The 61,273-nt window shown below is 45.7% G+C and overlaps 1 protein-coding gene across 1 annotated transcript; it reads right to left on the bottom strand.

Annotated features, from left to right (window-relative positions):
• Positions 1-10,858: 10,858 nt before the first annotated feature.
• On the bottom strand, positions 10,859-38,498 carry DMBX1 (diencephalon/mesencephalon homeobox 1). Its single transcript, XM_064665317.1, has 5 exons — positions 38,361-38,498; positions 23,742-23,907; positions 19,498-19,676; positions 17,980-18,334; positions 10,859-17,507 (listed from the first exon to the last, which is right to left on the bottom strand). The coding sequence occupies exons 2-5, from the start codon at positions 23,893-23,895 to the stop codon at positions 17,107-17,109; spliced, it is 1,089 nt and encodes a 362-aa protein (XP_064521387.1). The 5' UTR covers positions 23,896-23,907; positions 38,361-38,498; the 3' UTR covers positions 10,859-17,106.
• Between the last annotated feature and the right edge of the window lie 22,775 nt (positions 38,499-61,273).

The raw sequence follows: 61,273 nt of genomic DNA, 5'->3' as shown, positions 1-61,273 counted from the left end.
CTCTTCAGACCCACCTCCTGTCTGGAGCAGGGCTGTTGCCAGCACCAAGTCAAACTGTGTTTACCCAAGTTTCCCTGCAGCTAGAAAGGGCTGGGAAAGAAGTGCTGATGGAGTTAGTGTGAACACATCTGTGAACTAAGGCAAGCAGGAAAGATGGTGATCGTGGGAGAATTAGTAGGGGGAAGCTTTTGCAGTGCTGGGGGTAACTTAGGTCTCTCAATTTTCTGCACTCTCTTTAATGACCTGATTTTTCTGTGCCTTGTTGTAAGTTAGTTCCTCTTGAATCATAGTGTTTACAGCAGTAATTTGGGTTAGAAGGGGCCTTTGGAGGATCTCTGGTCCATATGTCACCTTGGTCATGTTGGACAGCTTGTGAACTTGGGGTTGGGAGCTCATCCTTCTCCATCAGCTGCACATTAAGCAGAAAGGTCACTGGTTTCTAGAAGACTGTAGTAAGACAAGATCAAAAGACTGGCATTGTCCTCAGAATCCCACCTGTTCCTTAGTGCTGGAGGGGTAGCTTATTGGTGCTGTTTTAATTACACATCAGAGGAGACTCACAGTTTTGTGCCAGACATGAACGTTTTTCATGGGCTCAGATGGAGGCTGCTTCCAGACCAGAGGATAACCTGTGTTGGAAGCTCCTCAGGGAAAGACCATGGGACTGTGTCTCTGAGTGCTGAAGGTTCCTGCTTCTGATGGGAATTACTGGGAACTCCCAAATGATGTTCACTCATTTCATTTCTACGTCAGCCTTCTCATGTGCTGATGGGCAAGTCCCTTGGTGCCTCCCAATTTCTGCCTCCTACCAGGAAAATGTCCTCTCCTTCTCCCACCTCCATCCTCTCCATTTAGGTGATGCACTTCTCTGGGGAAAGGTTGGTTTTTTTTTTTACACACAATGGCTCTGTACGGAGCTTTGCATCACCGGGCTCTCATACTCCCAAGGGAAAGAAAAAAAGCCTCAAGCAGGATAAAAAATAAATCCTAAAAATAGCACTCTGCTGAGCAGGTTTGGGGGGGGGGGGGGGGGGGGTGCTGCTCTGCAGAGAGCCAGCGAGGCAGCCCTGAGGAATGCAACCAGGGCAAGGGCAGAGACAGCCCTCTCCACCGGCCCCCACCTGCCCCTCTTTCCCCCACTGTGTGAACCTACTGTAGATTTCTTGAATTTCCCTTTGATGTTTATCTCCCCCCAGTAATTCTCTTTGGGGGGATTTGCTAAAGCGGCGGTTGGAAGAATACAGCCTGGAATAGGGCGGCCGAAGGGCGAAAGAATGTTAGAAACAGGATTAAGATCATATTCTACAAGCGGTTGTCAGTCGCTGAATAGGGCTAAAGTTTCTTATCGGGCCGGGGTGCCAGAATGCCTTTGGATTCTTCTCCCCTCTTTTCCCTCCCCTCTGCACAGGGCTTTCAGCGTGGTGAGGAAAGCATAATCGTGGCCCTGAATGGGGAGGTGGGCTCTTGAGAGCTTCTCCACATGGCTCAGAAGCCAGGAGAGGGGATCAGGGGATTGCTGAGGGTGTCACGGGCAGGCAGCACAGTTAGCTTGGGAAAAATAATAATAATTACAATAAAAGCGGTGCTGAAACGGCTGGAAGATTTTTAGGTGCAAATCTCTATATTAAGGGAAGAGTATTCCCTTTAGAAAGTCTCAATCTCAGTTTCTTTTCTTTTTTTTTTTTTTTTTCACATAGGATTTCATGGCTTTCACTGGGCATATGAGTTGCTGTTTTTTCTTTTTCTCCCTCTTTTCTTAAGGTGGGATTGGAATCCTGGTGGGAATTTAATTGGAAATATTTGGGGCTTGCTTCTGAATGTTCCAGATGATAAGAAACAGAAGTTCCAGAAAAGCAGAAGACTTTTGAAATAAGGAATTTTGAAATAAACAGAAAGTGTATTTTGAAAACCAAAAGTGTGTTTTCAAAACCAAGAGGCAAAAACAGTTGCGAAAGAGAAAAAATTTTGGAAACTTCTGAAGCTACTTTCATATAAAACAAAAACACAAACACACTGAGCTTGCCTGGGCAGTGGAATCAAGTAGTATTAAATTCCCCTGTGTGCTCATTTCAGAAAGCTAAGGTCATGCAGGCTTTTGATGTTTCCACCTGTAAGATGCTTTTGTCTTTTTACAGATTAGCACCTTATGAGGGAGATTTTGAAGGGGCCAGTGTCCTCACCTTTCCCAGCCTGAAACACGACAGATGGACCCATGTGAGACCTCTTGGATGTGTATGTTTCACCAGAAAAAAAGCGTTTCTGGTAAAATATTCAGATTCCTTTAGGAAAATCTGGGTTTCGTTTGACTATGTGGGTGTGGAATGTTTTTCACTTGTTCTGCACAAAGCAAACAGAAACCTTGCCATCGTTTCTGGTTTGTGTTGGAAAAGGAAGTCCTGCAGGTAATGTCATTTCTGGGCTGCTCAAAATAGCTGGGGAAAGGAACAAATTAGCTTTTCTGGATAATGTCTACCTGTAGCTATTCTACAGTGAGGGGTTGCACTTTTCTATAGCCCTTGCCTGATTTAAAGCACCGAGAAAAGTTTGTCAAGAGATCCATTGATGAATAAGAACTTTGCAGAAGCTGCAGAAATCCAGCAAGAGGAACTGTTTGCCCAGAATTTGCACTGTTTTGGGACTGAGGGTGGTGAAAGCCAGAGGGGTTAAAATCCAGCTCCCAGAGATCTGGGAGTATGAAAGCACCTCTGCTTTTAAATTAGTTTCTCCCCTGTGGGAGCCAACTACCGAAGTCAAGTTGTCCTTTACCTACATGACAAAATCTCATTAATTAGTTTAAAAACTCGAGAGTAACTTTATGCTAATGGCTGGCAATACTACGAAACTTGAGTGAAACAGAGACTGAGTGCCATTACCATGTCCAAAAGCAACGAGGTTCAGGAAAGTTAAATAGCCCACAAAAACTTAATGTAAAATAAATTAGATTTTTAAAATTCCTCCGTTTTTCATAGTCCTTAACAAATAATGCTTTCAAGCGAAATCACAAGGCTACATTCTGTAGTTCTTATTGATTTCAATTGTAACTTTGCCTAAATAAAATGTACCCGCTTTTTTTTTTGACTCTTTAAATCCATCATTCCTTGCTATTACTCCTAGACTTTGTCAGCTCACTCGCTGCTACAATCAGCCCTTGTTGTGTGAGGGCAATCTACTTGCATGCTGTAAGAGCTCCTGCCCCAAGGACCTGACAAGCTGCTGTGTTTTTGCACTTAAAACTTATGCTTCCAATAATCTTTAGTCATTCAAAGTACCAGAACATGAGCAACCACTCCTCATTCATGGCAAATGCAAGGAGATGGGGTTATGGGAGGAGGAGGGACCATCACAAGGGTTCAGACAAAAAAGGTGCTCTGTGGTCAATGTCCATTTTTATCACTTACATATTCTTTCTCCCATTGTGCTCCTGGGTCAGTGTTTTTTATGTAACTCAAAGATTTATACAGATGAAAACACATTAATAGATTAGGCCAGTTAAAAGCAGTGTCATTAGCTTCTTCTCACAGCTGAGGAACTCAGAGCACCGTCAAATAAATGTCAAGAAATTGCAGTAATTCCACTGAGGTGATCCAGGAATGCTCCCTCCTCAGCAAACTGCTCTCCAGGCACATTCCAAGAGCAGCGAGCCTGCTCCTTCCATCCATTTTGCATTTGTCTGTGGTTGTACCAGCTTCTCCTGAACATCCTCTTCTGAGTGCAAGTGGGAGACGCCAGGGTCGGCTTTCTGAGGAGTTTTCCAAACTTTGGAAACTTTTTCCAGCTTTTGGAAGTCAACTGAATATAAACCAGGGCTAGACTTGATAATGTTAGGTTAACGGTTGGACTCAATGATCTTAAAGGGTCTTTTCCAGCCTAAATGATTCTATGATTCTAGATGTGGCTCCTTAATACTCATCATTCCAGTTTCACTGTAATGCCTCCACCCTGTGCAAAGGCAGCTTCATGTCCAGTCCTACCCTGTGACTCGAGCAGGTAAAGCAAAATCAAGTATTTCATGTAACATGTATCATCTGTTTGGCCCTTCTAATCTCCTTTCTTTTTTTTCAATCAAGCTTAAGACATCATAAAACAAGAGATGGCACCCTTGAAAGGGGAGGAACATTTACAGGAATCGCCGGGAAATGGACTGTTACCCCAAACCCATAAAAGAGAAGAAGGTCGGTGGATGATTTGCTTCTACCTCATAAATTTATGATGCAGCTGTGTGCCCTTAGCTCCTGTGTGTTTTGCCACTGCCAGCACGGTGCAAAGTGCCCCTCGTCGCGTCGCTGGGTGTCACCACCAGACTCCTCCAAGCGGAAACCCAAATACTGAGCTTCTTTCCCCACCACGCCAGCCTGTACCACGGCCACCTAAAGCCACGCTGAGGCTGTCGAGCTTGGTGGTGGCAGTCAGCAGCTGCAAACGGCTCGCTGGCACTGGGTGACAGCCGGGGGGACAGCGGGGAGCCCGTGCAGGGGACGGGTGACTCTAAACACATGCTTAAACACGGCGCTATCTGCCCGATAATCGGTAACGTCGAGAGGGCGACATTAAACAAAATAATAAATCGTGTGCTGGGCTTCAAATTGGATCCCCCTTTTTTTTTTTTATTTGATTTTGCTAGGATTTATTCCATTTGACAAACCACGCTGTTTAGAATACAATAGTGGCATAATCACAGCCTGGGGCCCTCATTCTTCAAGATAATGGGATACTTATTCATCTAAGGCAGGTACAAGTCTGTCCTTGGCTTTCATTTTACAAGATTACTTGTATTTCTGTCTCATTTGCAATAGGTGATATCTGTCAGAAAGCAATTTTCACCCAATTTGGGGTTCTTAATATTTTGTCTTTAAACTCCTTTGTTGTTGATTTTTCCTTCCCCCACCGCTTGACACGCATTTGGCAAGCAACCTATGGACAAGCTGCTTTTTTTCCCCTCCCTTTTAAACAAATAAATAAATAAATAAAGAGCATCCCCAGCCCTGTTTACATAGCTCAACGATTTATTAGTTAAGCGTGACAGCACAGGAATTTTTCAATGTACCAGGCATCCTGGCTGGTGCGTGTTCCACTTCATCCCCGAGAAAAAGAGAGCCCTGCTCACTTTCGTTTGGCCTGACAGTCTGAAAGTTCAGACATGGGAGCCCCTCGTGCCCCTAGAGATGTGCCAAAAAGAGGTGTTTTAAAGGCCAATTGGAAGGGCCGAGCTGAGTTCCCGATTCAAGCTTTGAGGTCTTAACCTCAACAGTTTTTCAAGTAAAGATGAGTGAAAAGCAATTTTTTTTTTATTTTGTTTGTTTGTTTGTTTTGGTTTGGTTTTTTTTGGTTTTGTTGTTGTTGGTTTTTTTCCCTCAGAGATTTTTTTCAGGTACTGGTGGGAAATGAAAAGAAAAAAGATTGGTCTACTAGCAATGTTCTGTTTAGTGCCAAGAAGAAATATATGTTTTTTCAGTTAAAAATGAACTGAAATGAGGAAAAATATGTGATCATCTGCTTGGACCTAAAGAGCACTTAGATAAAATTCTATTTGGAATTTCAGCCCTTTCAGACTCCCTGCGTGAAAAACTATTCTTCTTTCCTTGCTTTCCTGTTTTCCCTTGCTTACCCTGCAACCTCCTCTGCTTCTTTTGGGTGCCCCAGGTCAATTTGTTCTTAAATTTTTGATTTGGAAAACACAACAGTTCTATCTCAGCTGACACTTTCCTTTCCCTTCCTTCCCCTTATCCTTGCGGAAAGCTTCAGGAACATGGGCAGATGTGAAGCCCCCTCCCATCCCTGACTGGTGCTGAGACCTGGGGGAGACACGACACATTCCTGCAGGTAACACAGCCCTGCAAACGTCCTGGGAGGTGGAGGGACTTAAAAACGCAGGTGGAAGCAAAACAAACAAACAAAATTGGGGAAATGGGCCTGAACTCAAAAGCCCATCTCTCGTCTCTCTTTGTTTAAGCTGTTTAAAGGAGCTCTGTGCAAAGAGGAATTACTTTGAGGCAACTCAGACACCTTCCTTTTCTCTGTGGGTGTCTCCAAAGGCAAAACTAATTCACTTCTTCTGCTCCATCAGGTCTCCCCTCCATTGTTCCCCACTAATGTAATTTTTTTTTGTCTTACTTGAGAAACATTCCTACCTGAGTAATTGTCTCCAGCACAGAGAGTGAGGAGAGGAAATTAAGATGTTATTGAGGGTTTGAGAGATATCTCATGTTTCAGACTGGATCAGAAGGCCTATTTTTTTCTCCTTTAAGGTGCCTCTTGTGGGGAGGTGAGGGAAATATGTTGGATAGCTTAGCTGGGGTGGGAGGGCTGGGGTGGAGCAGGGCTGATCTTCAGGAGGCTGTGATGCTTCTCTCTTCTCTTGACACAGCAATACATATGTCCTTAATTCCACATGCGGGTCTCTCTGCAGCAGATAATCTCCTGGGGGCAGAGTTTCATCTTTGGTGGTCTCCACTGGGCAACCACAAGAAGTTTTTACTAGATGGTTCCCATTTCTACCTGGAGAAGAGGGGAGGCTGGACTCCATAAGATATCAGATGAGATTTGCTTTTGGTGACACGAAGAAAAACTGAAGCTGGCACAACTTTGGAGTATTTTTTTTCCTTTCAACAAGCCCAAGCTGAAGGGAGCTGAGCTGCTTCCACCAGGCGAGTGATTTATCTTGTTACAAGAAAGTTCATTTTTTAACTAAAGAACAAGACTGTACACATGAAAATCCATCAGCAAAGGTTTTTCCAGGGTAACACAGTGGATTTCAGTTTTTCTCATATGTTTCCCAGGGCAGCTGTGGGGACCTGCATGGAGATTTTAAGCCGGCTTTGGAACTGCTTTGTGTTTCTCTGCTTCTTTTTGCAGTGTCATTGGAGGGATGGTCTCCTGTCCCCAACAGCCACCCCAGCCATGGCCACCAAACCACTGAGATGGACACTTGGCTTAACTCACAGAGCCTTTGTGATGCTCATGACCTCTTAATTGACTCCATAAGAAAGAAATAATGAGGAAATTAGCAGAAATATTGCATGTCAGATTAAACTGTGCTTGCAGCTGCCTTTGCAGTAAGGGATGGTGTAGTTTACTGTACAACAATGAGAGCTAAAAAGTCAGTCTGGAAATAGCAGGTGCCTCAAATGAGCTTCTTGATGGTGGTGTGACCCCTTGGGTCACCTCATGGGCATCTTCCCATATGGAAGAGCTCCATCCCCATCAGATTCCTTCCCCATGCCCAATACCATGTAACTTCTAGCCTCCCAGTGTCCTGTAGCAAGGAGTTCTCCCACTTAAAGATGCTTTCTGTAAATGAGACCTCCCTGGTTCGTTTTGCAGGTGGTGGCCTGACCTTGGGTTTGTTCATTCAGTGCCCTTGTTCTCCCCATTGCAAGAGGAACAACCTCGTGGTTTGGGGGGCTTTGCAAACCTCACATGGGCAGTGCTGGGAGCTGGACAGTCACAGTGTGTGTTGGAGTGGAAAACAGTTCTGCACAGACAGTGTCACCAACACGGAGCACTTTAGGTCAGTTTACATCATTTTAGGCTGGCTGTTATAACCCTACCCAGGTTTCTCAGTCCAGTCCTACAGTGGACCCGTCATTATGAGATGTGTTTTTCCACTGCAAAGCCTATAAAAAAAAACATAAGCAGGAAGTTTGATCTCCAGGGAGATGAAAAGTCCTACCAACACCACCTTTTATTGGAGCTTTAGTTATGTTGAAATAACCTCACACTGCTGCGTATCAGTTTGTCCATGTGTTTTCTTGTGGATACGGTGCAGTCCAACACTGATATTTTGCCTTACTAATGCAGAGAGAATGTGTTTGAAAGAAAGCCAAGCTGAAGGAAATCTGTACCTTGCTGGTGGACTGGATATGCTTTTTGCCTCTGTGTGGGAGCGAACTAACTTCGCTTTAGGCCACTGCATTCCCTGCTCCGCACTTGTCAGGAAAGTGATTTGGAAAACCGTGGGGAGTGGATGCTGCTGGAAGCTCAAAGTCAGTGAGCATGGTCTCTGGCCTCGTGGCTTCCAGAAAAGCACAGCTGAAATGGACTTGGCTTGTCCCAGCACTGCCCTGCTCCCAGGAGGAAAACAATTGGGATGCAGGTTTGTGAAACAGAAGCAGGATTAGGGGTGCAAGGGTGCAATACAGTCACCCTGCTCCTAGTCCTGCAACATGGATGTGAGTCTGGCACTAACTGGTCTTGGCTGAGCTGCCTGGATGAGTCTTTGGTAAATCAGGGCTTGGAGAAAACTGTTTCCCTGACATCTGTTGATTTCAGTGGAAGTCAGACAGTCAAACACCTTGCAGGCTCTGTGTCTAATCTGGTGAGCCTAGTGCAAGTGAGATGCAATCCTACCATTTCTATCCTGCCACCACAGGAATGAAAATATTCTCCTTCATCATCTGCAAAAGACAAAGGACAGACTGCAGTCTGATGGTGGGGGAGGCTGGGATTCATCCCACTGGGAATCACACTCACCTGGGTATGCTGGTCTGACAGTCCCTGGCAGTGGGAGAGAATAGAGGAAGGGTGCTGAAGATTTTCCCAGGGCTGAGCTAAAAGCCAGCTTTTAGCTGGCTACAAAATCATGAAAGGGGCTACAAATCATGAAGACACCAAGTAAAATGTATGCAAAAGCCATGAGTGACATACAGGCAGAAGCTGCAGGTATTTAAGTCACTTAGGCACTATTAACAGATAGGTTTCTCTGACATGTGCCTTGCAGTGGGTTAAAATAAAAGACCAGCGTGGTCCCTGCTGGACTTGCAGCTCCTGAAAACAGAGGCAGCCCCAGTGTATAATAGGATCTTCACCGCTGCTGTGGGGCTTGAATAACATTATGGTGACTTTGCATAGATTTTTTGCCCTTAATGCAAATAGGGAAATGATTTTCTAATCAGGTAAGATAAGGCTGAAACATGATAGATAGAGTTCGGCTTGTTAATGAAATACAAAGAAGTAGCCTGTAGCTTCATAAACTATTCTTAAAAATAATGCAATGTTAAGAAAAAATTGGTTTCTTTGGCTACCAGTCATGTGAGAGAGCCTTGATGCAAATCTTTGTAATGAGTGCATTTCGATGAGCGTTTGAAAAATATATATGTATTTATTTGCATTGATATGTTTATATGGCTTTACATATCAACTTAGTCAGGAAAAATTGAATAAAATGTCTCAGGTCTGGGAAATGAGAAGAGATTATGAAAAGCAGATTTAATATAGCACCGTTTTTTGATGTTTGTGGCACATTTCATCATATTGCCAGAGACACCCAATTACACAGCTTGCAGAGTAATCAGCAAATGGGGAATCCGAAGGAGAATATTAACTGTGGCCTTTTTTTTCCCCTTCCTCCTCCTCCTTCTTTAGCAAATATTATGTTATGCTTTATGGAAATGGATCAAAATGCCACATGTGCAGTTAATACTGAGCTCTGGAGCTCTTTCAAATCTTATTTTTCCCCTCACATTGTATTTTTCTGGAACAAACCTCCTGATAACTTTAGGACATGGTCTTCAAGGCCAAAACACCACCTCAAACTTCCTGCAGGTTTGGGTTCCAGTTTTAGCAGGTGGCTGACTTTACCCCATCAACCTTGTGTAAGGGGAAAATTGACTTATTAATTGAAAGTAAGCACATGCAGGGACATGATCACAGCTCATCCATTTGTTTCCCTCTTTGTGAAGGCAAGAATTTACTGAGCTGTTTGGTGGCCTTGAAGGTCACAGACACTCCTTACCCACATGGTTTTTTATATGCAAAGCAGACCTGTAGCTGCAGTGAAAAAGGAGGTCTAATGATTAATATTCCCCTTACTGCAGAAAGAAAACAGCAGTGGTTGCAGTCTAGGACAATTGGCTGGCTGATATTTTGGGTGCATGTGATCAAACAGTCTTCAAAGACACTGATGGAACTGGGTCAAACACATTAGCACCAAAATTCTTGCAGGCAGGGGTGTTCCCAGTCTCTGCCCACGTTCCCACTGTTCTGGTTCTCTGCCTGGTTTAGGAAAAAGTCACTTTTATTGAGAATGCCTGAAAAGTTATTAATCATTGTTACAAATGCACTTGCATTTCCTTCCAGATGATTTTTTTCCCTTCTATGTTTTTCCCTCTACAATGCTTCTGCACTTGGGAAAAGAAATTAGGGAATCATATTGATGTGGGATTATATTTTGAAATTGAATAATTTGACTTTTTTTTTTTTTTTTCAAGAGCTTCATTATCCTATGACTTCAGGAAAATACTGATAAACTCAGAAATTTTTTTTCCATCAGCTTCATCAGGCATCAGATTGGGCCTGTAGCCAAGATGAAAAGCCCTTGACATTGCTAGAAACTTCTTGCCCAAGCAGCAGTTTCACCTTCCAGGAGAAGTTAAAACTAACTCTGAGGGAGCAGCAAGGTAGAGGAACAAGTTTTGTAGAAGCTTCTCTGCCATCTTCTGCAGCACAGCCCACCAAGGCTAGACCTACAAAAGGGGACAGGTCTTCCATCTAAAGAACAGAAACATCCTCAAAAATCACAGGGAAGTCTCAGTCATTTGAGAATGGTCAAATTTATCCTGCACCACTGTTTAAAGATGCACTCTCTGCTCAGGTCTTTCCCATCATCACCTCATCACGCAGGAATTTTTTTCCTGGCTTGTGCTGGAAGGTGATGAGAGAGTAGAGCCCCTGTGCTTGCCTTGCACAAGGTGCTGCAGCCACTGCTTAAGTGTCTTGTGGCCAAGGGGAACTTTTCAGCTGCCACTCCAGCTGAAGACATCGACCCCAGCAGCAAGAAGCTGTTATGCTGCACCTTTTCATGCAGCCTTTTCCATGAGGTCCCATCCCCAGGTGGTGTTTAATGACTGATTCGCAAAATAAATTTTCCTTGATTTTTTTTTTTTTCTTTTTTATTAGCGGAGTATGAAAACAGGCAATAATTTTACAGAAAGCAGGACTGGCACAATCGGTACATAGCATCATGCTGCAGCTTTTCAGAAATGAATATAAACTCTTTTTTTTTCTTCTTCTTCTTCTTTTACCTACCAGAATAAATAAATATGATACACATTTGAGTTTCTCAGTAGTGAATTCTAAAGCACAAGGTCTTACACTACAGCTCAATTTTACAGCGATCTGTACAGTATATTACTTTGATTTCCTTTGTGTTCTTTAAAAGCCTTTGTTCCTTTGCAAGATGGGTTTGACACACAAACACGGATACACTTTGGAGCTAACTGTATGCCTTGGGTCAGTACCTGGGAAAAAAGAATAAATTGGTTTCCTCCTGGCATGAGAAAATAAACCAAAAACTTATTTTCCATCACACAGACACATCTGAAGTTCTGCTGCATGGGATGGACCCTCTCAATTGCCAGAGCAGCTAGAAAGGGCTTTGGCCATTCGTAGGGCACCATGTGCACCATTTAACTTGCTTTGGATTTAATATGTGTCCTAGAGAGATTTTGCAGAGGACTTCCAGCTTGAAACCCAGACTATTAAAAATATAACTGCATGTTTTTGTTAGTATATGATAAATCATATATTCTTCACAACTCAATTTGGGAGTTAAAAGTTGTCCTTTGCTCCTCTGAAGCTGGTGCAATTATTCCACTCTGGCACCACGGCAGCGATGAGGGTCTTACTTCTTGTAGTGTCTGGGTCTTACTCTACAAATCACACAGACTGCATGACCTGGGACACGCCCTGAACTTTGCACAAGGTGCTGAGGCCGTGCTCAGCATTGGCACCAACGAGAGCCTTCGCTAGTGGGGACACCCACAGGCAGAGGAGGCACCTCAGCTTTCGCATCTCTTCCCCAGGCAGCCCGAGGGAGCCGGGGACAATGAGGATGCTGTCATCTGTGCAGCTGGGAACCAAGCTGAGTGTCTGCAAAGCCTGTGGAAAACAGGGAACGTTAATCATTACTGGGCTGTTTTGTAACGTGGTGGGAAAGTCGCAGCCGCGCACCAGAGCGGGGGATTTTTTTTTGGTTTGTTTGTTCCTGCACCGCTGAAAATTTGTTTGGGTTTTTGCTTTTCTTATCTTTCCACTGTGGATTTGGGCTGAGAGCAGATCTATGCAGAAAAATAGCTGTTTTTCACTCAACTGAAAAAAAAAAAAATGGAGATGTATTACGCTGCTCTAGAACAGATCATAAAAAATCAGCAAGGGGCACATGGAGGAATAAGCAGGGAGGAAAAGAAAAATCAACACAGCCTGTAAAAACCAGCAGGAAAGTTCTGTAATTGACTTTTTTCAAGCTTAATTGAGTTATGTCTCATAGCTACTGTAATTAAACTAATAGAATATGGTGGATTTGAATTTGCATTTCTTTTCTACAGAGGTTTATTTAATCCTTTATGTGTGAACTCTTCAGAAATGACCTGACGTAATTCAAAATTGTCATGTCAATGGAATTACCACACGTGGCACACAGGGACAGAAATAACTACAGTTCCCTCCTCTATGTCCACCCACTTTGGTGTCTCTTCAGCAAAGATGAGCATCTCTTTGGCTGGCTGCAGTGACAACACACACCTAGAGCTGGTTAAAGTTCTTCACATGGTGAAATATCTAAATGAGAAATGAGACATGGGGGGGATCTGCTTGCTGATTGTTATTTTCATATTTGGGAGCATTTTTTTGTGTTTCCTACACAGCAAATGGTGATTTTTCATGGAGGAAATATCAGAAAAAAACCCAAACCTCTCTCTCTTTATTCCCATGTTCACCATCATGGACATTTCCCTTTATTAGCCAAGAAGTAAAAAAGACAAGAAAAGGGAAAAAAGATGTCTCCATTCAGCCTCCCAGCATCATTACTGGATATTTTCTCAATGGTAGCATTTAGCATTTCTCCTGCACTGTTTAAATGCCTTTTAAAATTTATTTTATTTTTTTATTTTATTATTATTATTATTATTATTATTAATACCTATCAGACTTCTCTTGCAGAGTGGAAGAAATTTAACTGAAAACTCTTACCCTGAATATTGTAAATGGTTTTCTCCTGGGCCTTGATCCTACAAGGACCGTATATAAAACCTTTAAAAATTCAGTAAGCAGGGTTTGGAGCTGTAGCTGGTTCACCAAGGAGAGGCAAAGTAAGAAAAGCCATAGGAAGGGGAAAAGACCAGCAGAGGAAATCTCCAGATACATAACCTGTTTGCAAATAGGAATTAGGGAGAATTTTTCCAGTCTCTCCACTGTTTTTAAAGGACTTGGCATATTATTTTTCCAGCTTCTCTGCTATGCTGTGCATTTGTTTGGCATTCTTTTCATGTATTAAAAAATCAACTTGATCATCTGCATTACGGAACACAGAATGCTGCTTCTCTTTTCACATTTACCTCCCCGTGGCTGAAACTGTCACAGGGATGCCCTGCCCTGGCACCTGGTTGGCACAGCATCCAGAGAAGAGAGATATCTCTTTTTCTTCCCTATAATAGTTCTTCTGTCTGGTGATGCTCCAAGAATTTTATGCCTTTGATGGAAGGCATTATATCCAACTGCAACGTTTGTTAAAATGTGTCAGACCTCTGCCTGGACAGTGAGGGGAGGGGAACCTCAATCCATTTTGATTCTGAGACTCCATCACTGACCTCATTTTCCTAAATAGCTGAGGCTGGTGGAAGGACAGGGAACAAGCAGACCTCACACTGCAAACTGGGAGATTCACAGGAGTTCTTCTCACCTGAAAAAACATTCAGGTTTGCAAAGTTCAAAGAGGAATGATGAAGAATCACTCCCTTCAGTCTTTCCACTACATACACAGGATTAAATTGGATGGGGAGTTTCTCCCTAGGGTTTTTTGTTGTTTTTTTTTTGGTCCAAAATAGCCCAAAAGCTCAGAGGCACTAAAACAATATGCAAGACAAAGTCAGTTTTGACAAATAATTATTAAACTTTTGGAAGATGAAGCCTAAATTCTTGCTTTTTTTCCATTTGCAAATTAATTTTGGCTTTAAATGTCAGAATACTCCCCTCACTGACATGCAAGTTTGACTATAAGAAGATAAACCACAAATTTTGCATAAAATACCTCAGGGGCTCATATATATTTGAGGCAATAATTTTTTTTTCTTTTGTTTATTTTTAAATTTTAGATATTTTCATCCTGATTCAGAATGGGAGAAAAACTCTCCAGGTGAGAAATATTCACATGCCCTGGTCCAGGACCAGCTGTACCTCAGTGAGCTGCTGCACCTCACAAGGCAGATGAGGATGGCACTGAAGAGATACCCCTATGGACTGGTGGAGATTCAGGTGTCTCCTCTCCCAATTTGCTTTCTGAGCTGATGTCCATGGTTTTAATGGTGTGACAGATGCTCCATCAGGGAAGATCCCAGTAGCTGATCCAAGCCTCTGTGAGGATATCAGCAGTAACACAGGGGATGAAGAGGGTCAGGCACCAGGGTCGGTCGAGATGTGTGAAGATGGTGAATGTTTAAGTGAATTTTTGCACTGTGGCAGGGGAAAGTTTCCCTCCATGGCTCAGTGGGGAAGGTCTTGTCTCCCTCCAGGGGATCATGGCAAATCTAATGCTGGATCAAGCAAGCTTATCTCCTGTGCTCCCTGTCCTCACCTTGGAGAAGCAGGCCATAAATCCACGTGTTTTGACCTTCCTATGGCAGATTCTGTGGTATCCATCATGAGCCTATGGTAAGGCTGTATCTGCCCTGGTCTGAGCTGACATCACCCTTTCCATCCCCATGGGCAGAGAAGAGATGCCTGTCTTACCTGGGGTGGTACAAGAGCAACTACCACACTCTGTTGTCTGCCTGAAATACCCCCTGACATGAACTGCACTTTCATGAACATCTTTTATTACTTTCATGAGAGCTGAAGTCCACATTTGGTCTTGCACCAATTACCCCGTTTGTTCACTGGCACCACTGAACAAGATCAGAAGGGGTGTTAAATTAAATTTGTATTTGCTCTGCTCTGGTAAAGCAACTCCACAGAGGTGCAGGAGTTAGCAGGGGACAGAAAAAATATAGGTAAATAGAGCCTTTTCAGGAAGGAGGAGAAAAATTAAAGCTTTGTTCGGGTGCCCCTGGTTTGGGTGACAGGCTACAAAAAATGAAAGCTGGGACTTTCAAAGGATGTTTTTGGACAGAGCAAATGTGCTTTGGTGGTTTTAATTTATTCAGGCTCCTTTGAAAGCGGCAGCCAAAAATCTGCTTCCTACAAATACATTTGGTTTTGGCAAAGTGGAGAATTCTGCCGGTCACAGGGGCTGATTTGACACAGTCAGGAAAACTGAAGCATGAGAGAAAAGCCCCAAACTGAAGTGTCTGGCACAACAGAAATATTTAAGGAAGATGCTCCACTTTCCTTGGAAGCTGATGCAGCTGATGAGCTGCCCCTCCGGAGGTCTGCTCTTGCTACAACTTTATGAGGGATAAAACACTGTTTCCCATCAAACTTGGCTTTTCTTACACCTCTATTTGCAGGAGTTAAATGCTTTTTCAAGAGGCATTAGTGTAGCTGAAAACATTCTTTCCCTCCATGTTTTAAAGAGGTAATTTGACCCCTGGCTGCTGCCCCGGTATGAAGCAAGGTGGGAGCAAGAGGAGCCAGAGGCTATGGGTCTACACTTCAGGTTAAATCATCTGCATGGACAGCACAGCTCTGCCCAGTCTGGCAGTGACAGACCCAGTCGACACTCTTGGGATACAAACCTATCACTGACCCCAGAGTCTGTCTGGATTTTTTGGTCCTAGGCAATATTAGAGATTAGATCTAGATATCATCCCTCCCTAATGCTCAGGACAATAGCAGTGGGTCCAAAAGATTTATTTGGTTTGGGGAAAAAAAAAGGTGATTTAAGGTAAAAAAACCAAGGAAAATCACCAAAGGGTGAATGATGGGCCATTTCAATAAGATCCGAACTGTTCAATGTAGTAATTTTGAAGCTGGTGAATTTTGGTTACTTGCAAACCCTGCATTTTTGGCAAGTTCATCTATCCCCCCTCGGGTCCAAAGAGAATATAAAGCCCCTGCTTACACCTGCTCTGCCTCCAGCAGTTCGGCATTTTTCACTTGTTACATTCTCACTTGATAACCAGTTTTGAACTGAGGGCTTGAGGATAGAACTGGGTGATCAGAGATTTTTTTCTAGACACAGCTTGTGTTAATCAAGTTTTTGTCAAAGATCCATGTAATTCATGGCGTATGAACACACCAGGAGTTCATACAAAGTTTTTATTATTCTCTACTGTCAAAGTTAGACCAAAATGCTCTCCAAAAAGAAAACTCCGAAATTTGTAAATAGAGGTTACACTTCACTGCAGATCAATGAGGAAACAATATAGATCAAAAATAATCCTGTGAATTTGGCCTTTATTTTCTCCCAGCCAGCAGCATTTAGCCAATATGTTGTCCTCTTTAAACAAGTGCTATTAAAAAGTAAACGAAAAATGCTTGCCTTATAGGAAGTGCTTAAACAGGAAATTCACCTTCAGATCGTTTCCCAGCTGTTAAAAAATTAGCTTTAGCAGAGAAGGGAGAAGTGGAGTGGTGAAGTGCACAATCATTTCTCTTCCTTAGAAACACCTTTAGGATGCTGACCCAAGAAGAGCAACTAGCTACCAGCTGAGGTTGGGAGGGTGGCTGATTGTAACCTTGATACTAGCTACTAAAATTGAGAAGGAAGGGGGAATAAAAGCAAAAGAGGTCACAGTTCTGTAACACTGACAGTAACACACGGGTGATGGGTGCTGTCAACATTATAAACTATATACAGGACAAAGCAGGGCTCTTTCTTTCCCCAAAGAACGCAACAACAACAAAAAAAGGTGAATATAACACAGCTGGCACCTTATCTTGGGGATGAGGAGAGGGGGCTCCTCCTGAACGTTACAGGCTTAACTCATGGCAGTCCAGAGGACAGCTCATCTGTCTGAACATAAATCCTCTCCCCCTTCCTCCTTAAATAGTTAGGGAAGACCAGGCCGGTAGCAATGTCTGATGCAATCGTGGTGCTAATAATAAAGGCAAAGTCTTCCCTGAAAGGGAGCACCTTACTCCAGGAAGAGACGGGGGTGCGTGGGGATTCAAGGAGTGACATGTCTAGTGCCAACCTCTGGTGCATCTTCTCGTGGGCAATGGTAGCTCCTCTGGCAGTCAGTTGGGCAGGGTGTCGAGCCCGAGGGACGCGGCGTGCTGCTTTGCCCGGAGCCTTAGGTTCTCAATACTCGTCGTTTTACTGTTCAGGCTTGGAAGGGAGCTGGAGGCCTGCAGGATGGGTGAGGACCAGACCTGCTGAGCGTGGGAGAGCGACTGGTAATAGGACTGACAGTGCAGAGAGCTCAGTGGCGCCATGTTGACATTCATGCCCAAGTAGGGCATGGCAGACGGTGTCCCCATTTCAAAGGAGGAGTAATGGACCAGGTTGTTGGTGGCTGCCATGTGCTGGCGGAATTGCTCCTGCAGGCGAAAGAGGCTCAGGGGAGAGGAGGAGTAGGAGTGAGTCTGAGCCAGGCCACTGCTGGATGAAGGCGTCACAGTCGCGCTGATAGGGGACTCTGTAGCAGGAGACAGAGGGGATGGGGGTTATTCCTACAGGCTGGGTGCAGGTGCTGATTTGCACCCCATTACAGCTGGGACAGCAGCATGGGCTTCTCTCTTGCATTGGTGGGCAAGCGAGAGGGGTTGTGACAGCTCATGAGAGCTAAACGTGTGTCTGTTCCATACTTGGCACCTTACAGTATAGAAATGAGGCTGAGCTCTTTGCTCTGGCTTCCCCGATGCTGCTGGGCACTGTTCTCCCCAAGACCTCACCTGAGCAGAAGGTCTTTGCTCTTTCTGCAACAGACATCATCATACCCTCTGTGGGTACGATGGCTTTGTTTCGTGCTGAGGACAGGAAGACAAATGTGGGCAGCCTACCTGTGAGCACCCACACCACAGGGAACGGGGGACTATACCCAACCACCAACACCCCCCTTGGAAACGCCAGGTCCTGACACCAACCCCCATGAAGATGCTGCCCCTCACCTGCTTTTGGGCTCGCTCTCTTGCAGTTCAAAGCCTTGCTGTCCACACCAGGGCTCTTGTCCACTTTAGCCTCATCCAAGGTGCTCTTAAACTCCTCCTCTCTGTCGGTCTGGTCCTCTGGTGCCGACTCGCTGGCCGACTGCTCCGACAGGGTTAGGTTGAGGTCTGTGCCAACCTCGCTGGGGAGGCTCTGGACCTTCTCGGTGTCCGGGGTGGTGGCCTGGGTCTCCAGCACCGGCGGCTCCGTCTTGCCCTCGCTGTGGCTCCCTTCACAGTCCTTCTGCTTCTGCAGCTGCTCTTTCTGCAGGCTCCGCTGCTTCTTCCGGAATTTGGCTCTCCGGTTCTTGAACCAGACCTTCGGTGCCACAAACAGCAAGTGAGAAAAAACAGTGAGAATCCTGCTTAGTGCCAAATTCAGCATCATTCAGCCTGGGAGCTCAGGAACCCCAAGCAATGAGGTACTGCAAGCCCGCTGTGCCCGAAGGTCATTCCACTTTGCTGGACCTACTGTTTTCAGTGCACCTACCAGTAACACATCAAACACATTTAAAAAAAATATCCAGCCTCTGTGTTGATTCTTTAAGACACTCCATTGCTGGTGGGTTTTTTGGTTTTGGTTTTTTTTTTCTTCCTGAATTTGTTAGGCAGTTGCACCCAAACAGAATGTCTTGCAGCTGTAATGTTTGATGACATTACATTGGCTTACACTCTGTTAGTTTCTAAAACCATTTGGTTATAAGTGGTGCCAACACTTAAAGTAAGTCACAGGCATAGGCTGTTATCTGGGAACTGAATTTAGGGAAGGAGGAGAGAATCCTTACATTTTTCAGCCTAAATCAGTAGACAGGATTAGAAGAAATATATTTGCAAATCTTGTTAGTGTTGTTTGGTTAGTTAGATAAGGAAATAAACATTTTTTAGATCAAAATGTATAAAAGAACTATTTTTCCCACTATTTTTTCTCTTTACAGTGAAGAACTTGCTATTTGTCTTTTAAAGCTCAGCAATGCAAGAACCTCCCCACCAGCAGGTTATGAACTAGCACATTGCACTAGTTGAAACTAAAAAAAAAAACAAAACCAAACAAAAACCGAAAACCAAACCCAAACCTTGGCCTGAGATGTTACAAATATTGACACTGGTGGAAAAGAGCAGCTGGAATTACTTGGGTCTCTACTCTCCTGAGAAAGCCAGAAAAGCCTTGCAAATAAATTAGTAGACTTCTATTGCTGTTTCTAAAATTTCCCCCAAAGAAATGTGGAAGAACAAATGAAAACCAGTGTACACTTCAGACAATCCTAAATTTAAAAAATGTGTATGTGGATTAAAAGTTTCTTTAACAGATGTATGAATTTGGATTATTTTAGCCTCCCTGCCCCCACCTTCGACAGCTTTACTGCCCAAAATCTTTGGTTGCACTGGAAGAACCCTGAAAGGTCAAGGGAGCTGTCAACCCTCTGGGAAACCCACTATATTCTTTTAAACATCCCCACTCACAAACCCACGAAATAGCAGTACCTGGACTCTGGCTTCAGGTAGGTTTGTGCACATAGCCAGCCGCTCTCTCATCACCACATCTGGGTAGTGAGTCTTCTGGAAGGTCTTCTCCAGTGCCTCCAGCTGCTGGGCAGTGAAAGCCGTGCGACTTCGCCTTTGTTTGCGGTGCTGGGATCCATAACGTGCCTCCAAAATGATGTCTTGAAATGTACAGCCGTTGGAAGACAAGAAAAGTGGCCAATTTAATTATTGGAATTTGTATGTTGACAGTTGAATAAAGCGCTGGCTAACATCAGACGAAACTACAAAATGGGTTTTTTTCTTGCTTTAGAGCTAAAAAGACACATACACACGTTTTGCTGGATAATTGAGGTGTCTGAGTAGGCAAAACCATGGTAGGGGGGTTGGAACTAGATGGTGTTTGAGGTCCCTTCCGACCCAAACCATTTTATGAGTCTGTGATTCTGGAAGTCTGTTCTGGAGAGGGAACCTCTTTCTATGACAGCTGTGGAAACTGCTGAGACTCTGGTGCTAAATTTGGTTGAAGTAAGTCAATCTGCTCCAACATCAGTGGGGCAGGACACGCAGATGCCCCGACCCAACCATGGCCTAAGCATCTTTCATTAAGAAACACAATTAAAAACAACGTGGGAAGATCCCCCATTGTACTTCTGTAGTGACTCACATGTAGCTCACTGTAGTACTCAAGGCATGATACTGGACAGCTGTTCTGGTCTCCAGTTCAGCAAAGCATTTAAGCTCATGTGCTTATGTTCATTTAGCTTGAAAGCTTTGCTGAGCACAAACACTCTCCAGCATCTGGGGTGGAAACAACAGCCAGAACCACGTCCAGCCCCACTGATTGCAAGCCCAGAGCTCATGTGCTGAGCTCTTCTCAGAAGAGCATCTACTCACAAGGCCTGACTTTGCAAACTGTGCTTGGAAAATTGAGGGCAGAGAAGAAATTCAGACTGGGGAAAATCTGAGGCCAAGAGTAAAGGGCTTATTATTTTACCAGAGGCGTTATTATTGCACAACAGTTAGTGGGAGTAGAAAGATCTTAAATCAATGAAAATAAGTTACTTGAAAATGAAAAAAACCCACCCTTTATTATGCAAGTTGGGACATGCTGTGCTACAGCCTTGGAATGAAACAGTCTGGCGAGAGGTTTGCTCTCAAAAAGGAAATGCAGAAAGAGCAGTGTCTGGTATCATTTTTAATTCAGTTAAGAATGTGACTTCCAGTAGAGGAGAGGAATGAGCATACAAGAAAACAACCTAACAGGGAGAAAAGTTGGCATTATCACACACAGGGCCAGATGAAGGCTCTGGCTGCTGTTTACTTGTGCTTTTGTCACGAGCATCGTGACATGAATCTAAACAATAAAACAAAACCTGCTGTCAGGCCAGCCCCAGCACCACACAGCCAGGTTCCAGATATGCTGGCTAACGAGCGTAGCAAATCAGCTTTGCACCACTCAAACATTCCTCTTCCAAAATTTCCAGCTGTTTCATTCTAGGTCAGCGTTTGCAGTGCCTTTCTGGGGGATTGCCAAAGCCGTGTGGTTTTGGCAACCTGGCAAAGATGTGATCAGGCTAAAGGTCTTCAACAATATAGTGCTGGTTGCATACAAGGGACTTTTGTGCTCGAAGTATCAGAGCAGCTCGGGGAGTTCAAACGCTGGTGGTAGCTGCCCCTTTTGGAGGCAAAGGGACCATTCTTGATGCATCCAGGCACAGCTCACAGTGCAGCCAGGCAAGGAGAGGGGATGTTGCAAGACAAGAAATGAAACTGAAGCTGCCCCAAAACATTTTAAAAAGCTAACATTTGTGTTTCAAGTGCATGAAAACAGGAGAAAGGGCACTGGTTAAACACCCTACCTGCAGGCTGGAATATTCCCGAATTTCTAGAGTAGAGGTTAGACTTACCAGCTCCCCAGAGGCAGCAGCTCATGCATTAAGTTTGGCCACTCCAACGAGAGCCAACCAGCAATTATTTTAATGTTTTAACTATGTTTTCAGGCTTTGTGCGAGAAGGAGAATATAAATTGCAGGTGAGGCTCTGCAGTTACAATCAGAAACCTCTGTTTTCTGACTTAAGGTCATTTGCTTTTGTGCTGCTTTATTCTGACTGTCCCTGGAAGGCAAATGAGATCTATAACCTGCACTGAAAGATATTCAGAAGTAACAGAATGTGAGGCAACTGCAAAGGAAACAGCTTGTAGGTATATAATGCCTACCCTGCCTATGATAAGCAGACAAGGGGACTGTGGGATTTAATTTGGAAAGTCTTGGGTTATTAATTTTAAAGATAAGAGGTCAGGAAACCAATTGAATCTCCCAGTCAAGAATATGAGAATAGATTTTTTTAATTTTTTTTTTTATCTTCCTCTGCTTTATCCTACTTAGGGTCAAAGACATTAAGTCCTCCATGCCCTAGTCTAAAAGATACAAGTGATCACAAAAATCTTTCAAGGGATCCTTGCAGCAGGAAAGGGGCACCTTGAGATCCGTGGTCTGCAAGGCACATTGCAGAGTTCAGGGCCTTCTGCTCCCACCTGACCACCTCCATACTGAAAAGGTGAGGGAATAAAGGGATGGACAACCAGGACAAGGAAAGTGCCCACCTGTCATCATTCTGCAGCCCAGCAGTAGAGCCAGAATTAGAGTCCAGGCCTCCTTCATTCCTCTTTGGTTGTTTATTGATGAGGACAGTGACTCCCTTCCCTCCCCTATGCTGCCACAGAGATCCCACAGCCATGGAGTGGTCTGAGGAATCAGTGGTCTGAGGAGGTCACTACTGACAGCTGGATAAGGGAACATTGCTGGCATGAAGATTTGACAGTCAGCTGTGGTTCACTGATCCGAAGAGTCCGAGACCTTTATCATCATGTCTTTGTGGACTACACACCTGGGAGGACCTTCCTGAAACTTGTGCATCCTTATTTTGGTGTAGGCCCTTATCTGTTAAATTTAGGCCACAAGTTTTCTGGATATATAATTTATTTCACCTACTCTAGGCTGGGATTCACTCTACATCTTTTTTTTTTCCTACATTTTTCTTTTATCTTTGATATCAGACAACTAGAAAGCTGTCTTGGAACAGAGGCATATTTTCAGTAAGTCAGGGAAGATTATTCCATTCTGAGGTGGTTTCTAGAATCACATCTACAGTAACTTTTTGCTCTGGCTTCCGTGTCCTGGTTGTCAGGTCTGCTCTACCTCACTGCATCCAAGTCCTGACCAAAACAGTGATGTTGCAGCTGCTGCTCACTTGTATTACAGGAGCCTCTGATGATCTCAGCCAGGTCTGGATGTTTTGTGACAGGTTGAAATTTAGAGCAGATACATGTGCCCTACCATACCAAATATTCTCAGGTCTCCATCTATTACTTTTGAACAATTCCCCCTTCCAAATCATAAAATACAACTTGGACTTTGCACTTCCTTTTAAAAACAGCATTGATGCAGGGCAGTCACAATCATGGCTGAACACAGAAAACCAGCTCAGATGCTCTGGACCAGTGGCTCCTGTCCCACTGTCCCACCATCGACAGTGCTGTGTAAATAACACAGTCTGGGCAAAGTCACACAGACTTGAAAGGCTCTTTTATGGAAAGCAGCAGGACTTGCATGACAATGTCACCCTAGTCAAGGTCTAGGATTCCCCAGGAAAAAATAGATCAAGGTTAAACCTAAAGAAGATCCAAATGAAGACTGTTTGCCAGAGGGAAAGAGTAGTTTGTAGGACAGAAGTGAAAAATACCTGCTTGAAGGGACAACATGGAAAAACAAGCTATGGCCTGGGATGGCCAGAGATGGCTGTCAGGGGATGCAAGATCTGGACCCCTTGGTGGGGGAGTCCAATTCACTGTTTGCTCGTGTTCGTTGTGCTCTTATTTGCTAACAAGAAAGTAAAATTTTCTGCTATTTTCTGTCTCCTTTTTAAAACATATTTCAATGTCTTTTTAATTCTCTCTTTTCAGTCCCACATAGTGGGGCTGCACCCACCTGACCCCTGACCCTCCCAGCCGCCGGAGGCCGGTCTGTAGCAAGGTGCAGTGGCCCTCTGACAGCCAGCAGTGCAGGGCAAGTGTCCCCTGCAGAGCTTGGCCACGTGGCCAGTGCAGAGGAGCTGTCTGTGTCACACACCAACTCACAAAGAAGAGTTTCCCTCAATGCAAGCAACAGGGGTTTTGTGGTTTTGGTTCGTTGCCTTTTTTTTTTTTCCCCCAGGGAACAGCAAAAGCCATGAGTTGTTCTTACCAGCCAGTCTCTCTGCCAGGGTGAGGGCGTGCACCGAGGGCCGGTAGTCGGGGGCGTGCTGGGCTTGCTGAGCTGCCTGCTGGTGCAGGTTGTACATGGCACTCAGCGAGTTCATGGCGTGCAGGGAGTAGCCGTTCACTCCATAGTGCTGCATGGTGACATAAACCTGAAAAACATCAGCCGGAGGAGAAAGGGGCTTAGGGATGTGCTGTCCCAGCATCCTGGTGTCTCAGCAGAGCCTTGGAAATGCTGAGCTCAAAATTAAGCTGCTGCGTGCAAAGCTCATGTCCAACCTCTTAACTCCAACAGGTTCTGGGACAGGAATCAATTCCTATGCCAACGCTAGTCTGGCTTCCAAGCTTAAAGCCTGGCACCTGACTATATCCCACTCAAGATATGCTTATCAAAAGATGGGAAAGTTTTTTTCACACACCACAATAAAATTTAACATGTTACTGTGACTTCTAATGAATTGACCTAGCTCTATCCCAGGACTAGCTGGGATTTTGTCCCTATCATTGCTTACAGTGGGCTGTTTCATAATCCCATTGCTGTAATATCAAATAATCTTTCCTATCTGAACCCACTCATGTGTAATTTGTTCCCATTCATTTTTCTTAAGGTTCTTCTTAAGAAAACACAAATGATACAGAAAAGAAAAAGAAAAAAAAAAAAAAGCATGTGGTGTAAAAGAAAATAAATCTGTAGTGTAATAGCACACCAAAAATGTTATGGTTAAAGAGGGAATAAGGTTTGCAATAAATACTGACATTTCATAGCTCAATAGCAAGGAAATTATTTCAGAAAACTAATGGCTTTTTTTTTTCTAGTGTGGGCTCTGCATGAAACTTCAAGCTCTTTTTCCTTACAGACCATCTGTAAAACTGAGCTAATATTGATCTCAAAAGCCAAGCGATGCTTCATTCATCCCTGCTGTAAATGACTGAGGGCCTCCAGGATGCCGTTTCTGCAGTTTGTAAGACATCAGAGAGGAAGTTGTGAAACATTAGCCACAAAATAAATTTTTTAAACCGCCGTTTACATCAGCAAGTCATCATCTGGAAAGTCAGTGCAATGAATGAAGGTTCAGAGAAAGAGGGGCAGCTGGACTAACTTAAGGAAAGCAGACGTCTTTTTTAGGCAACCTCTTAGAAAACAATTAAAACGCTGGGGGGAGGTGGTTCAACACCCATGGTTGGGTTTCAGGAGAAACCTGATGCGTTGAACAGCAAAAATCTGGAAGAACAATTATCTGTTGTATTTTCTGTACTGAGAAAACACCTTCATTTTTGCCCATGATTTATACCATGGAGGACAGACTCAGAGTGAAGAGGGAGAGATGGAAATGAGTTGGTCCCACTACCCCTCCTGCTCTGAACTCCCGTTCTCTCCATCTTGACATAGGAAGCACAAACTTGGAGTGACCCTGTTTAACATCCAGAGACCAAGCTGTAGCTGCTCGGAAAAGCAGTTGAATTTTTTACTATAGGGTCTGGCAGTGACCTGGGGCATCTTGTGACCTCCCCCTCACAAGCATCTCTCTGTCACGGCACTCAGGATCGGAGGAGGGAAGCCATGCAGCTGGAGTTGGGTAAAATGCTCTGCCGGCTCAGGGATGACCATTGTTGCTCTAGGATGTTTGGGTTTTGTTTTGACTGAGGGATTTTGGGGAAGCAGCGTGAGTTCTGCTTTTGGGATTGTCTTCTCAAAGAGGCTGCAGTAACCCCTAATTTGGGAATCTAGCACTCAGCCTCATTCCTGTTTCCCCAAGTCCCTTGTGCTTCACCACTGCATCATTTCAGCACTGAGAGTGCTGATGGAGGGTGACAGATCCAGGTGTGGTGACACCACAAAGATGTAATACACACCCTGATGCCCTTCATCTGCTTTGTGTCTACCTATTCACCCACTCTGGATTCACTCCCCTTACCCTAAGCTGTGAAAATGGGCATTTTTTGTTCAGATGCCAACCTCACACAAAAATGCCATAGCTCTGCTCTAACACAGCCTAGGGAAGACCTAAGCAATGCCAAAATTGTTTGCTGGTTCTCTGACCAAGGTGAGGGACTTTACCCGCCAACAGATTTTCAGCATTTATATTTATTTTTTCCATAAAACACACTGGGTTCACAGTGAAATTATAGCTGTGATGTTGCTTTCCTGGACTGCACAGCTTTGCTGCTGGTGGCATGTCTTAAGGGACAGGAGCTTGTCCCAGTGACACGTCCCCTTAATGTCGCCACAGAGGACATCTCCCATCACCTGGGGAATACTTGCAGGTCTCTGACTCAGACACTGTGGTTTCAGTGACATCTGTGGCACAGCCTCACCCACCCTTGGTGTGGTTTATTTCCAGAGAGCATCATCCCACCCCAGCCTGCAGCAGGGCAGTGCCAGCACACACCGAGCTGGCTCAGAGGGCAGCAGTGCTCAGCCAGTCCTCCTCATCAGTGAGTCCGCCGCAGCCGGGTGGAAAGTTGTTCCCTGCCTCTCACAGACAAGAGCTGGACTGCCTTTTCTGGCCAACACAGGCAGCAAAACAGACATTTGCAACTTTGTTTTGCCTCCTCCCCTCCCACCCCCTAACTTGTGAACCAGCTGGCTGGTTCCACCAGCTTTGGCCAGCGGGGTGGAGGTCTCAAAGCTTATTAAGTTCCTGCGTGTTTCGTGAAAACCGTTCGAGGACACAGAACCTATTAACTGCCCTGGGCTGCTGCCAGACCTCTGTCCTTAATAGATGCAGGAGAATCCACACCGGGGCTCAGCCTTGCCAGAAGATACGTGGGAGGCCAAGTGTCTTTGACTCCCAACTCACAGAAACGCCTGTTTTTCTTTTCTAATCCCCCTTGCATGCCGTCGGTTGTGTAGCAAGCTGGCACATTAAAGGAAAAATGAAGAGGGAGAGGAGGGGAATTTTCCCATACTATTCAGTCTTCCAAGGACACTGCCAATGGTGTTGTGTCTGGAGCCCAGTGTTTCCACTGAAACACTTTCTCCAGGAATATTTCAACTTATTTGATTGCTAAAAGATGATTTTATGTGTATACATGTCTCTGAACAAACTCTTCTGGGTGACCTAGAAGAAAGCGCACCCCAAAAAAAAAAAAAAAGAAAAGAAAAAGGACTTCATTAGGATGGACTCAGGACAGGAGTCAATGCCCATCACAGCTTTGGTGGTAACTGCCTGGTATAATGCAGTGCAGACAACAGGCAGAACTTCCTACTCACTCGTGCAGCAAATGTATCATCCCAGATTCAGTATAAAAAATGAGGGAATTTACTGAGCGAGACTGTTCAGCCTAGCAAGCAAAGTTAACTGAGACCACAAACAGCTCCTGTTTAACTGTCAGCTCCGAGCTCACTCCAACCCCAATAAATTAAATATTTAAAAGACATCATGCAGCAATTTTTTTTAATGGAGAAAGCCATTCATCAAGCCACTGCTGTGTTTCACAAGCTGTCGAATAGTGCTTACACTGGTTAAAATAATCTTTATATTTCATTAAGCAACCAAATAAGCTGATCCCTTCCCACTGGCTGTATAGATGGTTTTAATTTTCAAAATCTGCAAATGCATCTTTTATGTCTCTGGGTGGCTGGAGGGCCTTGGGAACAGCCGCAGCCGGGAGGAGGATGAGAGCAAAGTTCGAACTCCTGCTTAGTGGAAGAGAATGGGCTTGAGCAGTCAATAAGCTGGGAGGGTAATGTAGGGCCCATCCTGGAAGAAAGGGGATGCCTCATCCTGCTTTTGTGCATTAGAGATCACTGAAGAGTTGGGAGCAGTGGAGAAAGGAGATGGGAGCTGAGGAAAGGTGCAGGAAAACAATAGGTGAGAGAAAAATACCACTGCCAAGAGCCTGTGGGCTGATCCTGCAGCGTTTGCTCAGCACAGGGGGGTGGGTGCTGCCATGCAGTGCCCAGGGCTGGTACCTCCTGGGGCAAGTGGTTTCCTTCAGTGGCCCTGAGGGGCCATGCATCAGTGACTCTCCCATCCCCAGCATCACAAGACTCGCTCTCTCCCAGCTGCCCACATTTCACAGCTCCAGGCTGTGAGGTCTCCCCGCCACGCCCTGTGCCAGACCCTGCTGGGGTTCCCCCTCCTTCTGCCTCCGCAATCCTGGCATTGCTACCTCAGTCCCAAAATTCTCCTACGGCTTTTTACCTCTCACTTATATTTTCACTATGGAAGACTCACGGCTGCTGTGCCTATTTTTCATCCCAAGCCTGCAGACCTCTCAGACTGCAGGGGCTGTTTCCTTCTAAGATCCAGCCTCACAGAGAGGACACAAGATTCCCCTTAGCTTTAGCTGCTGCTGTCTATGAGAAGTCCAGGTTTTTCCACTCCCTGCATTGCTTTGAGACCAGGCAATGTAGGTCTCTGCCCATCACAGACTATCCCAGAGAGCAGACCACTCCTTATTCAGCTGCTGCTGTTCAATCTGATGCAAAAAAATGTGTACATTTACCAGCCAGGAATAGGAACCCTGTTATCCCAGAACAGATTGGGATAGCTCCAACCAACAACATGTCTCCCATCCATCTCTTCCCAACACTGGCCTCGGAAGCCTCTGGTTCCCATGAAGTCGTATAGCACAAGAGTGGTGCAATTTATTGTGCACCACTTAACACTGTGTCATGAAGGGGAGATTTGGTCCTGGGTTTTAACATTATCAGCTTTAGCTTATCAATTTTTCTATTTTGCAAATGTTTCCCTGTTTAACTGGTACCTAATTTTGTATAATTTTTCATGTAATTCTGTCCTGAGAGAAGATGCGAAGAGAGACTCATACGTTTCCTCGCCAGATGAAAACTCCTGTTCTGAATGGCTTGTGTATGTGTGGAAGCAAAACAGATCTGGGAACAATAAAACATCTTTTAAAAATGAGATACTGAAGTTTTTTGAAAAGTACCTTGCAACAAATCCATATTTTCCCTTCTATCAGGAGAAAAAAAAACCAAAACACCCAAACAAAACCACAAAATTCATTCTGGAACTGTATTAAGCGGACTCAAGAATTTGAGGTCAGGGCCATTTTCTGCTCGCTCTTGTCCTCATTTCACTGCCTTACTCCCCCCATCAAAACATCATCAGTCCGTACCTGGTTTCACCTGCCAGCCAAACACAAAATCTTTAGCAAAATTACAGAACTGACACAACTCATTAATGGAGAAATGGATCTATCCCTGCAGCCTGCAAACTCAAGTGTCATTTGTGCTGTCCACAGAGCTCGTGTTAGTGCTGGTGAGCTTGTCCCCGTCCTGATCTGTCCTGAATAAAGGCATCCCCAGCAGATCCCTGTGCCAGCACTGCTCTGAAGGAAAAGAGTTTTAAATCAAGACAGTGGATTTGCTCCCCAAATCTATACTCAGTGAGATGGAGGGATTTTCTTCAATAGCTTATTCTGGCCAGTTTTCCCAGGGAGAAACAAAAAAAAAAAAGCCACGGACAAAATATTTTGCCCTTCTCAAGCAAACTGTTGGGTGAGATGAGTTTGAAGCTGGAAGTAGGACTTGAAGCTTTGCAGGGGTTTTGGACCATTTTCTCTTTTCCCTTCAGCTTGTCCCTCCAAATAGTGAGTCATCCCAAACTCAAAGAAGTACTGAGACTAAATTCATTGATCTACACAAGATGCTCAGGTGCCATCACAAAGAATGGGGCAATAAAACCTGTAAGTTAAGAATACTGATTTTTTCCTAGAGAACTCAAGAAGAGGATACAGGATACCAGAGTCTGTTTTTTACTGGTAGGCACTGTGGGGTGTTGTTACATTATCACTTCATCAAAGCTGTCCCAATACTGGGAAGGTTGGTAATGGGGGGGGGGGGGGGGGGGTGTATGAGGCCTTCTTTATGTGGGAAATAAGCTGTACAAAAAAGTTAAATCTGGACTTTGGAAAGCCATTGTCAGAAAGGAATTTCAACACTCTAGTTCATTACTTAGAAAGAGAGATTCACCACAGATGCATTTGAAGTTTTGGAAGAGCTCGGCACGGCCTCAGGTTTGTGCCCTATACAAGGCGCGGCTTGAGCATGGGGAAAGTATCAGTTAAAAAAAACCCCAACTTGAAACAAAACTCTGGTACCCTTGATTTGTGTTCAGGGTCCTGCAGGTGACAGAAAAAAAACCAGGAGCAGCCCTGTCAGGTAAAAGGAAAATTGTGGTCCTCAGCCCGAGCACCTGCTAAGGTTGGTGCAAATCACTACTCGTGTTTATGCAAAGCACAGGAACACACTGTTCATTACTAACAGGTAATAACAGCAAATGGTTTGTGCTACAACATCCCATCCCCCTTATCACCACTGGCAATAAACATCATCAAAAATAAAATCACAACGAAATATCCGCCCCCCTCTCCTGAAGCTGTTCTGCGCTATGATTTTATGCTTTAATTCCTTATTCAGGAACACTTTAAATCAGCAAGATGAATAACGAATCTCTGACTCTGTGTATCTCACATTCTAGGAAAACAGGCTCACTCTATATAAAGAGATTGGGTTTATATGTATTTGGTACTAAATGAATTACATACCTGGGGGGTTATGAATAAATGATCCATGCAAGATCATTCAATCTTTTTTTTTTATATATCCCTAAATCTTTTAGATATATAAAGGTCCAAAATCACGTAAGATAATAACCAACCTGTTATAAATCAAGTTTTGTTCCTCACGTGAGATTACCGAATGTCTAAGGAAACAATTTCACCTTTCTAGTGGATGAAATATAAATAATTTGAAATACTGCAACACATCATAGTTTCTCATTCAAACGTCAAAGTCTGAGAGCAACATGCACCATAAAAACAGGCTTCCAAAGGACTCTTCTTGTAACTGAAATAAAGGAATTGAGAACAGCTCTCAAAAAAATTCCCAAGACTTCACATTTCTGATCTTCCTGCAATATTTTTACACCCGTGTAAATCCCTGGATTTAAATGGTGTTAATTTCTTACTGCAGGCAAAGATCTTAATTGGACAGGATCTACTTAAACGAGTCATAACTCTCCAAAAGCAAAACCTGACCAATTGCACCAATTCTTGCAGCTCACATTCAGCCATAACTAGTGACCTTGGTATAAATAAGAGATATTTTTCTTAAAACCAGGAGGACTGCTAGCAGCTGAAATTTGGAAATACTTCCAGTTAGGGACAGCATCACACTTTTGGGGTAGACCTTAATAATTGCCTCTGTTGAGGCTGTGCTGCTGATGAGCACAGCAACTGTGTTTGTAATGCTCATCTATTTGTAGCGGAAGCATAATAAGATTCTTGTGAGTTTTATAAAACAAACCTCAGAGCATCCTGCTGGGACAAGAAAGTTTTATTGTAGGACTCGAAAAACTCTGACACCAAGTTGTGAGCAGCTGAGATAACAGGCCCTGGCTCACAGAGGTAACTCTCATCAGCTGCTGTGATTTTTATTTAAGGCTTTTGTGAAATCATCATTTTTCCCCCAAAAGCCCCATATAACAGAACTGAGCCATTGATTAGATGGTTCCAGGCAAAAGACTTTCTAGTGCCTCTGTTTGCAGAGGCAATCTTCGGAGGGGCAGGCTCACTACGTCTAAAGTAAAATAAAGACATCCTGAAAGTCTCTGCTTTTGAGTGAGGGATAAGTTTTAGAGCTTGGAGCCCAGCAACTTGCCATGTCGAGCCAGGACTGGTATCACTAAACATCACTGTGGTGCTAAATCTGTTGCTTGTCATAATTTACACAAGACAATGAGTGCTTACAGATCAAACCAGGAAAAATCTCCTTTCCCTCCTTCAGAGCAGCGCTCAAGCCTCGGGAAAAGCTCTTAGAATTTATATTGAAGTGAAGCATTTTGCTGGCTAAATAAGAAAAGCTCTTAATATGAGCATCACTTTGACTCTAGTTTCTCATCTCATTCTGCTTGCAGCTCAGTCAGCAGCAAAAAAAAAAAAAAATCATGCATTTAAGATTTCTTATGATTAATAGCACAGTGGAAACTGAACCCTACAGCCCAGCTCTGCCAACACTGCTGCTGCACTCTCCACATCCATGGCTGTGAAATGCAGCAGCATCCCACTGCAGCCAGGCTCACACATACCTGTGATGCCCACCTGCCCTCACCTCTCCAGACTTTACGGCATCTCTGCCTCCAGACTGCTCTGACTTCAAGACTTGGAGTACCCTTAAAGCCTCTGCAATCAAACTACTGAATTCACAAACAGCTTAAAGGGTTCATCTTGGGTGTTTATATGAAAAAAGTACTTTCCCCCATCCCAACCCTTCCAAAACAAGCATGTTTCTGGCTTAGCTGTATTTCCACACAGTTTGTCTGGCTCAGACCTTCCCCTCACTTCTGTGAAAATGGCTTTGCTTGAGAAGCATCACTTTGTTTTCCCTAACGCTGGCAAAGGGAATTTTCCAAACCAGACTTCCCAAACCCTGTCCTTCCCCAGGGCTGCTGGCAGCATGAGGGTGGCTAGCTGCTTTCTCTCTGCCCCCAAAACAGCTTTTGCCTGCAGCATATTTGACTGCAGATTTCTTCCAGGAGCAAATTGACTGGCTTGAAGGCACCTTCCTGGGGCTGCTGTTGGGGGTTCAGGAATCTCCACTGTCCCTGGAAGATGGAGTGATATCCTGGAGGATTTTACCCATGGCATAGTCCTGTCAAAATACGTTTCAAGCCTGTGACATTTAGTGACAATGACCTCTGTCTGTCCTGAGCACCACAACCATGATGCTGATCTTAAGATCTAGCCCTGAGCCCTAACAAGGGAGACCAGACACTGCAAGAAGCGCTTGCAGTCCTGACAGATAGGCTTTGTAAAGATTTGCTGAGGCAGTTAAGACATTCCTAGTCCTGCCCCTGCTGCTCTCAGGTGCTACAAGCCTGGAAGCCAGGCTGGCAGAAGGGAATGCATGCTTACTCCAGGCATTCCCAGTGCAATGCCTCAGCTCCAGGGGCAGCAACTGGAATGAGGCACGGAGGGAGGGTGATTTCTCCACCCACCATCACTACTCCTCAAGTAAAAAGTTGGAGCTGTATTTCTGGGTGTTAAGCTGAGAGCAGTTAGGTACACACACAAGGAGGAGAGCAACATGTTTTTGTGAAATGCACAAATGTGGTTTGTGCTGCTTTCTTGGAGTTTAACCCAGCTGGCACAAAACTATTTTCCTAGGTGCTCTTTCAGCTGGTTAGTTGACAAGCTGTGAGGCTGTGACAACCAAGTGCAATTCTGCTTGAAGGTGATTTGGAGAAATATAAAGAACAAGCAAATTTTGAAAGCAGCAGAGTTGAGAGCATGAACCCAGGATGTTTCTGCAAGTTCAGCTACACCCTGGCTCTGCCCCTGAAGATGATTTTTACAGCACTCAAAACAACAGTCACAAAACACATGGTGGCAACTGCTTCTGCTCAGACTAAGATCAACTATAAGGCAAAATGACAAACAAATACTACTTCAGTCAAAAAGAAAAAAAATTAATTCTGAAGGGCAGTTCCAGCAAGCCACGCAATTGTGAGGCTCTTCCAACACCTTAGAAGTATTAAAGTAATTCCTAAACCAGAAATTTTAAGTTTTTCTCCAAGTGATAACACTCATCGTCATCCTGCCACTTAAAAGAAGCCGTTTGAATTCAGTGGCTTTCACAGGGCGGGGGCTGGGGTGGGGGAGAAGACTCGTGCCACCTTAAAACAGAGCCAGGGGCTGGGGAGCACCACGGCTGCATGTAACGCTTCCTTTCCCGTAAGCGTTTGGATCCATACACCGAATTAACTGCGGCTGCCAAGGTAAGCAATGTAGTTTGGCCACCAGCAGGTGATCTGTGCTTTAAAGGGCTGTGGGCTGTAAAGCGGGGAGAGCAGCTAAATGTTCACTGGGTTTAGAGGGGAGATGTGGAGTCCTTCAGCAGAAGCGTGTCTGCTCGCTCCCCCCGGTGCTGAGGACATCAGCTTTCCACAACTCCCTTTGGGGGAACGTTTTCCGCCCGCCAAGATCCATCAGCTGGTCTACCCCAGTGCAACTGTCACTCTTTCTTTGGAAGGTCCTAGTGGAGCTCCCAAGCATCACCCCCCACACTTTCAGTTTTAGAGCAGCATTTCTCAAGTCAGTATTTGCTCTGGCCGTACAGAGGCTAAAGTTGGTCCTAAGAGAGCTGTGCCAGCAGCTACCAGGAAGAAATCACATTCTTATTATCGTCTACCTACAACTCCTGGCTGTAAATGCCCATTTCCCACCCTTTGGAGAACTGCTGGTCCATCCTGCTCCCAGCCCCTCTCAGAGACACTCTCCTTCCCAGGAGCTATATCTGTACCAGACCTGCTTTAGAAAACATGAGGAGTCTGATCCAAAACCTAATGAAGTCAAAGGGGGGAAAAAAAAATAAAAATCAATTTCAATAGCTCTTAAAAGTGGAATAAACTGGTGGGAAAAGTTCCAGGGTTTGGCTAACCCAGTGCACCACAAATTAATTCCTGAATATTTATTTACATTTACAAGTTCTCCACCCTCTTCACAACAAGCATATTTTGATGGAAATTCCCCCAAAGTAGGTTAGCTTATCATTAGGTGTATAGGATTGGAAAATTTTGGATTTATTGAATCCGTGTTCTTCAGCATTTTCCCTACTCCTGTGTTTTTCCAAATGAAGTGAGGTAGCTGTAAATGTGTTCTGTTTAGACGTGAGTGGTGGAAATCAGTACTCAACCTTTTGAAAAGGTTTAAACCCAATTGACATTTGTCAGTGGCTCAGCAGATGCATTTTGACAAGCTGAAATTTTGGGATGCCACTGAAAAATCACTGGAGTCTTAGAAAACATGGACTACTTCTAGATAAAGTGTTTACCCACAGCATTACCAGTATATTCAGTAGGTAGCCACATCATAAGAGCTGGACCAGCTCTTTGTTTTGGCAGTGCTGGCTGCAATAATGACAGAAGAGAAAAAAACAGTTCACTCTGGCTTCTTTTCATGCAATTGCCCTCTTTCTCTGTAAAGCATCCTTTTGAAGGATAAAGACACCGGGAACAAAACCCACTGAAGTCACTCCCTCTACAACTATATTGTGCAAAATATTGCCTGGCCAGCTTGCCCCCTCTCTGATCTGTGGGAAGCTCCTTTGGCTCCGTTTCTTTGATGCAGGTTAGTGGCAGTGGCACTGAGAAGAAGCAACATCTGCACCAGCGCCGTGAAAGAGCTGTGCCTTCTGACGTGGCAATAAGATCACTACAGGAGCCTCCTCATATGTGTTAGCATGAGGAGAATCTCCCATTCAGTCATCAACACCTCTCTAAATCAGCAGGAAAAGCTGGAAAGCTGATCTAAACTGGTTTTCTGTGTACTGATGGTACGGTTTTAGGTGTATTTTTGCATGGAGTATATTGGTGTAATTTAATACAACCTCTCATCAGTCATGGGCTAACTCAGGATTGAAGTCACTTTTTAAGGAATTTTGTGCCCATTACAGCTCTTAGTTAGAATGGAAAAGATGAACTTAGAAACATGATCCGAAAGCCAAAGGGTTGTAGGTCCAAGTCTCTCCAGCTGGGGCAAGCAAGGAAGCGGGACCGAGTTGCATCAACTTACTCATGGGTGAAAAGTCAACATGGAAGGGAAAAAAAGCTAAACAGTCAGCGTGCCAGTTCTGAGATGTGGTTAAGAGAAAAGCAGAGCAGTGAGAACCTGCAGATTCACACTCTGCCCACCACTGCACGGGGAGTGTGGGCCAGGGAGGGCATAAAACCTCTCCTCCTCAGGAGGAGCCCCATCCTGCTCTCCCTAGGACAGACAGGGCAGAGGGACAGCCTCGTCTGCACTGGAGCACCCTTTGGGGCTCAGCCTTTGCCCCTCATCGAGAACACAACTCACGTTCTGAGGTGGGTGAGGAACTCAGCAGGGTCAGTTGTCCACGGCTTGGAAACTCAGGGAGGGGATGAAAAAAAAAGCAGCAGGGCTTGCTTGAAAAGCTTGGAAAGGTGGGTACTGAAGGTTACCCCCGCAGCCCAGTTCGCTAAACCCCGGGCAAGCTGGGAAGCGGCCGGCGGCTCCCGTGGCCGGTCCCACCCGAGCCATCTACGAGCAGATTTCGCTTCTCATTCGCTTTGTGTTCCGTGCAGAGGTGAGGGAGAGAGAAGGGGAAAAAAACCCCCAACCAACCAACCAACCCTCCAGCCCTGCCTTTGGGGAAGCGGGAGGCTACTTCAGTCAAAACTGTTATCCATTAACATCCAATTATCACTTGGTCCAAGCCATTAATTATAAATCAGCCTCCTAATTGGGATAATTAGCTCTCTGCTACTTAATGTAGTATGACTGATGCGTTTGGAAAGAAAGTAATCAGTCCATTTGTTTAGCGTTAGGCGAACAAATCCAACTCTCATGGTTTAATTTCAGCCGCAGCCTTCCCACCCCTCTCGCCCCCCTCCCGGCCCACCATCAGCATTCAAAGCTCATTGCAGCTCCATTAATTGTTTGGCAATCACGGCGGGGAGGGGCACACGCATCTCCGCGGGGCTTTCGAGAGGGCAGCCCCCGGCCCCGGGATGCGAGCGGACTCGCCACTCCCTCGAGGGGGAATCGCTGGGGTTTTGGGAAGGGGGTTAATTAGAGGGGATGGGTTTGAACCTGAACACGACCCACATCTACGATCGCTCCGGAGGAGCGAGGGGCTCTACGCCCCGCAGTTCCCCGCATCCTCTCGCCGCCTCGGCCGGGTCTCGCTTCCAGAAACCATTTCGGGGAGAGCGGAAAAACTTTCCTTTTTATTTTTCCCCCCTCTCCTTTCCCCCACTTCCCCTGGATGTCTCATTAATGCCGGCTGCTCGGCGAGCCGCCGATAGCTGCGGGACATGATTAGATATTTATTACTGTCATTTACATGGAAAACTTGAGCTAACCAAGTGGAACTGGAGGGGGCCGCCGGAGGGGACGGGATGAGGCGGAGCGGGGACATTTCTTTTTCCCCGGCGCTGAAAGCGGAGCCGGAATGCGGGACACATCCGGAGCGCGGCCGGCTGGAGCAGAGGGTGCGGGGGAAACCCCGCAAAAGCGCCCATCCAGGGACTGGAGTGTTGGGCCGAGCCTTTCCTGGGTCTCGAGCTTCGGTACCACTTCACTCCGCCCGCGTTTCGTTTCGAAAGGGATCGGGCAGCGCTCGGTGCGGGCATCCCACCGGGAAACGAGGGATGTTGCCCCCTCCCTCCTTTCTGCGGACAGCCTCGCCGAGGCGACCCTCGAGGACACCGAGGACCCGTCCCCGGATACGCTGACCCCGTTTTACCCCGCAGGCGCCCGGGCTCTATCCCTGGAAATTAATGGAAAGCGCAGCCGGGAAAGCCGCCGACCGCGGGGACCGGAAGGCTCCGTAGTGGTCGCTTCTTGCCCCTTCTCTCCCCAAATAAAGGGACAGCAGCGGCCAAGTGTCACAGTCAAACCCCATCTCCATCGGAGAAGAAACTTCCCCGAGGGCCTTGCTAAAGGAGCCCGTGTGTCCGGTGCCCCGCAAGGCTCCCGGGGAGGTCACCCTCGTTCTCTCCTTGCCCCGTGCAAGGCGGACGGGTTCCGGATGCCCCGGGCAGCCAGCACCGAGCGGGGACGCGGACTTTTTTCCGCTCAAGTGCTGGTCGCGGCGGAGCACAACCGACCCCCACTTCCCTATCTGTTATCCCATGGCCCGAGGGGCGACTCTGGCGGAGATGTATGAGATCTCTTGCGGTAAAAATATGCATGCGGGTCCCCATTTGGTTAGCCCTATAATGGAGGTGTAAATAGGTTTCGACTGCGAAGCCCTTAATTTATCAAGAAGGGCTGACAGGGCAGGTCCGGGATTTATATACCCCTTGAAGAGAGAGAGCGGGAAGTGTGGGGGGAGCAAAGACTGCCCCTTCCCTCACTCCCCAGCTCCTTACAGACCGGTCCCCGTCCGTTTTGCCGTCTAACCCCGCAAAGGGATGATGTGGGGGTGTGATTCGTCCTAGAACGCCTTCCTAGTGCTGCCAGAGTTTTGCCCTCCCTTGCCGTCCCTTCCGCACTCAACTTCCAGCCGCATCAGAAAGAAAAACCAACCCCAGAGCCACTCCCAGCGGGGCCATCGCCGGCCTCCCCCGCTCCCGGCCCCGCTCGCGGGGGTTTCTGCCCTCGGCAGCTCTCATCAGGCTGCGCAACTCACTAAAACAGCTTTATGTAAATGGAGGGAAAGTTTCGCTCTTCCCCCCGCCGAGCCCGGCAGACTGAGGGATGCGCGTCCCACACCATTCCGAGTTGCATCCTTCTCATCCCTGGCAGCTGCCTAAACCCGGCACCGGAGCGGGCCCAGGGGCTCTGAGTTGGGATCAGTCGGGAACAAGGCCCCGGGCCGGTAGTGTGTTGGTTGGTTTTTTTTTTGAAAGAGTGGTATACTCCAAATAAAGAAAAAAAAAAAAATAAGGATAGGAGGGGATGGAATTTACTCTGGAGCCCGAGCTGGGCTTCTCCTCCTCGGCTGTGCGCGCATCCCCACCGGCGGCCTCTCCACTGGCCGCGGATTTCCCCCCCTCCCCCCGGAGAGATTCCCCCTCCTCGCAAGTGAGCCCCAAATTCCTCTTATTTCACCCTCGGCACCCCCAGCCCACCCGGACCCGCGCTGCCCGGGTTGCGGGGGGGAGTTTCTTACCTGGGGCGGTGGGGCAGCCTGTCCGCCCGCCGTGGGAGCGGTGACACGCGTGGGAGCGCGGCGCTGCGCCCCGGCCCGCCCTACTCCATCCGCCCGCGCTGCCTGCGCGCTGCCTGCGCGCCCGGCGGAGCTGCCATCTACCGGGAGTCAGCATTGGAGAAGGATTTTTAAAAGGAGCTTCATAGCGACCCGGGAGCTACCCAGCAAGATTTTCAATGGTCCTCCACCCTGTCAATCAAAACGGGGCTGCTGATACACCCCCCACCCCCAGCACTTCTTACCAGTCATTTACTTCAAGCCGAGGTGTAAACGCCTAATTAAATCCCTGGGAGCGGATGGGATGCCGGTGGAGGGAGGAGGGCTAGACCCCAGGACCGGGGGAGGGGGGCGATGGGGTCCGTAAGACACAGGGAAGGGAAGCCGTGCCTCTCTCCGCGCCCCCCGCTTAGGATCACGCTGGAGCAGACCCTGAAGTTTCCCTCTCCCCCGACGGCCCCTGGGTGGTGATGCTGGTGGGGGATAATCTCCCTACCTTAATTATAGAGCCGCCGCGGCCCCCCACCCTCCTCCTGGCCGCCTCGCTTGCCCCAGCTTAGCCTGCTGCACCTCTCAGCTACTCTTTAAAATGAGGGGGGGAGCGGGGAACGGGGGAACGGACGCGGACACAACACGGAGAGATAAAATTAGGAGCCGTGGAAGCAGCCCAGAGGAGCGTGGGGTGGCGGATCCGCTGCCCGTCCCGTCGGGGAAGCTCCGCTCCGGCAGCCGGGAGCGCACGGGCGGCCCTGCTGGGCCGGGAGGGCCGAGGAAGGCAGAGAGAGGGACAGCGGGCAAGGGGGAAACCCGAGGGGCTTCGATGGGGAAGGAACGAGCAGTTAACGCATCTCCCCGCTTAAGATTTTTTTTTTTTTTACTTTCCCCCGAAATACATTTCCCCCCCCCCCCCCCCCCGGTATGTAAAAATAGGAAATCCAGCTTTTCATTTTCTTTTATTTCTTTTTCTTGCCCTCTTTCTTTCTCTGCGGGGTTTTCGCAGGTACGTTCCCGTCCAGCGGCCGGGCTGGTTATCTGGCAGAGCTCACTAACTGGAGCGGTGGTTGTGTTTGCTTTTCAGCTTTGCCATGCCTTCGCAGCAGAAAGAGCAGTTTAAAGCCTTTAGAGAGATTGCTAATAGATGCCAGCTCCTTGCCTTTAGATTCTCTCCCAGCCCAGGAGGATTTAGGATGGGATTGGGAGACGAGACGCCATTTCAGGCTCCAAAACACCCTGTTTTAAAATGACTGCGGGTAAGAGGATTAAAACAATAATACCCTTCTCTTCTTGAAGGTTTTTTTTTTCCTCTCTCCCTCCTATAGAAAAGATTTCTTCTCCCAGAGCAAAACCGTTTAGACAGGAATTAAGGGAACAAGAAAGAATAAGGGGGGGGGGGGGGAGAGGACCTTTTAATTTGAGCTTGATATTTTGTACAAATTCTGACAAAAAAAAAAAAAGGAGGAAGTCGGTCTGGCTTGGGACACCAGAAGGCTCGAAGTGCCACTTTCTTGTATTTATTTTTATTGTATATATTTGTCCTTTTTAAACCAGAGGTTATGGGGTACCAAGTGATTGTTTCGGGAAAGAGAGGGAGGGGGTGAACCTATTGAAATCTATTTCAACCTATTCCAGCCCTCGCTCCGCCGAAGTCCCGCTCGCCCCCAGGAACGAGGGGAGCCCCTCGCCCTGCCTTCCCCTCGCACCCTCTTAACTAACAACCACCCGGTTTTGGCCAGGACTGGGCGAAACTCGGCGCACTGATTGCCGTGATCGCTTTTCGGGTACGTTTTCCGCGGACCCGTACCCCGACTGGCCCGGGCGCCACCCCGCAAAGCCAACGAGAAGTCGCCCTCCTTGCTTATTTTCGCGTGACTCTGCAAAGGACGCCACCACCCCCTCAACCCCGACTTTGCCACTGGCACCTTCCCTGCTGTGCTAATCACAACGAGTTGGGACGGGGGACGCAGGGGAGCCGCCAGGCGATGCTTCCCAAAATTCAGCGACCCCCTTAGAAGCCCCTCCTCGCCCCTCAAAGCCTGGTTTGGAGCAGCCCCGCGGACCTGTGGCTCGCAGGGTCTGGGGCACAAACCGCAACCCGGGGGGCAAAAATCTGCTCAAAACCCGGCAAACTTTGCAGGGCTCCTCCGCTCCGTGCAGCGGGGAAGGGGTTCCCCGTGTGCCGGGGGGGCTGTGACTGTCGGGGGTGAGGGCAGCGCGTCTCTTCAGTTGTTTCTGAATTGTCTCTTGCTGCCCAGGCACGAATTCCCAACCCCTCCGACCGCGATGTCACCATTGTCTCGACTCTCTGCTAGCTGAGCTATTAAGCACGGGAGATTTTGTGAGGACTTCGACGAAAAATCCTTAGTTTTAATTCCCCCCTTCCCCTCGAAGAAATAATAAGTTTCCCTCTGTCTTCAGAATATCTTCCCGAGCTCTCCAGCCACGAGATTTCTGCTGTTTAACCAGCCCTTATAAATAAATAATTGCGTTTAATTCAGCTCTTCTTCGCTGAAACGAGTAAATAGCGCGTTTAGCGCAGCTCGGAAAAGTGACCCCAGTTCTTCCGCAGAACTGATTTATCACATCTCTCTCCCGCCCCGAGGTATCGATAGGGGCAAAGCATCAGGGAAAATCGGTACCAGTGGTGTCGAGATTACGAGGGTTTCTTCTTCAAAACGCGGGGAATCGAGGGAGGGATGCGGGATGCACAGGAGGGAAGGCAGCCCCGGCAAGGGGTGCTTGGCAGCGGGGGGTCCCCCCACGAATCCCCCGCTCCCCTCACGAGCCACCCCGTCCATGCCAGGGCTCCACAAACTTGTGTCCGCCACCGGCTCCGACACCAAACCACGCCTTGGCTGGGCGAGAAATGGTCATTTTCACCCTTGCCAATAACAACAACAATAATAATAATAATAATAAATAATAATAATAATTAAAGGGCGGGGGAGGAGGAGGCAGAAATCGGACAATTTTTTTTGTCTGTAAGCATCGCAGAACAAAATGAAATGTGAAAATAAATAAATCTGCCACCCAGACTTGATCCTGCACTACAAGGCGGGGTGGGAGGAATTTATTAGTTTGCCATGTAGGAAGGACATTTTAAGTTTCTGTGATATTACCGGTAATATTTTTGGCTGGCTGACTGAGTCTATACGTATACCAAAAGATCCCCTTCAAAGACCAATTTTTATGTCTTTCCTAAGTGAACAGGGAATTTCAGGTTTCAGTGTAGGCTCTAAGCACCCTCACCTATATGATGGGAAGGACAACCGCTACTTTTAATTTGAAAAAACTGCTTTTTGTGGAAAAAAACCCCAAAACCAAACAAACCAAAACCCAACGAAACAACAAAACAAACAGTGGAATGATCAGACCATAATATTGGAAGAAAATTGCGAGTTTCTCATTTTATTTAGAAATGTATGTAATTTCTCTGTCTCGGGTACTTAACACACAGCCCTCCGTTGCCATGCCCATCCACACAGAATTATGTGTTTGCATTTGAAGAGAAATCGTGGTTGTTTCCTCCAGGACAACAAAAATCAAAGTCAAGCTGGTTATGTTTTAAACAGCTAATGCATTAACTCCCTCTTTCTCTCCCTTTTTGTGTTTGTGTTTTTTTTTTTTTCCTTTTGTAAATTTTATCACACCTCTTGCCAGGACAGTAATTTGTGCTAGAGAAATAACGTTTAATTTTAGGTTGAATAAAGAGAAATACACCTCCATCATTGGAAGATGAACAAGGAAGAAAACTTAGAACACTGGCAAACCTCCTTACCCCGGGATCTACGGCAGATACAGTGCAAGAGGATTTCTACTTGCCTCAAATTATAATGGCAACAAGGTCTTAAAATGGCTACTTAACTAAATCAAGGCCACTTCGCTTGGTTTTGTTTTGGGTTGTGTTTTTTTTTCTTTTTTTCCTCTCACTCGCTTTTTTTTTTCTTTTTTTTTTGGTATGGGGCATCTTTTGGGGGTTTGAAATGTTCCAGACATTGTCCAGTACTTTGTCCCCGACGCCAACCGCATTCGTGTGAGACCGAAAGGGGATTAACTTGTGAACTTTTAAAAATCAGAACTTAAATGAGAGGCAAATCTAGGCCACAGCTCATTGTGGGAACCGTTTCTTAAGCAATTAAAGCGAGAAGAAATTCCTCGCAGCCTTTTTCCTTAAAGCAGCTTTCTGAAGGATTTAAGGAGGACTAGTGTCCGGTCCATCAAGAAAGATTTAAACTGCACAGTGATATAGAAAATCTCCACTTGCTCTTATTTAAAGGGGCACTATCACCATTTCCATAAGACCCTTGACATTGTTTCTTTAATCTTGTTTATAAACTTAAACAGATTTAAAAAGTTTTTTTTTCTCTTCCCTGCCTCCTTTTTTTTTTTCATGAATTCATTGAAAATATATTTGATGCAGTATTTGAAAAGAGACCAAAACAGGCTCACAGTTGGCTCACAGTTAAGGATTTTCTGTTACTAAAAAGTCTCAAGCCACAGCTTGCTACATTTCTCCTTTTGCTCTTGGAGGTTTGGAGTAAAGTGAGATTAGTGGGAAGAGGAATTTATATTTTTTCCTCTGGGGTCAACTATGCAATAAAAGTTTCTTTCTCTCCAAATTAAGAGGACACAAAGCACCTTCCCCCCCAAATTGACTCCAACCTTCATGCAATGTTTGTAGTTTAGCACATTTTCTCTTGGCTGAGGGCAGAATTATATTCTAAGCAGCCTCCTGCAATGTCAGGTTTCTTTCTTTTATTCCTTCCTTTCTCTTTCTTTGCCCCACTATACTTGTGCTCTCTCCTTAAGTCCTGGTTGTTGGGGCTAGTTCCTACCCATGTTTAGAGGTCAGACAGTATTTCTTACAGGTTTTCCAGTTTAAGCTACTTGACAAGGTTTTCTGCACAGCATTCAAAAAAAATACCTGCTAACCTTATTCCAGCAAAACCAGTTGTTCCCCCTTAAGTCTTAAAAAGAAGAAGAAGGGAAAAAAAAAAGTGAACACCTTGGAGTCACCAAAGCTTTTGGTGCTTATAGCTAATTAATAGCCCTAATGATATTTTTCCAAGTCCATGAATACATTATGTTTGCAATCCAAAAAGCGTTAGCCCCATTCAAGGGTACTTCAACATCTGCTCATTTAAGGGCAATTAATCATTTTGATATATGGTTTAAAATTGACTGCTTCCAAGGGACTTTTTTTTTTTGACAAGAATAACAAAGCAATTTGCCAGGAGCCATCTTCTGGACATGTTATTAGCAGAGCCTTCATCTTAAAGAGGGTTTAAAAAAAAAAATCCTCAGATTTAGGTACCTGCTTTAAAGGGAACCCAACACCTTCTCTCTCCTACTTGCTTTCTTACACTTCCTACAATTCTTCATTCAGCCTTTCATTTCTCTGATAAGAGTTAGAGAACTCTTCCATCTAGACCTAAAGTTTATACCCTGATTGCAGAGGCATGTGGGTTTATACTTTCACCCCTTGAGGAAAATGTGAGCTGAATATCACAAAATATGGAGCAAGCTCAGCTCCTCCTCCCATTTCCGCCCTTCCTTAATTGTGATAATAACTAGTTTTATGTATTTGAGTAAAAAATGCTTCATATTTCCTCACTGGCCTCAACCTTCTCTCAAAAGCAGCCAAGGTTTGGGTTTTTTTTCCTGTTATTAACTGCAGTTTGTAACTGTAATAAGCCATTCCTTAGTTTAGCCTATTTTTTTAAAAAAATACCTGTAAGGAATCAAATCTACCAAGAGCATTACGTGAAAGCAGCCAAAAAGATCAATTTTTTCAGCCTGTGGTTCCTGGTAAAAGTGTTAGCTGAGAGAATGTAAAGGGAAAGTCTCTCCCGTGCAGGGAATTTAAAGTATAGTTATGACAGGCAGATCTACTTATTTATTTATTCAGTGAATCCCAGCTGTGTTCAGAGGCTCCTTCCAAACAGGGGGCCCTTTCCAGCCCAGGAGCTGCAGATGAAGGAGGGCATCCAAGGCAAAAGAGATAAGCAGGAAAGGTGATGAGAAAAGGCAAATAAATAGAGGAGCGATGTGCCCAACAGAGGCAGAGTCGGGAGGAGAGGCCTCCCTCAGCCATATCCCTTCCCTCCTGGGAGCAGTGGACTTCGGGGTCCATCCTCCCACAGGGACACTCCACTTCTGGACTGCTCTGTCACAAAGGCACAGGTGTTTTCCTTCCTGTCTTTTCGCAGGCTGCCTGCAAAGAACCAGCAAGATTGAAATTTCGCACTAATATAGCAGAAGTGTTCCTATTTGATTTAAAATGTTATTAATTTCATTTTCTGACTTGGCGCACCCCAAATTCCCTGTGTGTCAACAGCTGGGCTGGATGCACAGCCCTTTATCAGTGGCTTTATTCTGGTCTGGGGCCATCCAGTGCCCAAACTGCTCCTTATCCTCATGCAATTTTTATCCATCAGTCTATAGCCAACAAAACGTCACTATTTGCTTAAAAAATAAGGTTACCTAAATGAGAGGAGGTGGTTTAAAAAAATGTCCTCCTTACCAAAGATTTGGATTTTGTTCAGGAATTCGAAATAACTAAATAGCCTGGGGAAAAAAAATAGCCAACCAGGGAAGAAATGTGGGTGGTTCTGAGCTGACTCTGCTGCTGCAGCGTGCTGCAGTTGTAGTTTGGGTACGAAACATCTCTTGTTCTCTAAGGATGGAGCGAGGATGGAGCGCTGGGGGCAGGTGACATCACTCAGGTCATGTGGGGGGCAGAGCATGAACAGGAACTTGGTCCATCAACCACCACGTGGCCAAAAAAGAGACCTGGTAGCTCCTTGGTTTTGAGATCTTCTGAGAAAAATGTTTTTCCTCCCCGGTGAGGCTGCAGTACTGATGATTTAATGTCATTATGGATCCTTTACCTTCGTATTTTGCTGAATTTTTCTTTTTCTTTTTTTTTTACATTTTTCTGTATTTTAAGGAAAAAAGGCAAAGAAACATCTGAAATCATGCCACTGTTCAGTCAGGCCCATGGTTCAGGAGGGCTTGAGCACAGGCTGAAGGTTCAGCCCATCTGCTGCTGCCAGAGGAGGAACTGGGGAAGCCTGATCTGCCCAGATACTTTGTGAAGGGTGGGCAGCATGGTGGGTTGTGGTGTGGTGGGCTGTGGTTTGTTTTTTTATTTTGTATCTGTCTCACCCATGGATTAATTTAAGGGGAAATAATCTCTTGGGGCTTTACAATGGTCATACCGAAACCTGGCATGAACATATCCACCCACACAGCTTCACAGACATCCTTTATGGCTTGGGTCTGCCTGCAACTTTAATATTCTCCACACTCCTCGGACACACGGTGGGATGCTGCCTCTCCTCTGACAGGCATTTCCTTGCCAGAAAAGCCTTTTCTTGCTTGTTTGAGAGGTGAAGAGCTCTCCACGTGGCCACTGTGCTCTGGTTTGTTATTTACACCCTGATGGGACTCGTGAAAAGAAATGTGAATGTGGAGGAAGGCTGTGATAAGGATGTGGAGTCAGTTCTTCAGTTTCTGGAGTGCTGAAAGTGTTATCCAAGCAGAACAGAAACTCCAGAAAGTTGTTTAAATTCAGGTCCTGCCTATGGGCTTTGCATGGAGAGGCTCTGCGTTTTCTAGCTTGAGACCCTTCCCACATGAGCAGCAAAGGAAGCTCAGTCTCAGCTTGGCTTCCTTTTGCAGCACCCCATGATTTGGACAGGTGTCATCAGCCAGGGGGATTTTTTATTTGTTTTTAAGATCACAAGGTAAAACCAGAAGAGGACTTGCTTTTTCTGGGAACGACAGGATGTGCCCCCCTGTATGGGCACGGGTCACGTAAGGAGTTCGAGGCAATGAGGGTGTTTCTGGTCCTGATTTTTCTGAACCCTTAAGCCTCTGTTGCAATAGCTCTCCATTTCATTAGCTGAGGTCTAACTCTGCACTGTGGGGTGCTCTGAATCCAACATCACTGTCTGCTGTGGTTTATCCTCCAGAGCACTGATTCTATTTGTCCTCAGTTACATCTAAGTGTGCACCCAGGCCCAATTCATATTGACAGTTGGGTTATCCTGACCTCCCATCACTTAAACCAAAGGAGGGCTTTGCCATTGGGACTAAAGATTTTTCCCTCATCTAGCAGATAGGCCCAGAGCAAGATCTCCCTCACCATCTTTTCAGAAGGAAGTCCAAATCTTGGTTTCTTGTACATCAGTGTAGGCTCTGCCTGTCCTGGCAGTGAGGCTGGATACACTTCCGTGCTATTTCACTGGTGTAAACCCAAAGTAATTTATTCCACAGCGATGATATTTATCTGGATTTACATCATTTAGCACTAAGTTCGGGCCTTCGGTAACGGATGCTCAAACGCCTGACTGCATTTGTTTTGCACCAACCTCTGAGCAAAATGACAGATACGTTTTCCTGGGGGATAAAAATCCACCTCCCAGGCACACAGCCGGGCTAGCTGTGTTTTCTGCAGGAGAAATTTCAAGGACGTAAGAGGACTGGGGAATATGGACTTTTCCTCCCAGATCAGGAGCGTGGCCCGCTGGCCACCTCCACTGGCACTTGTGCAACAGTGGCTCCAGCCCTTGCCTTGTGTTGTTGGAGCAGCCAGGGGAAGTGTTTCACCCCAGTTTCCCTGCACTGGTCCCCTCTGTGGGGATGTGTTGGCTGCAGACACCAGCCAAGGTGACCCACTGTGGTGCCATCCCCTGTGCCACCACACCACTGCAGTGGGTTTCTCTGAGGGGGCGACAGAGGAGGGGAAAGGAAAATGAGCCCTGCTTAGTTTTTGGGTAACGCACAACATGAAATATGTTAGGTAAACACGTTATTAAAAATGATTTGTCATCCCTCTGCTTCTCTCAGCTGCATGTAACTCTATCTCCAGACTATTATAGTATCAAATATATTTTACAAGAGTTTTACCTACAGGTGACTTGCTCTTTATTACTGGATGTAGGCAAAATCAATACTTTAGTAACCAGAAGATCATTTATTTTGCTTTTTGAAACATTTTTCAACAGTAGGAGAGCAGCTAAAGCCTGCGAAGCTATGATTAAGAACCCCAAACTCTACCTTCCTTTCCTTCTCTCCCTCCTAACCCATTTATTGACTTAAATAGGTAATTTCCAAACCCAGAACATCATCCTGAACAACCACTGCTGGTGCATGGTTTTCTTTTTTTTCTTTTTTTTTTTTTCCCCCACCCCTTTCAGACAGATAATTCTTTAAACTTGGGTAATTTCAAGGGGGAATCAACTTAATATAAATGTACCTGTCACTGGTTGAAATAGAAGCAGATTCTGGCCTTTCAATAAGGCCACTTCTGCAGTCCCACACTGGGGAAAAATCAAAAATTGCTCGGAACTGATAATGCATTCCTCCAGCTCCACAGCCCTGATGGAGTTCAGTCAGGCCAAATACCCCAGCTGCTTTTATGTGTTTATTTTACCTTCTGATTTGTTTTGAAGGTCATATGATGCAAAGATGTTGGAGAGAAAATGCTTGTTGTTTAAGGAGGTCTGTCCCCGAGTCACAGTGCTCTGCTGCTGGCAAGTGCCCCACAAGGAAAGGAAAATGCTACCAGGATGGTGCAGAGGAGAGAAAGGCTTTTCCCTCCTCTCCCCTGCCACAAAGGCTTCGTTATCCTTCAGGTTTATGGCTCCTCTTTCAGTAGCTGCAGCTGATAGAGCACTCAATCAATAGTGAAATAATCTCAGGGGGCTGAAATGTCCGTGTGTTCCGACGCTTGGGAGAATGGACTCGGAGGGAGTGAACAAGTGACATTGCTCTATCCATGGAGGTGAGGGCTCCTTGGATAAAAGCTCAGACTTTAGATGCCCAAGAAACAGTTGAAAATCTGTACTCCACATCAGCCTGGGGTTTTATTTGCCCTCCTGGTCAGCTCCTGTGAGCCAAGGAGAAGGGCAGTGGTGGGGAGCAGCGGCCAGGCACCAGCAAGTGCGAGGAGGAAAAACCTTCCTCCCGAGGACCATCCCTCCAAGCACCTTTTGTCCACCCTGGGATGCGCTTCCCACCCCTAGCCACTCTACAAAAACTTCTGGTCCAATGAAACCCTGTGGTGTGGCCATTTTGGTGTCAGGCAGCCCACCCGGGGTCCCGTTCCCATCTCATGATCCCTTTCAGCAGCAGGAGCAGGACTCCAGCTTTAAGGAACTCCTGTAGAGCATAGTCTGTGCCTTCCAGTTTGTGAGCTGCTGCTGAGACTCTGTACCTTTCTTTCAGCCCAACACAAGGAAGAAAAAGCCTTGGGCATCTTGCCAGCTTGCACATCTGAAGGAAGCAGAAAAATGAGGACTGATGGATGATTTTTATGTCTGCCCCCCCGAATATACCAGCCTTCCAGGAGGTAAACATGGACTAAAATACCACCTCTGAAAAAAATCAGAAAGAGAGCTGGGTCCAGTTTTAGCTTTAGCCCATTCTGAATTTGAGTATTTGGGATTTTTTTTTCACGGTTGAAAAACATGTATTTACAAGTCGAGAAAAGGAAAAATAAGTAGTATTTCCCAATGGAGCACTGCTGTCAGAGAGCTGTGTTTCTCTAGTGTTTATGGGGGATACACCTCACAGAGGTATTGTGCTTACTATTTGAATTTTTTTAGTGCATCAAGGGAACCTGCCTGACCTGTGGTCCAGCACTGGAAATGCAGGCTGGTCAGAAAGCAGGAGCTACAGGAGAAGAGGTAAACTAGGCTGCAAAGCCCTAAATGCCTCAGAGGTACATAGAAATTCATGTTTAATTTTCTTATGGCAAAGCAAAGGGAAAAGTAAAACAGAACAGACTTTCAGAGGACTAAAATGTTATTTTTTCCCCCTGAAAAAAATAAATACTTTGACTTCTCCAAGTGTAGTTCTGTCCCCTGCAATGGCTGTTCTGCAGGAAACATGAAATCTCCCATTTCTTTAATTCTGCTTTGGACTGGAAAAGCATCGAAACAGTTGGATTTCCTGTGGAATGGGTGTTAGGAATCCCATGTGAGCTGCTTTCATTATTTCTGATTTCAAGCCTGAGAGGTGGAATGGTGAGGGGACCATCAGAGCACTGGGAAGATGAACAGGGGTTCATGAAGATGTGTCAGGGCTGAGCGTGGATGGAACAGACTGGAGGGTGACAGACCTTGGCCCTGGGGATCAGTCAGGTGGAGCCTGGCTATTTGAGTGCCCATGGTGCCTCTCCCCTTGCTTGGTTTCTTTCATATAACCTTACTTTTATACTGTTCTACACTGTTATTGTTGTTGTTGTTTTGGTTGGTTTGTTTGTTTGGGTTTTTTCCTCAAATGTTGACTCTACCCATTAGTTGTAATGGCTCAAAACAAGATAATTTGCCTTATGTGCTCTCGTGGGTATTTTTCCTGCCTGGGCTCAGCACCCCTTTGGTTTTAACAAAACTCAAGCAGCCTTTTGGTATCAAGTCAAATGAGAGAGGGTGTTTGCTTAAAAAAGTGCATATGCATATTTTTGTATACTCATGTTCAAATACATGCACAAGTGCATGTTTACAACCTACAATACTTAGGCTGTAATATTTATCATCTGTAATGTCTTTTGATAAAGTCAAAGACTTTCAGAGTCGCTTAGTTTTCTAGAAAAATCTGATCTAATAGTCTGCTTGTGACAAGAGGGGCAGTTAGGGTTTCTTTTCAGTGGGTATTATCTCTGGGTAAAATGTAATTTCCTCTTCTGGAGGGAAGAGTTTGATTCCCTCACTCCATATAATCAAGGATGCTTCTTTTTTTCACTCTGGCACAGCTACACAGGGTCACACACACTGAGCTTTGGAGGATGGGAAGCCCCCAGACCCTGCAGCTCGATGTGGTGCTGCACATGTTGTTTCACAGCTTTACTACAAGTGCTGTGGGTACCAAGGCACGACCCCATGTCCCCCCAAATAAAGAAAAAGCAGGGGATGTACAGAAATTGCTGCAGGATAGAAATAAGTTTTCTGTCAGGAGTTTTGCTGGACTTGAGTTGGGGTTTATTTTTTTTCTTGCTCCTCATCCCTGCTTTTGAAATGATCTTGTCATGCAGGAGGGGTTGGCAGGTGCAAAGCCCCTTTGTATTTTGATTTGGGTAGGAGTAAATCTCCCATACATGTAAAACCTTAAATTTTAGGAGTTTCTCTGGCTCCTGCCAGTCTGTGTCCTAAAGCTTGGAAGTCCTGTGGGCAGGAAAAATGAAGTACCATCACCACTTGGTGCCCCGTCTTGATTTCTTTCTATTTTGCTTTAAGCTTTTTTGCAAGGATATCATTATATGAGGCTTTTCCACTTTATTCTGCTTTCTGTCAGAGTCATGGCAGAGGACCTGGGTCTGGCTGGGGGACATCTCAGCAGCATATGCTTAAATTTAAGCATCTCCCAAAGGTGGGAAGGCTGAGGAACACCATTCCCTTACACAACTGGCTAGTGTTTGAATAAATTAGGTGCCCTGGTCTCCCACTGCTGGGCTCTAGCACGTCTGTAGCAGTGCTGTGGCTTCTTTTCATCGGGGTTTGCTGATAATGGTCCAGGTTTCACCCAACAGAAATGCTGCTCAAGCCCTGGTGAGGTCTTTCCTTCCCTTCACCCTTCTCTTGCCAACCCCAGCCGAATTTTGCTCATTTTGGGGGGAAGTCACTGGCAGGAGCCTGGGAGGTGGCGGTTCAGGCGGTCTCACCCTCTCTGCTCCACCATCCACCGTTCCCACTAGAGCTCTGGCCATCTCGCATTCACAACGTGTCCAGCAAAGTTTGTGTCAGGGGGTTTAAACTTTAGATTTGTGTGACCAAGGAATTCCCAATTCTGCTGCATGTGTTCCCCTGTCTCTCCCTCTCCCCCCCGTCATTCTCTTGGCTGTGAAACAGCACAAGGAGACTCTTTGTATGCTCCTAATCCTGAAGCAACACAGCTTTAGCAACATCCAGGGATAAAAGCACCATCAAACCACAACTTTATGGGGGCAAATCTCCTCTAATCCCTCGCTTTAGCTAAACAAAGCTTCTTGCCCTAATCCGCTATCGCTTTAAAAAAAAAAAAAGCTCAGATTTTGTTTTTAGTAAGAAGATGATCCAAAGGACTAATTTTAAGAGAGACTAACCAACTCTGACAGCTTTTAAAATAGACGACAAGAAAATAGATGCAAACTTTCCTCTCAATTCAAGGGTTTTCAGGCTATGCAATAAGAAAAATATCCAGGGTTTAACTGCTTTCCTTTAAGCTCACTCTTATTGTATTAAATGCTCTGACCAACTCAGATTCAAATCACCAGGCCTAAATGCCATTTGATCTTTAAAAAGAGAGTTAAAAAGTGTGCATATTATTCCCAGGAAGGCAGTCCAAGGAAAATCAATTATCATAAACAAGGATTATATTACACACACGGTCAATATGGAAAAACAAACACAATGCTGATAATGGGCCGATGGTTCACATCTGAAGCCACTTTGTCTGCATTAAAGATGGTTCTTTATTAATTTCAGGATGGGTGTGTGTAAGTATGGTAGCGAGGAGTAATCAAGGTCTTAAACAGTCAGGCTAAGTTTTCACTCTAAACCTGAGCTAAATGTTGTCTTTTTCTTCCCTTTTAAAATTTTCTCCCTTGCAGGAGGTAGGAGAAGTGTTATAGTTTGACTTGGGGGCTTAGTGTGTGTGTGAGGCTTAGCGCTGCTTGGCTTCAGATGTGGGAAAAATGCTGGGCTTGGAGGAATCACGGGGAACCACTGTGGTTCCCTGGGGACCCTGCTGGTCTGAGTCTCTGCAGTGAGCAGGTGTCTATCTCACTCCCACTGCACTCCCTGGGTGCTGCAGGAAACCAGTTAAACCCATTGGTTTCCTCTGTTTTTTATCCTGGCACTTGGCATTCAGCAATCTGCCTGGATTGCTCCTGGATGAGGAGGATGATGAGTGGGGTTGTTTACAGCATCATGGTTTCATCTTTACTCGTGCTTTGCTCTCGAGGAGCAGGGAAGATCCGTACCCACATTTTTCCATTGTGTCTGATAAAGCCTGAACACCTTGCTGATGAGAGGAGGGGGACCTTAGCAAACCTCTGTTCCCCCAGCACACCTGGGCAGGGAGGGAGGGAGGGAGGGATGGGGTTGCCCACCCATCCACTCCCATGCTGTGACCTTGCTCCAGAGTGGGGATGGGACCTTTCCTTGTCACAGATCTGTCCTTAAAGCTGGCTGGGGAGCAGCAAAAAAACCAAAATAGCATTTCTGTCCTCAGGGGAATTCCAGCACTTTGAAATGTGCTTTGGTGCAAGTATCACTGGAAAGTCAAAGTTGTCTGTGGATAATTTTGGTGTTCTGATGTCAAAGGATGTGAGTAAATACTGAATACAGCACAAACATGATATTGAATAAAACAGAAGTTGTGGAAATATCTTGACATAGAATAAACGTAGAAGTTAAATAAAGTGAGGAAACTCCCCCCTGTGTGGAAACTTGCTGAAATGAAGCAGTTTTGATGTTCAGTGTGCTGAAAAAGTCTGTGCAGACTCTTTGGATGTTCTCCCATTGTGAAACGTTGTCGAGCATGACATCTTTGTGCCACGTGTTGGCTGATTGCAGTTAGATGGGGAATGGTTCTGCCTGAATCATTGGGAACGTTCTCCATGGATCCAGCTCATGAGGGAGCCCCCAAACCCTTCTTGCTGCGGCCCATCCCAGCCTGCACCAATGGCTGTGGGTCCCATTTCAGCTTTGAGGAAAGCCACTGATGATCTCCAAGACGTTGGCACCCTTTGCTGGCACCACACCCCACTGGCTGCACTTGGCTCTCCGTGCATCTGTGAGAGGGAGCGTGTTTCCCTGCAGCCCTCGGCTGCCCGGGCGCGGGAGCTTTGTCCTCGACCAGAGAGACGTGTATAATCTTTGGCTAAGCTCCCCCAAGACCCCCAGCTTCCCTCTGCTCAGCCACACTGAAAGGGCCCTTTTGAAGTCCGCCCGGCGTTGCGGGGTGTGTTTGCCCGCGGACGGTGTATGCAACCAGCAAACACCATTTCTGGACAAAAATCTCCAAGGTCCATATCCTTTCAGCCTGAAAGTTTCCCTTTCTCATTGACCTGTGCCCAGAAGTGACTCCTGATTTGAATAGCAAATAGTAGCTGTCTTTCCCTCCACAGCTAAGCCGTTTTCTTTTCTTCCTCCCAGAGCAAGGTGGGAGCTTTTCACTGGGCTCTCCAGAGCAGCTCTGCTGCTGCGGAGGGGAAGGGGAAGCAGGAGAGGAGGTGGATGCTGAGTGGAGCCCCCATCCTGGCTCACACAAAGAGCCTTTGATGGACCTGTTTTTCCCTCTGCAGACCCAAGCAGCAGCGGTTTTCCACCAGGTAATCATGACCCTGCAGAAGTGTTGTGACACAGGGCTGGAATCTTTTGGAAGCAGCCTTTGGTTTGGCCTGCATGGTACTGGCTCAGCAACAGATTGATTTCATAGCACCTTGTGTCACCTGCTGATCTGCTGTGTGTTCAGCAGCAGGCATGGAATAGGGAAATCCCGGTGGACCAGAGGTATGATCAGTAGGAAATTTTAACACTTTGAACCCCAGAGCACCCCCAGAGTAAAGATACACCCTCACCCCTGTCCCAGCCCCACTCTGTAGAACAGGAATGAGTCAGTGGGTTGGATTTTGCAGCCCATAGTCAGGTCCAGGAGATCAAATGTCACGTGGAATAAAGCTTTTGAAAGGCAATAACTGGATTTTTTTTTCCCAACATGTTTCTCCTCCTGCTGGCCTTTGGAAAAGCTGTGATTTTCACAGCCCTGGGGGATGCAGCCCTGAGGCTGGGGGCTCTGCCTTTTCTGAAGCAGTCACAGGAAGCTGGCAGGTAAAGAGGGCTCAAAAGAGCTCGACTGAGAGTTGTGGAGGCAAAGTGGGGTGTTTTCTGCCCCTCTGATGGAGCAGCCTGGGAGAGTTTCCACAGGTCACTGGTACTTTGCCTTTTCAGTGCTCTTCCACTGGAGCGGCACAATGGGGAAAGCGCCTTCATTTGCTTTTGTGCTAATGAAGTCAAACAAGCATCAGGGAATTTGCACTGGGGCTCTGTCTTAGGGGTTTGATCTGTATTAAAAAAAAAAAAAGAAAAAAAAAAAAAAAAGGAAAAAAAAAAGACGGTTCTTTGGGTAAAGCTTATCCCAAAAAGCATCTGGTGGACTGAGGGCATCTCCTTTGTTTTCCAAAGTTGGGTAGTGAGTGGAAGTGGGGGATATTTTTTTCCCTAGATTTAGATTTGGATCTTTATTTTTCCTCTGTTCGAGGGGGAAGTGATGGGATGTGGGAATACCCAGTTAGAGCTCAGTGCTGGTAATCAATCTGTTCACTGAAAAGTAAGTTGCAAAAGCCTATAGCCTGGCAAGCAATCTCTTTTGTTCTCCACCCTTAAATCTCCAGGTCCAGGAGTTGTGATAGTGCTAGACTCTCCCCTTTGACTTTAAATTAAGCTGTAGGAAGTGACCTATGTATCATTTCAAAAGTGTGAAAACCAGGAAGGAAATGTGTGACATTATGCTTTGTTTTTCTTTCTTATCTCTTGACTTTAGAGTCCAAGCTACAGACAAAGGCACTGAATAACCTGGTGGGAACATTTTGAGGCTTAATGCCATTATTGAGCACAATGAGATATTTTGTAAGATTGTAAAATCCACTCTTTTGTTATCTAGATGAACCTGGCTGAAATCTGTGGTCACTGTACAACTACTACTGCAATATCACTTCTATTTTTCACCCTAAAAAAAAGTGACTGGGAGCAGAGTTTCAGCTCCAGGTTTTGAATCTGAAGCCCAGAGCATCCAGCTCTCTCCTTCAGCCTATTCTGCTTTCTATTGCTTTTCTTAACATTGGATGTGAATAGCTCATAAAAACCCCTGCAAGCAGCAAGCAAGCAGCAAACCCAAACATGTCCCCATTGCAGCAAATGCTGGAAGAAATAAATTCAGCTGAAAGATCCCTGTCTTGGTTTTTTGTTATATTTCTTTCTCTTGGATAAGGCAAAAGAAGGGAGAAAAATTAAAATCCCTTGGTTGCAAAAATGCCTTCAGTCAAGTTCTCTCTCTTACTGACAGCTCAGTTCCAGCTACAGAAGTCTTAATGATATTTTGGCCATAATGCCGAGAGAAGCAAGAAAGCCCCTTCAGACACCGGGAGCTTTCCCCCAACTGGAGCAGTAAGTAGACAGCTGAAATGTATCTTTGAACTCAGGAAGGGAAAACTAGTTTGTTGTTGTGTTCCTCCTCCTCCCCTCACCCATCGCACCGCGCTGGCACAGCGGGCACTGGTGGCTCGTGTGCCCGGGGGCTCGGGGCTGTCCCCTCAGGGTGCTCAGGGATGGAGGTGCAGCCTTGGTGCTCTTCTCGCCAGGGCATCTCCTTCACCTGGCCTGGAGGTGTGTTGGCAGGACGCAGGGTGGGTTGCCTTTGGGTTGCAGGCGTCCCATGACTGCTAATCTCGCTCTGGTCACCAGCAACATGTGTTTCCGAAGGCTCCCATGGAAGGAAAGCAGCTGGACTTTCCCTGGCCAGCAACTGGTGTCACCAGTGCCTGTCTGAGTGGGCTGTGACACCCTACGGGCTTGAACACTGGAGGTTTGTGTTAAATCAGGGTTGAGCTTGGGGAGAGAGAACTACTCTCCTCTTAAGTGTGGGTCTTCCAGGGTCTCCAGCTCCCCACTGGTCCAGGTTGACTTATCTTCTGCCCTACAGCCTGGACCTGCCTCACAAGGCCCTCAGTGCCTGTGTCTGGCAAATGAGACTGATCTCATACCTCTAATTTTGGAGTCAGGGACCTGTATTCCCTTTTATCTGCTGCTGACACCAAACCTGCAGGCTGTTTCTGATGATGACCCTGTCCTTGGAGCAACCCCAAGGTAATAAGGGATTGTATTCATGGATGTCCAGCCTATGGGGCCAGAGGCAAAGGGCATCGCTGTGGAGACTGTGTTCCTTCTATGCATCTCTGCCTTAAGAGGATCTCAGAGATGTCCCCTCCTCTGCCCATCCTTTCCTTGTGTCCTCCCCAGGGTTGAAGGCAACCCCAAGCAGACTGGGAAAGATGCTTAGAAGTGACATCTTGGTACTTCCTAATGCTCAGCCCTGTGGCTGCTGGGCACTTTCTCACCCATGCTGTGTTTGGCAGTGGTCTGGGGTGCTCAGTTAAGAGCCCATCCACAGAGGTAAAGCCCCAGCCCAAAGAGGAGCGTGCTGTACTTGCAAAGCTTTGGGTGCTCGCTGAAAGTAGTTTTCAAAAATGATCTTTTACCCCTTAATCAAAGTCTTTATCCGTATGTTTTAGTTGCCCTTAAGCCCCAGCTGGAACCGCTTGCAGACCTCTAAGTAATAAGCACTAATGTTTGAGCTTCAAAATCACTTGCAAAGTTGCAGTCTGGCAAAGCCATCTGGTTGAAATCTGTCAGTATTTATTATCCACTGGAAGTTTCTCTCTGGACAGCTCTGATGCTGCCTTTCATTATCATGGAAAGCTGATCATATTAAACTAATTACAGGGAATAGCTGATGACAAGTTCCTCTTTAATCTGTGATCTTTTTTTTGAATCAGAATTAAGGTCATTCTCCAGGGCCTTGATTTTGGAAACCCCCTGGCAGCAGTTGTTAGCTAGGTTAAAATATTTACAAATCCATATATGTTGCTCCCGTTAGGAATGAATAAGCAGGGATTTGCTAGTGGGGCTGAAATTCACCATTGTTTTAGAGGCACTAAGTATTGTTCCCATGTACTGCTTATACCACGTGGGGTGGGTAAGAGGGGCTTTCACACATTCAAGCTTGCCAAGTCAATTTTTCTTGGGCAGTGTTAGGTTGTCTTTAAATCAACATCATTTGTTTCCCATCCTTAGACTTGGACATACTGAGAGAATGCCAGTCTGGTCTGCAGGAGCAGTGGAACAAGAATTTCCAGGCTACTAATGCTCCTTCACTGCCAGGCTGTGAATTGAAAGTGGCCTCTGTGCAGGCTGGTCCCTGCCTGTGTCCTTACAGGCACATGCAGGCAGATGCTTGTGGGGCCAAGGTGGGCAGCTCAGGGAACCTCCTGAACAGGGGGGTTGTGCCCTTGCAGTGAATGGCAAAATGGATTGAAAGGAGCCACCAACACCTGGGGACAGCTGGCTTTGGCTCTGCCTCCCTGCTCTGCTTGCTGGTGGGTTGTATGTGGGATGATGTAACCCCTGCCTGCCTTACTTTCCCAGGTGTTGAATTCAATCCTTTATAGGGAGGTAGGAGGAAAATCTTGGTGCTTCACTTTCACGGTTGGAATTTGTTTACTTTGGATAACACTTTTTTTTATCTGTTATCTGGATGCGCCCAGAGTTTGGAGAACAGAGGTCTACCCCTCTCCATTGCCTTCAACAGTCTAAAATGTTACTACATCTGCTCACAGTCTGCTGTGAGACCTGGATAGCAGCTTCTCTGCCATAGCAGGTTAGCTTCTCACATGCCTTTTTCCTCCCATGTGGATTTACAGGAGAGGAAGATTTTGCTTCTTAATGTTTATAAAGCCTGGCAAGGACATTGCTTTGCAATTACCTCCATACTTTACAAATTATTTTCCTGTAATATTATGTAATTTATAGCTTGATCTTACTGCCAGGTCCCTAGGATGTAACTTGGTATGACTGCCTCCATCCACGCAAACAGGAGCAACTGGAGTCCTTCCCGTAGGGCTTACTCAAATACACTATATTTAATAAGAGTTAATCCCTTTAACACAGTTGCTGGCCTTGCCTTTTAAAATTGGATTAAGACTGATGCACTATAGAGAGTTTTTAATGCCAATGAACTCAACCTGTTCTAGAAAATGGAAGTTGTAAACACGGGTACGGATGCTAAGATCAGTCTAACCTTAGGAATTGGCCTTGGGAAGAGCTGCACAATGGCCTTTTTCACACCTTTAACTCGGCAGGACCTGAAGGCAAATCTGCAGACAGATGAGCAAGGCTATGAAGAGTTCAGCTGATTCTCTGCCTCTCTCTCAAAGGCACATTTAAATGGCAGCAAGGCAGAGAAAACACTTCCAAAGCAAGTGTTCTGAGCAGGAAAAGCAACAACATGAGGAGACTGGAGAAGCCAAGCCCTAGAAGTGACCTTAAAACTGAGTAGAAGTGATGCAGATCTGAATTACTGCTGGATAGGAAAAGTGAAGCAAATACTCTGTGTGTGTGTGTGTGTGTGGTGATTGACAAAGGGTTGTGAGACCTGTGGGCTGAAAGAAGCTGTAGAAGAAATAGTTCTCATTCTCCCAGAAATGTCTTTGAGAAAAAAATGCTTTTGGGTTAATTTTCTGAAAAGTTTAGGTATCCTTTTATTCCATACCTGGGGACAAACTATTTTACCTGTAAATTTTAAATGCAATTATGGATTCATATTTGAGCCCTTACTTTTCACCAAGGCTGATTTCTTGAACTCTAATTTACTCCCCTCCACAACACTAAAGTTTTCCATCTTATCTCTCTCTCAGAGCAATGAAGAAAAAGAACCATACATGACTGTGGATGTGCCTGGATCTCGGATGCAAACGGGGCAGGATGGGGCCTGTCCTGTGGACAACACCTGGACTCCATGACATAGTCAGGACTTGTGCATGGGGCTGGGCTCCTGGTACTGAGCAAGGCTGTACCAACAGGCATCTGGGACTTGGCTTGATTTATTTCCTCCATACCTTTCATGCTTTTTCTAATGTCTTTTCCTTTCCAAAGCGGTAAGGGGACAGAGGTGTTTGCTTAGCCTGCTCTGTTTGCCCCATCATTTGTGATATGAAGCCATAAAATTAAAGCCAGGATATCTCTAGCATATTGATAGGCATTGGCAATCTCAGCTCCCTTCTCTAAATAGAAGGGGCAGTTCACTGAAACAAGCAATTGCCAAACTGCAGTGGTATTTGGATGAGAAGAAAAGAAAAGAAAAAAAAAGAGAAAAGGAATAAACAGACCTGGGGAACTCCAATTTGACATAAAAAACAACGTGATGGATAGTCCACAGTGACCATTGGCTCCAGTGGCTGGAGGACAAGAAAAAAAAAGAAAAAAAGCAAGCAAGAAAAAAAGCCAGGACAAGCAATCTGCAACCAGCCTAGGAAGATTACTGCCATAAAAGCAATGCTGGAAGGGGCTAGTTATCAAGTGGAAAACAAGAAAGTACAACTAGCTCCCCAGTCACCAGATTTAGGGGACTCTGGTTGGAAGGTTCATACTCTGGTGGGCCATTAGAGCAGAAACAGAAATGGATGCAGTAATCCAGAACATATTGAGTCTCTAGGTTACCATGAAATATAATGCAGGGAGAAATGAATTATTTTCCAAGGGAAGCTGTAGAAAGCACATATACAGACTTTTTTTTATCGGAACTGTGTTATCAACAGTCTCTCTTAATAGTCGAAAACAGCTTCTTATGTTTTTTATAGAGTTTTAAAGATCCCTGTGGACATGTCTGGAGGGGCTGGATGGGGGGACCTTCAGGCAGAGGAGGGAGTGGGGGAAGAGGAGAAGGGAGGTAAGTGCTGTAAGAGTGAGCACGGTGCTGATTTCCTTGGGCTGTCTCAGCATTTGGGTATGGTGCTGCATTATGTTAATTTTGCCCCATTCCTTGCACGGAAATAATGATACACATAAAATCAGCTACACGTGGAGCCTAGTTGTTCTGGGTGTTTTCCTTTGCAAGAGGGCATACCAACATTTCTCAAAAAATTGGATGGAGGTAAAAAAATGCAACTTAATGCTGTTCTTATCCACAGTACCCACAGGGAATGGTAGACAGGCAGCTGGAGGAGCCCAAGAACTAAGCTCCTCCTTATTTTGGAGGTTCAGGATCATCTCCCTGTTCTCCTAAGCCCACATTTAAAGAATGAAAGAATCTCGTGAAATCCCTCTCATGACATTGATGGGACTTTAAATGTTTGGGAGTGAAAATATTAAGGCAGATCTAGGAGGTTTTGATGTTTTTTTCCATGCACAAAGAGCAGTTTTATGCTTTAACATCTGTATCCGCTTGTAATACCAACGTCTTGTGAAAGAGCTACTGATAATGACATGAAGTTGTCACAAAATGAATCTTGAGATTATAAAAATAATGTGTAGTAAGGTCTCTTTTGCCTTGTCATCTGACTTTAAGGCTCTGTTCTGTGTGCACATCATGTTTGAAAGGCTTTTTGACAACCATGGGTAAAACAAGGAGGAAAGGGAAGGGAAGGGGAAGGTGGAGGCACAGGAAAGGGGTAGACCACAAGCAGTCTGAATAACCTGTCTCATAGGAGCTGAGGTTTGAAGAGATCAGAGCCAGGGATTCAAATCATGAGAGCTCACAGCGGAGATTTTTAGTCACAGCAGAGTCCTTCCAAGAAGAAAAAATACTGAGTTCCCGTGATGGACAGAGCACAGAAAAGCATGAAAATCACTTTGCTTTGCAATAGCCTGCCTGTGTCTGGAATTGGGAAGCTGCCTCTAGAAACAGCCTCTGAAATGTAAAGACTGCTGCATGCAGGAACCAATCCACCAGCCAAGAGCACAGAGATACCGTCTTCAAAATACAAAGTTGGACTACTTGGAGTAAGAGGGAAAAAAAAAAAAAGAAAAATCAGTCTAAAACTCAGAAATTCCTTGAAAAAATAAATTATCTTGGTTAGAAAATACGCTTGATACACACTGTCTGCTCACTTAACACTGTTGTGCTTTCTCCTCTCTGTTGCTCTACAAAACTGTTCAGCAGAAGAGCTCGTAGCTGCAGTTTTTTACTCTGTTTCAATATTTTTTAAAAGTACCTATCTTGTTAGATTTCTTAAAGTCCAACTAAGGGTATACTAAATACATAAAAAAGAATATGGCAGGACCATAAGTAGAGTCTCACTTCATCCCTCTATGGAGAGATGGTGGTGGCAGGATAGACTA

This window comes from Pseudopipra pipra, chromosome 9 (genome assembly GCF_036250125.1).
Source record: "Pseudopipra pipra isolate bDixPip1 chromosome 9, bDixPip1.hap1, whole genome shotgun sequence".
Lineage (NCBI taxonomy): Eukaryota > Metazoa > Chordata > Aves > Passeriformes > Pipridae > Pseudopipra > Pseudopipra pipra.
This window is presented reverse-complemented; position numbering and strand designations above follow the sequence as displayed.

Excerpts from the sequence above, each read along its gene's own strand:
- DMBX1 (XM_064665317.1), bottom strand. The coding sequence starts at position 23,895 with ATGCAGCACTATGGAGTGAACGGCTACTCCCTGCACGCCATGAACTCG. Across the intron at positions 19,677-23,741 it reads CCTGGCAGAGAGACTGGCTG|ACATCATTTTGGAGGCACGT; the intron begins GTAAGAACAACT and ends GTACATTTCAAG. Across the intron at positions 17,508-17,979 it reads GAGAGCGAGCCCAAAAGCAG|AGTCCCCTATCAGCGCGACT; the intron begins GTGAGGGGCAGC and ends CTCCTGCTACAG.